General features: G+C 38.4%; 3 protein-coding genes across 3 annotated transcripts; all 3 read right to left on the bottom strand.

Annotated features, from left to right (window-relative positions):
• Positions 1-1,536: 1,536 nt before the first annotated feature.
• On the bottom strand, positions 1,537-17,021 carry LOC133635677 (zymogen granule membrane protein 16-like). The gene is made up of 5 exons (XM_062028915.1): positions 16,919-17,021; positions 16,743-16,784; positions 16,609-16,661; positions 2,415-2,541; positions 1,537-2,330 (listed from the first exon to the last, which is right to left on the bottom strand). Exons 3-5 carry the CDS (start codon positions 16,658-16,660, stop codon positions 2,036-2,038), a joined length of 474 nt encoding a protein of 157 aa, XP_061884899.1. The 5' UTR covers position 16,661; positions 16,743-16,784; positions 16,919-17,021; the 3' UTR covers positions 1,537-2,035.
• Positions 17,022-34,249: 17,228 nt separating this feature from the next.
• LOC133635676 (zymogen granule membrane protein 16-like) lies at positions 34,250-64,638 on the bottom strand. Its single transcript, XM_062028914.1, has 6 exons — positions 64,499-64,638; positions 42,200-42,315; positions 42,083-42,126; positions 40,476-40,528; positions 40,064-40,196; positions 34,250-34,657 (listed from the first exon to the last, which is right to left on the bottom strand). The coding sequence occupies exons 4-6, from the start codon at positions 40,525-40,527 to the stop codon at positions 34,330-34,332; spliced, it is 513 nt and encodes a 170-aa protein (XP_061884898.1). The 5' UTR covers position 40,528; positions 42,083-42,126; positions 42,200-42,315; positions 64,499-64,638; the 3' UTR covers positions 34,250-34,329.
• On the bottom strand, positions 57,967-60,501 carry abrab (actin binding Rho activating protein b). The gene is made up of 3 exons (XM_062028913.1): positions 60,205-60,501; positions 59,738-60,159; positions 57,967-58,450 (listed from the first exon to the last, which is right to left on the bottom strand). Exons 1-3 carry the CDS (start codon positions 60,499-60,501, stop codon positions 57,967-57,969), a joined length of 1,203 nt encoding a protein of 400 aa, XP_061884897.1.
• Positions 64,639-72,089: the final 7,451 nt, after the last annotated feature.

Raw genomic sequence — 72,089 nt, 5'->3', positions numbered from 1 at the left:
GTACCGGTACCGCCCCCCCCTCCACGTCACGTCGTGCCGTTGTTGGTTTTACGAGCATGTTCGGCAGCGCACAATCACGGAGTACTTACAAGCAGACACAGTGTGTAGACAGAAAAGAGAGAAGAGAGAATGGACGCATTTTGACTTAAAAACTAACGATAAAGGTGAACTTATAACACTGAAACGCCCTCAGGAAGAGGTGCTTTAAGACATGGCTAGCTAGCTAGCGGCTAAAGTTTAGCCGCAGTCAGCAGTGTTTTAGCTACTTTTAAATCACTTATCCTCACCTCCATGCCGACAAACAAAGTAAGTTTCTTACAAATATCATAGCTGAACATGTTTCACTCACCGCTAATGACGCCATTCCTGAATGTAAACAAACGCCTTTGGTGGATCTACACCTAACATCCACTGTACTGATACCAAGTACAGGAGCATAGCTAGTCGATACTACTATGATAACATCGATATTTTTTAGCATCACATAATCCTCATTAGTTTTTAAAAAATGTTTTATTATGTTTATAAACTCACCTGGACACATGAGGACTTTGAATATGACCAATGTATGATCCTGTAACTACTTGGTATCTGATTGATACCTAACTTTGTGGTATCATCCAAAACTAATGTAAAGCATCCAAACAACAGAAAAATAAGTGATTATTACATTTTAACAGAAATGTAGATAAAACATGTTAAAAGAGAACATAAGCAGATATTAACAGTAAATGAACAAGTAGATTGATACCGTATTTTTTGGAGTATAAGTCGCTCCGGAGTATAAGTCGCACAGGCCGAAAATGCATAATAAAGAAGGAAAAAAACCATATATAAGTCGCACTATAGTATAAGTCGCATTTTTTGGGGAAATTTATTTGATAAAACCCAACACCAAGAATAGACATTTGAAAGGCAATTTAAAATAAATAAAGAATAGTGAACAACAGGCTGAATAAGTGTACGTTATATCAGTGGTACCCAACCTTTTTGTAGCTTGAAAATTTGTCCCACGGACCGGGGGGGGGATGAAATAAAAAAAACATTTTTTTTTTTTCATAAAGAAATACAATCATGTGTGCTTAAGAACTGTATCCCTGCAGACTGTATTGATCTATATTAATAGATAATGTATATATTGTGTTTTTTATGTTTATTTAATTTTTAAAAAAAAAACTTTTTTTTTTTTTTTAAATTTCTTGTGCGGCCCGTTACCAATCGGTCTGCGGCCCGGTGGTTGGGGACCACTGCGTTATATGACGCATAAATAACCAACTGAGAAGGTGCCTGGTATGTTAACGTAACATACTATGGTAAGAGTCATTCAAATAACTATAACATGTAGAACATGCTATACGTTTACCAAACAATCTGTCACTCCTAATCGCTGAATCCCATGAAATCTTATACGTCTAGTCTCTTACGTGAATGAGCTACATATTATTATTTGATATTTTACGGTAATGTGTTAATAAATTCACACATAAGTCGCTCCTGGGTATAACTCGCACCCCCCGCCAAACTATGAAAAAAAATGCGACTTTAGTCCGAAAAATACGGTAATTCATTTTCTACCACTTGTCCTTAATAATGTTGACATAATAATAGAATGGAAAATGACACAATATGTTACTGCATACGTCAGCAGCTAAATCAGGAGCCTTTGTTTGCTTACTTACTACTAAAAGACACATTGTTTTGTATGTTCACTATTTTATTTAAGGACAAACTTGCAATAAGAAACATATGTTTAATGTGCCATTTTTTGTTAAAATAAAGCCAATAATGCCATTGTTTGTGGTCCCTTTTATTTAGAAAAGTATCGAAAAGTCCCGAAAAGTATTGAAATACATTAAATATTGGTATCGGGACAACATTACGTTTAACATAGTTTTGGATCAAGTTAAGTGAGCAATGTGGCAAAAATACATGGGCTGATCAGTGTCAGAATCATAAAATAGGACAAAGGAAGAAAAACAAAGCAAGGACTTCTCATAGTTTTCATACAATATCACAGCAACCGCAACAAAGCTCATCAAACAACACCCCAGTGCGCCCCAAAGGAAGTGAAACCATATCTGACTTGGCCGCTGATGAAGCGCAGCTCGGCCTCCTTGCTCGTGGGATACATGTTGAAGGAGTGCCCACGCGGCTGACCTGCTAGCAGTGACCGGCTGCGATTAGTGACAAACACCACCGACTGCAGAGAGGAGGTATACTTTCCAGAGATCTGTATGATGGCTTCACCGTCAAACAACTCCAAGTCCTTGCCAACGCCACTTTGACTACCGACCACAGGCGACCAGATGGGACCGTAGCGGATCTGCAAGCTGATGACATAAACAAAATGTATATAAAATAACCACATCTGTTTTCAAAATGTTCAAATCACTTTGTATCGGCTGGGTAGTCACCCCACGATGTAGTTGTTGTATCTCTCCCATACTCGGACAGCCGTGATACGACCTTCTCCTGTCAGACTGAAGGACTCACCTCCTCCAGAGCCCACCGGCAGGGATAAGGAGAACATCTGAGGATGGACTATGAAGAGAAAGGAGAAAACACAGAAATGTGGAAGAAAATAATACAATATAGGAACAGGCTTTTGGGGGGTAAGCAACGGACAATTAGAAACCTTGATAAGCACTCAATCACCACTGATAGTCACACACACTTGGTTGTGATGAAATTACTCTCTGTATTTGACCCATCCCATTGTTCCACCCCCTGGGAGGTGAGGGGATCAGTGAGCAGCAGCGGTGGCCGCGCTCCGGAATCATTTTGGTGATTTAAGCCCCAATTCCAACCCTTGATGCTGAGTGCCAAGCAGGGAGTTAATGCGTCCCATTTTTATAGTCTTTGGTATGACTCGGCCGGCGGACACTCTCACCACAAGGCCACTGAGCATGTCTTGATAATGCATTCGAAAAAGAAGGAGGTGCCACTCAACCCGCTTTGAGAGGATAAATACTCTGTGTCGTGCACCATCCCCTAGGACAGTGTTTTTCAACCTTTTTAGAGCCAAGGCACATTTTTTGCGTTGAAAAAACCCGGAGGCACACCATCAGCAGAAATCATTAAAAAAACGAAACTCAGTTGACAGTAAAAAGTCGTCGTCGCAATTGTTGGATATGACTTTAAACCATAACCAAGCATGCATCACTATAGCTCTTGTCTCAAAGTAGGTGTACTGTCACCACCTGTCACAGTTAGTAGTTCTGATATTGAGAAATTGTTGTTATCACTGCCATCTGATAAACCTGCTGGGACTGACATGTTAGATGGCAAATTGTTAAGAATTGCGGCATGCCATGTATCAACTCCAATTTGTCATATATTTAATAAATCATTAAGATATGGAGTCTGTCCTGGGGTTTGGAAGGAGGCCAAGGTCATCCCTCTACCCAAGGACAAAAATAAAGATTTTACTTGTAAAAACAGTAGACCAATAAGCATACTTCCTGTTCTTAGTAAATTGATGGAAAAAGTTGTTTTCAAACAAATTCAAGATTACTTTACCCACAACAAACTGATGTCGTGTTCCCAGCATGCTTATAGGCAAGGTCACTCAACATCTACTACTCTAGCTCAGCTGACTGATGACTGGCTGTCACAAATGGATGTCAAGAAGATGGTTGGTACTGTCCTGATTGACTTTAGTGCAGCATTCGATGTCATAGATCACAACATAATGATCTCCAAACTGAGAAAATATGGTTTTAATAGTATATCACTAGGGATGATGTTTGATAAGAAATGATCTAGTTCGAGCCTATTATCGAATCCTCTTATCGAACCGATTCCTTATCGATTCTCTTATCGAGTCCAGATAGGTTGTTGTATATGGAAAAAAACACAATATTTGGTTTAACAAAAGCTCACTTTTATTATATAAGAAAACAATTTAATCTAATAAATAAATAAATATTGACTGTTACCCCTCCCCCCCAAAAAAATTAAAAAAAATTAATAAATATTGACTGTTGTTACCCAAAGTATATTAAGTGGGATTTTTCAGAAAAACAAATATATACAGTAACACAAAAACAACCTGTCTCTGTGATCACTATAGGTGTATAAATAATAATATAGTGTTAAATAAAATCAGTCCCTTGAAAATAATACAGCTCTCCAAAAAGTGCACTTCTGCTGCTATTTGACATAACTGTTTGTTATGATGCTTTGACATTTTTGCACTTTATTTCTTTATTGAAAGAAAATTCTATGAAGAGAAAAGTTGTTTGCAAATGTGGTTACAATGCTAAAAAATGAAAAGTTAAAGCTAAAAAAAGAAATATACTTTATTAAGTTAACATTATTTCTTTATAGGGGGAAAGATGTTATGAGCTAGGGAATATAACAACTACACTACCCAGCATGCAACGGGAGTGACGAGCATGCGCGGTAGCCCCGAAAAGTGTTAAATATCGTCACCCGGCAGCTAAGAATGAGCACGCTGTGAAAGTAAACGTCAGGAACTCAGCCAACACGCTTCGTCTGCATTATTTATAATTAGACAGACAACACATATACAGTGTGATTTTGTTTTGTTTACAAGGAAAGAAAAACAAAAGTTAAAAAAAGGGAGATCATGTCATATATGTTGTATATAAATATGTATGTGCTGCGGTTGCTTTAAGAATGTTGCGACAGCTGCCGTAAAGGAGGTGCGTTGCTAGCCTGGTTGCTATGTTTCCGGTTGATCGTAAAAGTGTTCTTCATGTGTTTGCTCAAATCTCTCAGTAAAGTTATTCATTGGATTATACCTTTTGTTTTGAACTTTATTACACCTTGGAGCGCTTTTTCCCATCCATTTTTTTCCTGCTTTTGCTATCTGCGCCTAATGACTGAGCTACGTGACGTCATTTCTTGTGATTTCACACGGAGCATTTCTGGTCGGGACGGGATTCGTTCCGAGGGATTCGAATAAAGAACCAACTCTTTTTCTTTACTATAGTGGTCTCGATAACGGGTACCGGTTCTCAAAAAGGGATTCTAGTCCGAGGACTCGGTTCTTTTCTTATCGAACAACCGGAAAAACCGGTTTCGAGTATCATCCCTATATATCACTTTCTTGGATGTTGAGCTATCTATCAGGAAGATCACAGAGAGTGTGTTTTAATGGTAGCCTATCTGAACGCAAGTACAATTACTGCGGCGTGCCTCAAGGAAGCTGCTTAGGTCCTTTACTTTTTATTATTTTTACTAATGATCTTCCCTGTGTTACAACAAACACCAATATGGTTATGTATGCAGATGACACAACTCTATACAGTACTGCCTCTACCTTAAATGACCTACAAAATAACTTAAATCAGGACCTGGAGAGAGTGTCACTCTGGGTAAATGATAGTAAACTTGTTGTGAATATTGACAAAACAAAAAGCATTATTTTTGGATCCAGGCATATGCTTGTTGATGACCCACAGCTTCATATTTCAATGTCAGACATACCTATTGAGCAGGTCAAAAAAGCAAAACTGCTTGGTGTGCTATTAAACAGTCAACTGTCATGGTCCGATCATATTGATGGTATTTCAATGAAAATGGGAAGAGGTCTAGCCATGGTCAGGAAGTGCTCCACCTTCTTGACATCCTCAACAATGGCTCAAGTGATACAGTCCTTGGTTTTCTGTCATCTTCATTACTGTCCTATAATATGGTCCGCTACGACTAAGTCTGACCTGAACAAACTGCAACTTGTTCAGAACAGAGCGGCTAGACTGCTACTTAAATGTTCTTTGCGCACTAATATTTCATATATGTATTCACGCCTGTCCTGGTTGTCTGTTGAACAAAATATGCATTGTAGTCTCCTTATGTTCTTTAGAACTATCATTTTAGATCAATCACCAGATTACTTTTACAAACAGTTTTTAAAATCAACTAACACACATATTCATGGCACTAGGAATGCCAGCAATGGCTATTTGACACTTCCTGCTCCCAGGACCAATTTCCTCAAACATACAGTCATGTATAGATGTACATCATTCTGGAATGGGTTGCCATCTCACATTAATCTCTCACAAAGTAAATTGTCATTCAAGACAGCTTTGAAGATACACCTATTACAGCTGCCCACATGACGTGAATTTTTAATACTGGTTTTAACTAGCTTTTTATCTTATGTTGTATTTTTCCATTGTATAATGTCTGGTAATGCATGTATTCTTTGTATTTTAATTTTCTTTGCTCCTATATGGACCCCAGGAAGACTAGCAGTCGCCTTGGCGTCAGCTAATGGGGATCCATTCAATAAACAATAAACATCACGCCGTGACTTATTTGGATTGTTTTGCTGTTTTCCTGTTTGTAGTGTTTTACTTCTTGTCTTGCTCTCCTATTTTGGTGGCTTTTTCTCTTTTTTTGGTATTTTCCTGTAGCAGTTTCATGTCTTCCTTTGAGCGATATTTTCCGCATCTACTTTGTTTTAGCAATCAAGAATATTTCTGTTATTTTTATCCTTCTTTGTGGGGACATTGTTGATTGTCATGTCATGTTCGGATGTACTTTGTGGACGCCGTCTTTGCTCCACAGTAAGTCTTTGCTGTCGTCCAACATTCTGTTTTTGTTTACTTTGTAGCCAGTTCAGTTGTAGTTTCGTTCTTCATAGCCTTCCCTAAGCTTCAATGCCTTTTCTTAGGGGGCACTCACCTTTTGTTTATTTTTGGTTTAAGCATTAGACACCTTTTTACCTTCACACTGCCTCCCGCTCTTTCCGACATCTACAAAGCAATTACCTACCGGCTGCCACCTACTGATATGGAAGAGTATTACACGGTTACTCTGCCGAGCTCTAGACAGCACCTAAACTCAACAACAACACATCATTTCAAAGACATTTATATTTTTGTGGAAAAATGTGGAAAGAATATATAGAAATATATTCCCCCCAAAAATCTAATCAACCACAAATTTAATAAACCCCATGCAGTACCTCTGTGTCCAGTGGTGACGCGTCTTTACGCCACTGCATCAGACGCTTTGCATTGGATTTGGTGATGTATGGCTTAGTTGCAGCTGTTCGGCCATGGAAACCCATTCCATGAAGCTCTCTGCGTACTGTACGTGGGCTAATTGGAAGGTCACATGAAGTTTGGAGCTCTGTAGCAACTGACTGTGCAGAAAGTCTTTGCACTATGCCCTTCAGCATCCGCTGACCCCTCTCTGTCAGTTTATGTGGCCTACCACTTTGTGGCTGAGTTGCTGTTGTTCCCAAACTCTTCCATTTTCTTACAATAAAGCCGACAGTTGACTTTGGAATATTTAGGAGCGAGGAAATTTCACGACTGCGCGACACCATTGATAGTGTAGCACCGCTAAAGCTAAAAAGGGCCCCTAAAAGGCGTACCCCATGGTTTACAGAAGAAACTAAAGCCCATAAATTATCATGTAGAAAGCTGGAACGCAAATGGTGTGCGACTAAACTTGAGGTTTTCCATCAAGCTTGGAGTGATAGTTTAATAACTTATAAACGCATGCTTACCTCAGCTAAAGCTAAATATTACTCAAATCTCATCCACCGCAACAAAAATGATCCTAAATTTTTGTTTAGTACAGTAGCATCGCTAACCCAACAAGGGACTCCTCCCAGTAGCTCCACCCACTCAGCAGATGACTTTATGAATTTCTTTAATAAGAAAATTGAAGTCATTAGAAAAGAGATTAAAGACAACGCATCCCAGCCACAACTGGGTTCTATTAACACAAATACGACTGTATATACGACGGACACTGCCCTCCAAAATAATTTCTCTCTCTTTGATGAAATAACATTGGAGGAATTGTCAAAATGTGTAAATGGGACAAAACAAACAACATGTTTACTTGACCCAATTCCTGGGAAACTTATTAAGGAGCTTTTTGTATTATTAGGTCCATCAGTGTTAAATATTATAAACTTATCACTTTCCTCTGGCACTGTTCCCCTAGCATTCAAAAAAGCGGTTATTCATCCTCTACTCAAAAGACCTAACCTCGATCCTGATCTCTTGTTAAACTACCGGCCGGTGTTCCACCTTCCGTTTATCTCGAAAATCCTCGAAAAAATTGTTGCACAACAGCTAAATGAACACTTAGCGTCTAACAATCTCTGTGAACCTTTTCAATCCGGTTTCAGGGCAAATCACTCTACGGAGACAGCCCTCGCAAAAATGACTAATGATCTATTGCTAACGATGGATTCTGATGCGTCATCTATGTTGCTGCTTCTTGATCTTAGCGCTGCTTTCGATACTGTTGATCATAATATTTTATTAGAGCGTATCAAAACGCGTATTGGGATGTCAGACTTAGCCTTGTCTTGGTTTAACTCTTATCTTACTGACAGGATGCAGTGTGTCTCCCATAACAATGTGACCTCGGACTATGGTAAGGTAACGTGCGGAGTTCCCCAGGGTTCGGTTCTTGGCCCTGCACTCTTTAGTATTTACATGCTGCCGCTAGGTGACATCATACGCAAATACGGTGTTAGCTTTCACTGTTATGCGGATGACACCCAACTCTACATGCCCCTAAGGCTGACCAACACGCTGGATTGTAGTCAGCTGGAGGCGTGTCTGCTCCAATACTATGGAATGCCCTCCCGGTAAAAGTTAGAGATGCTACCTCAGTAGAAGCATTTAAGTCCCATCTTAAAACTCACTTGTATACTCTAGCCTTTAAATAGACTCCCTTTTTAGACCAGTTGATCTGCCGTTTCTTTTATTTTCTTTTTTCCTCTGCTTCCCTCTCCCTTATGGAGGGGGAGTTGCACAGGTCCGGTGGCCACGGATGAAGTGCTGGTTGTCCAGAGTCGGGACCCGGGGTGGACCGCTAGCCTGTGCATCGGTTGGGGACATCTCTACGCTGCTGACCCGTCTCCGCTCGGGATGGTTCCTGCTGGCCCCACTATGGACTGGACTTTCGCTGATGTGTTGGATCCACTGTGGACTGGACTTTCACAATATTATGTCAGACCCACTCGACATCCATTGCTTTCGGTCTCCCCTAGAGGGGGGGGTTTACCCACATATGCTGTCCTCTCCAAGGTTTCTCATAGTCATTCACATTGACGTCCCACTGGGGTGAGTTTTCCTTGCCCGTATGTGGGCTCTGTACCGAGGATGTCGTTGTGGCTTGTACAGCCCTTTGAGACACTTGTGATTTAGGGCTATATAAATAAACATTGATTGATTGATTGATTGACAACTGGATTTGTTGCACAGGTGGCATCCTATGACAGTTCCACGCTGGAAATCACTGAGCTCCTGAGAGCGGCCCATTCTTTCACAAATGTTTGAAGAAACAGTCTCCATACCTAAGTGCTTGATTTTATACACCTGTGGCCGGGCCAAGTGATTAGGACACCTGATTCTCATCATTTGGATGGGTGGCCAAATACATTTGGCTATATATATATATATACATACATACACATATATATATATATATATATATATACACATATATATACACACATATATATATACACATATATATATATATACATATATGCACACACACACACACACACACACACACACACACACACACACACACACACACACACACACACACACACACACACATATATATATATATATATGTGTATATATATACATATATATATATATACACACATACATACATACATACATACATACATACATACATACATACATACATACATACATACATACATACATACATACATACATGTACACATACATACATACTGTACATATATATATATATATATATACACGCATGCGGTTATCGAAAATAATTATCACATTAATCATAAATTAATTAAAATAAATTTGTTTTGACCGCACGTTCACCCAAAAGGCGGCGTGCATTGTTACACGGGCAATGATCAGGCCGCACGCAAGTGCAAAGATGAGTAAGGAGAGTCCCAGCGGTGTACTTGGCGGCCAATTTCGTTTTAAAACGCTCTCCGATGGAACTTTTGATACATTTAAGGTAGTTTGTACATATTGCAGTGAAGAACTTTCTTAACATTGTATAGACTGACCATACGTCTTCTTTTTCCCGGACATGTCCTCTTTTGCGGGGCTGTCCGGGCGGGGTTTCTTAAATGCCTCAAATGTCCGGCATTTTGAATTAGGGTTGCGTGTATTTTCAATGTACGTTCAGGGTTAAGAAGGGGTTAAAAACAAAACAAATTGTGAAGGTCTGCGCACGCAGCAGCGTTCGTGAGGGAGGGGAAGAGACAGAGAGAGCGAGGGAGTGGATTGATTGATTGATTGAAACTTTTATTAGTAGATTGCACAGTACAGTACATCCATCCATCCATTTTCTACCGCTTGTCCCTTTTGGGGTCGATGGTAACACCCGAATAAGTTTTTCAACTTGTTTAAGTCGGGGTCCACGTTAATCAATTCATGGTACAAATATATACATAAAAAAACAACATAAAAAAAACTAAAACAGGGATAGATCTGAAGTTGATGTAGACTCCAGAGATTTAAACGTTAAATATAAAATGTATGTGTGCCCGGCACACCATTATCATAATTTCATGACCCAAGCAAAACACTTTTTACACTTTTATACTGAAATAAATACACCTACAACTTATTAAATAAAAACATAGAAAAAACTACCAGCAGCAGTAAAGTTTAGATCCATGAAGGAAAGAAGAAAGTGAATGAATGTTTTTAACTGAATACATTTACATATGCATACAAATTTGTTTTCTTTTTTTAATTATTTTTTTTAATGAATTAAGTAACATTTATGACAACCTTTTTCCAAAACACAATATAGAATGTGAGATATAACAGGATAATGCATACATTTATCATTTGTTTTCAAAACGCTTGCAAAAAAGTGGGACCCCAAAAACTTACTGTGGGACCCCATTTTTATGACTTGATGGGGACCCCATTTTAAAAATTCCTAGCGCCAACATTGCTGGCAACAGAGGAGAAAAAATGCTTTTTTTAATTAAATAAATTATTTATAAAGCAAGTTCGAGTATCATTGGCAAATTTTTACCTAGTCCCGGCCTCGGCATGCTGCCCGCCTTGGCACGCATATATCTGTCCTCTTTTTGGGATTTCAGAATATGGTCAGCCTAGCATTGTAGCACTTCAAGTTTAAAATTCGTCAAAGCAAAACATTTACACGAGGATGCCGCTAACAAAAATGCTATCACAAACGCTCCAAACAAAGGACGGCAAACAACGCTGGCTGAGTTTTCCCCTCGTCAATTTTGTCAACAAGAGTACGTCAGGTAAGTTAAATACTGCCTTTGCAAAATGGATAGCCACGACATGTCGGCCACTTAACATCGTTGAAGACCAAGGACTGCAAGATGTCACGAATATCGCCACGGGTGACTCCTCGCACAAACTACCTTTGGCATTTTGCTGAAGAATGCACAAGTCAGTTCCTTCACGTTGCTAAGGACTGGAATGTTACAGAGAAGGTCAGTACATTAGGGACAGATAGTGCTCACAACATGGTTGCCTATGCTAGATAGATAGATAGATAAATAGTACTTTATTGATTCTTTCAGGAGAGTTCCCTCAGGAAAAAAACAATTCCAGCAGCAGTGTACAGAGTTGAGATCGCATTTCAAAAGTAAAAAGTAATTAATGGGGATAATGGAAACAAAATAGAAAAATATTACAATAAGAATAAAAATAAAAAGCAGCAATGAGAATAAAAATATAACAGTAAAATAAGAATATAACAAGAGAAACTAGACAGTAGTGACCATGTTATGAAAAAGTATTGCACTGTTATTGTTTTGCATCCCCTGTTATCCGAGTACCCCCCCCCCCCCCTCCCCCCAGAGAGGAGTTGTACAGTCTAATGGCGTGTGGGACAAAAGGAGTTTTTGAGTCTATCAGTCCTGCACTTGGGATGAAGCAGTCTAGCACTGAACAGGCTCATCTGGCTACTGATAACGGTATGCAGAGGGTGACTGGCATCATCCAGGATGCTCACTAGTTTTTCCACAGTCCTCTTCTCTGCCACCGTCACCAGTGAGTCCAGTTTTATTCCGATCGTAGAACCGGCCCGCCTGATCAGTTTCTCCAGTCTGGAGCTGTCCTTCTTAGACAGCTTCATTTTAAACACCATCAAAGCTGTTCCTTTATTCAGAGTTTACCTTACATTATTTTTAATGTGGTGATCCACTGCGATTTTCAGTCAATCAATCAATCAACCAATCAATCAATCAAAGTTTATTTATACAGCCCTTAATCTAATCATTTTACAAACACCAAAAACATCCCCTGATCTGAACCCACATCCGGGCAAGGAAAAACTCCAAAAGCCCAAGATGGGACAAAGAAGAAACCTTGGGAAGGGGACACATATGTGGGGTCCGGCTTCACTGGATGCCAAGTGGATACAGTAATTTAATTATTACATAACTTTTGTACTGCAAATATGTATTTCTTAGTTTGGGTGTTACCTGCTCACAATTTATATTGTCATGTCATGTATTGATTAAAATGTGTTTGGTTGACTTGTAAGTACAAACTCATCCACTAGATGGCAGCAGACCTCAATAGTTCGGGATGCCACGCCTCCATCTCCAAATCAAGCAATAGCCTCCAACTGGCTTAACACGTCTATACACATTGTTTTTATTCACTTTTTGTTAAGTAAACACTTTAAAACCAATCAAATGACTGCCAAAATATGTTAAACAGTTCAAAATATCTAAATCCAAAAAACGTTTTAGCTTTGCCCTTTCAGTACAGTTGTAGTTAGTAGTAGTAAGTATTTTTCTTGTGTTTATTTCCCTGTGTGGCCCTTTACCTCCTTTGTTATTGTTAAAATGTCCTGCACTACAATAGCTCTGAAATACATCACAATTTAGACACATTAATAAATGTATTTCTGCTTCTACCGTCACTTGCATGATTTGCTTGGCTTGGTTATTAAAGTCTGTTCAAATGTATTTCTAAAGTAACCCAATGCTTGTTTGCAGGTACACTGCAAAAAGTCAATGTTCAAAAACAAAGAAAAAAAAATACAAAAATTAGGGGAATTTTACTTGAACTAAGCAAAATTATCTGCCAATAGAACAAGAAAATTTGGCTTGTCAAGACTTTCCAAAACAAGTAAAATTAGCTAACCTCAATGAACCCCAAAATACCTTAAAATAAGTATATTCTCACTAATAACAAGTGCACTTTTCTTGATAGAAAAAAATAATATGAGACCTTTTTCTCAGTATGTTGAAAAATATTCTTAAATTAAGTAAATGCTAGTGACATTATCTTGACATAATGATATGCGCTCCGCATTACATTTCTTGAAACCAGCAAACTTATACTAAAAACGATTTTATTTTTCTCAATGGAAAGGCAACAAGGCAACCGCTTGTTACTCTCGGGGGCTATGAGCCGCTCAGGCAAATCATATTGTCTAAAAAGGCATTTTTCCATCGATAACATGACATGTTAATTTCTGTTTAGTACAGTAGCATTGCTAACCCAACAAATGACTCCTCCCAGTAGCTCCACCCACTCGGCAGATGATTTTATGAATTTCTTTAATAAGAAAATTGAACTCATTAGAAAGGAGATTAAAGACAACGCATCTCAGCTACAACTGGGTTCTATTAACACAAATACGACTGTATATACGACGGACACTGCCCTCCAAAATAGTCTCTCTATTTTTGATGAAATAACATTAGAGGAATTATTACAGCGTGTAAGTGGGATAAAACAAACAACATGTTTACTTGACCCACTTCCTGGGAAACTTATCAAGGAACTGTTTGTATTATTAGGTCCATCAGTGTTAAATATTATAAACTTATCACTTTCCTCCGGCACTGTTCCCCTAGCATTTAAAAAAGCGGTTATTCATCCTAACCTCGATCCTGACCTCATGGTAAACTACCAAACGGTCTCCCACCTTCCGTTTATTTCCAAAATTCTCGAAAAAATTGTTGCACAGCAGCTAAATGAACACTTGAAGTGAAGTGAAGTGAATTCTATTTATATAGCGCTTTTCTCTAGTGACTCAAAGCGCTTTACATAGTGAAACCCCAATATCTAAGTTACATTTAAACCAGTGTGGGTGGCACTGAGAGCAGGTGGGTAAAGTGTCTTGCCCAAGGACACAACGGCAGTGACTAGGATGGCGGAAGCGGGGATCGAACCTGCAACCCTCAGGTTGATGGCACGGCCACTCTACCAACCGAGCTATACCGCCCAAAAAAAATAAATAGAATTCACATCATCGCGCCAAGTGCATGCTCTTTCAGTCAATTATTTATATATATATATATATATATATATATATATATATATATATATATATATATATATATATATATATATATATATATATATATATATATATATATATATATATATATATATATATATATATATATTTACAGCCCGTCCCCTGGCCAATTTTTTTTTTATTGTAATTTTTTAAGAATTTATCTGAATGTGCATGAACTATTTCTGTTCAAAATTTCTTGAAATGTCAAATGTTTAAATATTAACTGTCCATTTACTGTACTGTGCCAACTGTACTACTATAAAAGAGTACATCTTTTCTATTGTTTCATTGAAAATAAAACAGCAAAGTCCATTTGGCTGTCAATTGTGTCAAAGTCATGATTTGTTTTTAATTTCATGCTTGAAATAAGAAATTAATACTTTAAAAAAGTAGTTTTATACTTGTGAGTGTTGATGACACAGCTTTGCAACAGTTGATATTCTAGTTTCAAGCATGTTTTACTCAATATAGGTCATAAAATCTCATCAAGAAGCTGTAATATCTTACTGAGATAATCTAGGAGCAAAACCCTTAAAACAAGTAAAACACTCTAATAAGGCTGAAACGACGCGTCGACATAGTCGACGTCATCGGTTACGTAAATACGTCGACGCCGTTTTTGTGCGTCGACGCGTCGCATATTTACGTCACACTACCGTCATGGCGAAGCGCAAAGCAGACGATCAAAGCAGACGATGCGAGCGTTGCGAGCGAGGGGGGAAAAGCATGCCAAAAGTGGTCAAAAGTGTGGGAGTATTTCAATAAACGGCCTAATAATGTTGTTGTATGCACACTGTGTCGAGCGGAAATGGCCTATCATAGCAGCACAACGGCTATGAACGAACATTTGAAAAGAAAACCATCAACTAGTCAATCGTCCGCGTGAGCATACGTTGTCATCTTTACACAAAAACATGAATGTGTCATTTGTATCTGCTAGGGGTGTAACGGTACGTGTTTTGTATTGAACCGTTTCGGTACGGGGCTTTCGGTTCGGTACGGGGGTGTACCGAACGAGTTTCTAAGCTAAAGCTAAAGTGTTAACAAGCTGCATTTGCTCCGTCTGCCTCTGCCTCAGCACGCAGCATTGTCCCACCCACACAACCATCTGATAGGTACACAGAAAGCATTATCAGCCAATCAGCAGTGCGTATTCAGAGCGCATGTAGTCAGCGCTTCAGCGTGGAGCAGATAGGTGTTTAGCAGGTGAGCATCAGCAGCGGACTCTCCCCAAATGATAATAAACACCTCCCAGTCAACTACTAGTAACATCACTATGAGCCCGTTGACCTTCTAGAAATATAAACTGCAGCTCAGCTCACTCGCAGTCCTGGCTTGCGGTGAAGGCTAATTACCTCTCAGTTCCAGCCACATCGACCCCTTTTGAGCGCCTATTTTCAGCTGCTGGGAATATTGTAAACAAGAAAAGAACCATGCGCAGAGCATGTACACATGCTAACCTTTCTTCATTACAACTGTTAGTCACTCACTGGAATGAGTAGAATTGGTTATTGTGTACTGTGTTGGACTGGATGTTTATTTTGCACATTTTAAAAGCAATACTTAATGTTTACAGTGCTCCAGAATCTTTAGATTGGCACTTTTTTGTATTGGATGTTTATCTTTATTTTTGCACATTTTAGCAAATAAGCAATACTTTCACTTTTGTTGAAATGTTTACACTGTTGTTACAGAATATTTCGTTTTGCACTTTTTTTGTATTGGATGTTTATCTTTATTTTTGCACATTTTAAAGCAAAATAAGCAATACTTTTACTTTTGAAATGCTTATACTATTGCAGAATATTAAGATTTGCACTGGATGTTGACTTTTATATTTGCACATTAAAAAGCAAATACGCTACTTTTAATTTTGTTAAATGTTAAAAGTTTTAAATGTTTACATTGTTACAGAATATTTAGTCATGTTGTTGTCAATGTTGACTGAGTGGCCATACTTCTTTTTTTTTTGTAAATAAAAGCCATGCCTTTTGAAAAAACGGGCCTACATTTATTTTTTCATCTTCATTTTGAATAAAAAAAAAATCGGTAAAAGGAAAAATAATCTATAGATTAATCGAAAAAAAAATCTATAGATTAACCGATTAATCGAAAAAAATAATCTGTAGATTAATCAATAGAAAAATAATCGTTAGCTGCAGCCTTACACTCTAACATTAAATCTGCTTAGTGAGAAGAATGATCTTATCAGACTGAAAATAAACAAATATCACCCTTATTTGAGATATTTCATCTTACTTAGATTTCAGTTTTTGCAGTGTACATAGGAAAAATGTCAGTCACTTGTGGAAATACCGAATACAATGTCTGACTTACCATCGGAAAAGGTGCAGAATATGAGCAGAGTGACAACCACAATCACATGCATTCTGTTAAAACAATAAAATGAAATCTAGTCAAAACTAGTTGTTTTATTTTTGGACTATGTAAATTGTGAGGTAAATTCTCACCTGTCTTTTTCATTGGATGACAACACCACTAAAAAAAAATACCTGGCAAAGAATCAGAACACAATTTTACTCAACATAATCATTTTAATTGTTAGATATGTTGCATTATTTTTTGACAGGCAAGCTACTTGAGTATACTAAGTAGAAAAAAAAAAGTAAACAAAGCTGATACTTACCAGTTTAACGTGTGCTTTGGTGCTGGGATCTAAAGATCAGTGAGCCTCCGTCTTTTATCCCTTGGTTGAGCAGGTTATGACGATCTGTCATGCATTCCTCAGTCTATTGTTTAGTAGCGATAAGGTCGCAGTCAAGGAAATATTTGGAGAAAAAAAACAACCTCAGATGGCTGCTGCTGTACAAAAAGTATTACAAAGTAATAACACCAATTATGATTATTGTGGATCACAACAAATTACATATTCCATTTTCAACCATCCTATATCTTATAGATTCATAACTTAGTGAGCAACTAAACTAAAAACACATCAACTCAAAAGAAGCATTTAGGAACAATAAATAAAATCAACTATCTTCCCAAGAAAGCTTGGTATTTATGAACTATAATGTTTTCTTGTTGACATTTGCAATACTCACTCTGTTATTATTACACTATCGTCACAGTAAACATACACCCAAAATATTATAGACTAAGACAATTATGCTATACTTTGATCGACAATGTCCTAATGCAGGGGTGTCCAAAGTGTGGCCCGGGGGCCATTTGCGGCCCGCAGCTAATTGTTTACCGGCCCGCCACACATTCTGGAAATGCTATTGCAAAAATCAAAAAGAACATTTAAAAAAGTGGAATGAGGTGAAATCTAACTAGAAAAAGTTGCAATGTTGACACAAAGCTACCATGCAGGCTTTTTTTTTCTTCTTTTGTCTATCTTTCTTTTTTCTTTTTTTGCCATTGCTCCAAAAAAATCAAAAAAATCATTGTTATAATGAATTATTGACCTATTCAAGGCTCCAATTATTTCAAGTATTTCACTTTAAAATGTTTTATGTGGGAAATATTGCATATATTGTGTGGTTGCCATACAAAAACATCAACATTTTATTTGACAAAAGAGCATAAAACAAACAAAATAATAGTTCCAACGTAAAATCGACAGATATATCTGAAGTTGAGCTCGTAACTTAAGTGTTGAAATTTAAAAAAACAAACTAATAAAAATGTATCACTTTCTGAGTGGGGCACCTTTTGGATCCCAAATATATTTAATGGGATTTTATTTATCTTTTCACTGTGATTACTCAAAAATAATAATGAATTAAAATCAATGGTGTCCTGCATTATTGATGTTTTTAAGGCTCTAATTACTTCACATAAAACTTTGCTTTCTGAATGTTTTGGGCAGTGGGGGAAATACTGCATATTTCAGTTTTATTATAAAAAACTAAAGTTGTCTTTGACAGAAAAGGCATAAAACCTTTTTGTTTTTTTAAACTTTGTATCAACCTGAAGTTGATATACTGTACAGATTTACTGTAAGCGTTATTACCGGGCGCGGCGCCGCTGCTGCCCACTGCTCCCCAAGGGGATGGGACAAATGCAGAGGACACATTTCACCACATCTAGTGTGTGTGTGACAATCATTGGTACTTTAATCTTTAATATAAATAAAAAAATTATAATTTGACATGTTTTTAACATTTTAATGACTTAGACCCTTTATGGTCCCCGGGAGCCCTATAGGTAAAAAACAAACAAAATCAATATATTTTGTTATGGTTTGAAAATTTAAAATATCAAAATGGCCCCCGCATGCTTTGATTTCTCCATGTGCGGCCCTCAGTGGAAAAAGTTTGGACACCCCTGTCCTAATGGTAAAAAACACTCCCTGGGTGATCTATCCTGAACTAGTTTATGACGAACGTGAAACCACAAGATATATAATTTCTGATTTTGTTGTTTAGCTAGTTAGTATGGGGTGCCAAATGTAAAAATACATGTGAAATATAAATATTATAAAAAATATTTAAGTGCTCCATTTAAATATTGAATCTACATTTTAAATCTACTGTAAATATAAATGTTGAATCTAAGTATTTAGAAAAGAGTTATAATTATTTAGATATATATCAAACATATAATTTTTAAGTATATTTTCTAAATATATACATGTGACAATCTGTCACTTCATTTCTGTTTGTTTCCTTGTTTGATGTTTATTTCCTGTCAGCGTTCTTATTTTTGTTACATTTCCTGCATGTCTCCCAGAGCGCTAGTTTCCCTCACCTGTCCCTGATTGGCAGCCCGGCACACTTGGTTGCAGCCTTTTAAACTTTAGTAGTATCCATTATTGCAACAAATATTACAGTATATTATCATACTTTCCAAACATTTTTGGTCTAAATAAAAAATAAACACTTAAATATCTGCTTGACTTAGGATGTTACAGCAAATTACCCATCAAATTAACACAAATGACAATAAATGTACCAGTGTTCTTTACAGCATATTACTGTAAATTGAAAAAAACTAAAATATTTGGCGTAAAAATTCTAGCGCATGGTCAGGATTGTACCACTTCTCCCTCAATAATATACATATACACATACATACATGTGAGTTTTATGTTCAAAGTATATAAGCTGGAAAAGGGCAATTTAGTTTTTATATTTGGCACCCCAAAAGTAAGTAGTTTTTGTTAGAATAATTATGTATATATTATCACACAACTCTTATGCTTATGGGCCGTTGCTATAGTTATTATCAATTGTGCTGAAATTGTATTTTTCCGCACGATTTGATTAACAAATGACTTTCGATTCATATTCTTTACTTTTTTGATAACATTGGGTGCCAGTTCTATGATTAGCTGCATTCTTCGATAAAATAAACAAACAGCTTTGATACAATTCTATATTACTTAAAAGAAAACTGGTTTTGCTTCGTAAAATTACGCCCAAAAATGTAATAAAGTAAAATACAAATAAGGCAACAAGGTAAGTATCCAACACTTCTCTTTTCTAAAGTAAATATTTACAGCAGATATATGCATCTAGGACGGCGTGGTGGGGTTGGGAGAGTGGCTGTGCCAGCAACTTGAGGGTTCCTGGTTCGATCCCCACCTTCTACCAACCTCGCCACGTCCGTCGTGTCCTTGAGCAAGACACGTCACCCTTGCTCCTGATGGGGTCGTGGTTAGGGCCTTGCATGGCATCTCCTGCCATCAGTGTGTGAATGTGTGTGTGAATGGGTGAATGTGGAAATAGTGTCAAAGCGCTTTGAGTACCTTGAAGGTAGAAAAGCGCTATACGATTATAACCCATTTACCATTTATCTACATCAACAACATTATTTGCCTGAGTGGCTGGAAAGGACAGATAAAAAAAACAAAAACTATATATATATATATAATTTTTTTTTTTTTCCGATTTAAAATAAGTACACATTTTTGACACCCCTAATATATAATGTGTTATTTTCTACATACAGGGTTTGATAGTTAAGTTGGTTTTGTTTTTAGGCATGGACAGTTACAGTCACCCTTCGTTAGAATGGTTAGTGCAATGCACCCTATTAGTAGCACCTGGTGCCTTCATATAACAGTTGTGTGGTTTTCCTACAAAAAATGGTTTGGGTTTGAACTCACTCACTCATAAAGCTTTGTTTATGATTGCTGCCTTTAGTAAAAGCTTAACTTGCGTTTTGTTCATATTTGCCTTGTTTTATTTGGACTCGCCGAGTTGCAAAGAAGCGTTTTAAGAACTCTGACACCAGATAAATACAAATAATACCAAGCTAATACTTAAATGATAAAGACTTGACACTAAAAGTATATCAAACAAACCTTTAACAACGTGATCTCTGCAAACTTGTGCGGTTTTCGACTCGATCTGCTCCCTTGGTCTGGCGTGTGTGCTACTTTTGTCATTGTCTTTCGTAAAATCTCACACTCTTTTGCCCTTCTTGATCACCTCTCGAGGAACTCTGAAGAAACTTTAAAGGCCTACTGAAACCCACTACTACCGACCACGCAGTCTGATAGTTTATATATTAATGATGAAATCTTAACATTGCAACACATGCCAATACGGCCGGGTTAACTTATAAAGTGCAATTTTAAACTTCCCAGGAAACTTCCGCTTGAAAACGTCGCGGTATGATGACGTATGCGCGTGACGTCACGAGGTCAAGGGAAGTGTTTGGACCCAATTCAAATACCTCTGTTTTCTTCGACAAAATTCCACAGTATTCTGGACATCTGTGTTGGTGAATCTTTTTGCAATTTGTTTAATGGACAATGGAGACTGCAAACAAGAAAGTTGTAGGTGCGATCGGTGGAGCGGCGGACTACAGCAACACCAACACCAGGAGGTTGTGTTGTGTTTTGAGCAGGATAGCAGACGCACTACGGTGAGTACAGCTTTGGCTTCCAAACATTTGATCGCTTGCCCGTACGTGCGTGTCGATATGTGCATGTCACGTACGTAACTTTGGGGAAATATATGTTTCTTGCAGACTCTGATGGCGGCCGGAGTGTCGTCAAAAGCGTACAACGCCCACCGCCGCATCTAAGTTAGCTTCTATTTTTTTAGCTTCGCCAAGCTGAAAAATATTAACCGTGTATTTACATGTTCATGGTTTAATAGTATTGTTGATCTTCTGTCTATCCTTCCAGTCAGGTTTTTTTTTAATTTAGTTTCTATCTGCATTTGAGACTGATGCTATCACGTTGGCTACGTAGCTAGGTTAGCTTCTATTTTTTTTTTAGCTTCGCCAAGCTGAAAAATATTAACCATGTATTTACATGTTCATGGTTTAATAGTATTGTTGATCTTCTGTCTATCCTTCCAGTCAGGGTTTTTTTTAATTTAGTTTCTATCTGCATTTGAGACTGATGCTATCACGTTGGCTACGTAGCTAGGATAGCTTCTATTTTTTTAGCTTCGCAAAGCTGAAAATTATTAATCGTGTATTTACATGTTCATGGTTTAATAGTATTGTTGATCTTCTGTCTATCCTTCCAGTCAGGGTTTTTTTTAAATTGTGTTTCTATCTGCATTTGAGCCTGCTATCACATTAGCTCTGTAGCTAACTTAGCTTCTATTTTTTTAGCTTCGCAAAGCTGAAAATTATTAATCGTGTATTTACATGTTCAGTCACTGTGAATGTCCATTTCGCGTGCTCGACTCTCATTTTCAAGAGGATATAGTATCTGAGGTGGTTTAAAATACAAATCCGTGATCCACAATAGAAAAAGGAGAAAGTGTGGAATCCAATGAGCCAGCTTGTACCTAAGTTACGGTCAGAGCGAAAAAAGATACGTCCATCACTGCCTCTCAAGTCCTTCACTGTAACGTTCCTCATCTATGAATCTTTCATCCTCGCTCAAATTAATGGGGTAATCGTCACTTTCTCGGTCCGAATCTCTCTCGCTCCATTGTAAACAAAGGAAAATTGTGAGGAATACTACCTCCTCTGACGTCACGCTACTTCCGGTACAGGCAAGGCTTTTTTTATCAGCGAGCAAAAGTTGCGAACTTTATCGTCGATTTTCTCTACTAAATCCTTTCAGCAAAAATATGGCAATATCGCGAAATGATCAAGTATGACACATAGAATGGATCTGCTATTCCCGTTTGAATAAAAAAAAATCATTTCAGTAGGCCTTTAATCCTTTTTGAATTTTGATCGGTTCCAACAGCCTAATTCAACGCAGGCATAGGGCATTTTTTTTCGAGAAAGTCTAAATGCCGCCCAGAACGCTTTGACAACAGACGCTCGCTGGCCCACCACTTTGAGTCTCGCATATTTAAATGAGCCGGACGTGACGTCAGGTGAATACAACCTATTTAAGGTATTTACAATCTCACCAAACACAAGTCAGTATGAGGCGCTTCTTTCTCGTTTTTCGAGTGAACATCGGAGCAATTGTCGGCCTGATATTGCCGTAAATCCGAGAACTGAACACAGGCCTAAAGTGAATAATGTAAACTCACTACACCGGTATGTTTTAGCGCTTTCATGGCAGATATAAGTAAGAACTTTCCACTACTTTATATTAGAAATGGCAACAGTGGAGGATAATTGTCCCATAACAAGAAGATAGAGAAAAAGAAGAAGCTTATAGCGCACAATTTTTCAGGACTTATGCAGATCCCAAATACAGATCAGCAGGTACCAGAAGGTAAGAAAAGTTGCTTTTGCATAATATTGCAAAACAAAACGCCAGATAATGTCTTACCTTATACACACACCATAATAATACTCGTATGTTGAAGCACAGTACAATCCATCAAGCGGTGCGGCTTCATAGCTTTCCAAAGTCGTACTAAAACATTTTGATAGATTTTTGAGCGCCGTGTGTAATGTTCTATATTTTCAATGGAACATATAAAATGTTGGTGTCGTTTACTTGAGTCATATTGCAGTCTACATGTATCTCTTATGTGTGACTGCCAGCTACTGGTCACACTTATCATTACACCATGTACCAAATAAAATAGCTCAGAGGTCGGTAAGCAAAACCATAATCATTCCTTACATTAGGCGCACCCGGTTATAAGGCGCACTGTTGAGTTTTGAGAAATAAAAAGGATTTTAAGTACGCCTTATAGTCTGGAAACTACGGTACATTGTTGCCGAGCCCAAAAGTTGGGGGGTGGGGCTGTGTCTCTAACACACAGTCTGAGGAATAAAAGTTGGCACTTTTTTATGCGAACTGTTACCCAGCATCACGTCTGTGTGTCGCTAAAGTATCCACGTGTGCGTACGGCAGCTACAAAGTTGCCGTGAGGCAGCGCACACTTCCACGTAAACGTCAGTTTTGATACATCCCAACTTTGTGGTGAAAAAAGGCGTACGGCAGGTTGTTGTGAGCACGCTAGCTTGTTACATGAGGCCACTGGCCTCTGAATTCAGTCCTAATAGTCCAGTCCTGGCTTGGTCTCCTAATATGCACGGGGTTGTTTGCGTGTTGATCTTGGAATGGTTGGGCGGGACGCTGGAAATACTTTGACGTAGATAATAAGCCAAAAGAGACGAGGAAGAATGTAGAGTCCGGTGGAAAAAGGCATAGATACATGGTGTGTGTGTGTGTGCAAGTCACACAAACAAGGGGAGTGACAAATATTTACAAGACTGCCACACCTTCATCTTCATATTTTTTCAATGTCAGGTTGTTTAATTACAAAAAATATACCCTGCAAATTGTTTGTCACTTGCCAAGATTTTAAATGTTAATTGTCAAAATGTACCTTGTTTTAAGAGCTATTCACTTATTTTTAGTCATAGACTTTACATCATAATCCTGAATCTCGCAGGATTAATTATATTTAATTTATTCTAGTTTAAAAATTAAAAAATTGAGAAAATAACAATTACAATAATATATAGTTTTTTACCCCCCCCCCCCCTCACATAGAACATCTTGTTTAAAGATGATGTAACATTTCATTTAAGACCTATGTGTCAAAGTAAAGGCCCGCGAGCCAAATCCGGCCCGCGAATGCATTATCTATGGCCCCCGGGATGATATTTGATTAGTATTAGAACAGGCCAGTTTTGCATCAAGTCATAAAACTGGGGTCCCACAGTAAATATTCGGGGTCCCACTTTTTTGTAACTGTTTTGAAAACAAATGATAAATGTATGCATTATCCTGTTATATCTCACATTCTATATTGTGTTTTGGAAAAAAGTTGTCATAAACGTTACTTAAGTCATTAAAAAACATAATACAAAAGAAACAATTTTTTTATGCATATGTATTCAGTTATAAACATTCATTCACTTTCTTCTTTCCTTCATGGATCTAAACTTTACCGCTGCCGGTATTCTTTTCTATATTTTTATTGTAATATTTTCAGAATGTGTTTGTTCTATTTTTGGCCAAAGTAAGACAAAGAAAACAATCTGAAGTTGTCTTTATTTTTTACTTTTAATGCCATGATTTTAATAGTCCGGCCCGCGTGTGCACAGATTTTCCTCCATGCGGTGTCACATTTGGGTCGCATCTTTATGCGGGGTCGTTCTCCCAGGAATGCAGACGGACCACATGGCGTGCAGGTAAAAACATGATTTAATTCTCAAAATACCAAAGTAGTACAAACAAAACGGAACACAAGGCGAAGGCACAACATGTTGATCGCACTTGGAGCTAATGCTACTTCTTAGCATGGACTAGGGACAAGCAATACTCAGTAGTGATGGGTCCGGCAACACCGATGCATCGGCGCATGTGTCGAGCTCGTAGAGCAAAACCCTGTGTCGGTGCGCGTACCGCTTTTAGAAAGTCACGTGACCGATCCTAAGCTGTCTCGGTCACGTGACCGATACGCGAACTGTGTTGCACTGATGCCTCCTCTGTGCCCTGTGAGCGGGTCTTTTCTACAACCGGAGAAATAATAACTAAGAAGAGAAATCGTCTAAAATTTAATACGTCGGAAAAACTGGGTTTTTTTAAATAAAAATGTGTAATAAAAATAAAAATTCCCAGTCCACAAGCATCCTCATTCACAACACGTTCTCTTAGATGTCCATGTTATGATAAATGTTCACATTATTTATTGACTGTATCTAAAAAAGATAAAAATATATTTTTATTTAAATGAAGATATGGAATAAGCGGTAGAAAATGGATGGATGGATGGATGAAATAATCCTAAATGAAATACAATGACTTGGTTTATATTATTGTATGTACTAGGTCATGAAATCAGTGTCAGTTGACTCGGTCCATAGGTTGTCTGTAGGGATTTTTAATGTCCAGCAGATGTCAGTATTTAGTGACATACAGTTTTGCAATGTGTCGAAACGCTTCATGACGCCTCATCAACCCATCACTAATACTCAGGTAACCGTGGCATGAAACAAACAAGACTTACGTAGCATGGCATGAAGCAAACACTTAGCATAAACTAGAGACAAGGCAAAACTCACATAGACAGGTTGCATGAAGCAAACAATGACGCCAGGCCGACTGACTGGCAAAGGCAAGCTTCAAGGCCTACTGAAATGAGATTTTCTTATTTAAACGGGGATAGCAGGTCCATTCTATGTGTCATACTTGATCATTTCGCAATATTGCCATATTTTTGCTGAAAGGATTTAGTAGAGAACATCGACGATAAAGTTCGCAACTTTTGGGCGGCGCGGTGGGCCGGGCTCTGGGGTTCCTGTCACTGTCCGCCTTGGCTGCGTGGGGGCGGTGGTCCCTGGTTCCCTGGGCACCACACCTACTGTTTGTGGGTTGGGCTCTCGGGGAGGCTGGGGCCGTACTCTGGCTCCCACACACACTGGGAGTCAAATGTATTGTACACACAAATTCACATATACTCACATACATACATACATAGGTACCTACTGGGGTGTGGGAAAAATTGATTCGAATTCGAATCGCGATTCTCACGTTGTGCGATTCAGAATCGATTCTCATTTTTAAAAAATCTAATTTTGTTTTTAAATTAAAATTTTTTTTTTTTAATTTTTTTTTAATGAATCAATCCAACTAAACAATACACAGCAATACCATAACAATGCAATCCAATTCCAAAACCATACCCGACCCAGCAACACTCAGAACTGCAATAAACAGAGCAATTGAGAGGAGACACAAACACGACACAGAACAAACCAAAAGTAGTGAAACAAAAATGAATATTATCAACAACAGTATCAATATTAGTTACAATTTCAACATAGCAGTGATTAAAAATCCCTCATTGACATTATCATTAGACATTTATAAAAATGTTTTTAAAAAGAACAATAGTGTCACAGTGGCTTACACTTGCATCGCATCTCATAAGCTTGACAACACACTGTGTCCAATATTTTCACAAAGATAAAATAAGTCCTATTTTTGGTTCATTTAATAGTTAAAACAAATTTACATTATTGCAATCAGTTGATAAAACATTGTCCTTTACAATTATAAAAGCTTTTTACAAAAATCTACTACTATGCTTGCATGTCAGCAGACTGGGGTAGATCCTGCTGAAATCCTATGTATTGAATGAATAGAGAATCCTTTTGAATCTTGGCAAAAATCTTAGTCACACGATTATCAAAAGTAATAGGAAAATGAATTCATACTGACCAAACTGGCTTCATGGAAGGTCGACAATCTTCAGACGATACAAGGAAATTGTTTAATGTTATTTACCATTGGCGTTGTTAGGCCTATTTTAGGGGGGCTCAAGCCCCCCTAAAATGTTCTTAAGCCCCCCTAAATAATTTGGTGTTAAAAAAAAAACAAAAAAAAACTTTTTTTTTTTTTTTTTTTACAAATACATGCCGACATATTCATTATAAAGTGGCCCGAATATGAGTTTAAATAAATAATCATATAACCTGTCATTATTCACTCAGTTTCCCCTCACTTCATAGCGTAAGGTAGAGAGTCTCTTTAGTGCGTCGGTATCCAATCCATTCCACTTGTTCATATAGAAAAATGCCCACATCACTCAAAATCCAGTCCGCATTTTTTCTGCGACCTTGCTTGCGGTCCTTGGACTTGTTCATATAGAAAATGCTCACATCACTCAAAATCCAGTCCGCATTTTCTCTGCGACCTTGCTTGCGGTCCTGCAGGTGTACGAAGCACATTAGCACACAGCACTGCAGAACAAGAACCTTGTGTCTGCAATTGTAAATAATTTAGTTTTTAAGTTTTTTGTTTCTTGTAGAATCTATATAAAGTAATATACATTAGCCTATTGTTAAAATAATGAAAAAAACATCATTAAATATATTTGTTTTATTGTATTGTTACATTAATAGCTGTTGTATTATTATAGGATGGCTTGTTAAACATTTCATAGGATTTTCAGAGGGTGGAAAAACCAAGACATTTAATATAAAATGTAAAATGAATAAATACATAAAAAGAAAAAGAAAACAAATGGTTAAAAGACATCGTCCCGGGGAGCATTTAATATCGTCCCGTGCATTTTTTTTTACCATCCCCAGGACGACGGGACTGCGTTAATCTCAAGCCCTGGAAGTTACATTTTATTGTTTGCATTATTTGTTTCAGCATTGCACTTTGAAGATGGTCCCTCAGCTCTTTGACAGCTTTGGCTCTTTTTCAGATCAGCAAACTAAGTCTTTCTTATTTACAGTATATATAAACGTTTCTCATTTCTATTCAGACTTCCATATATATTTAATTTCCTTAACGGCTTGCCATAATATATATATATAAATATATTATATACAAGCCAAATTATCCCGATCCAGATATTACTTTAATTCAAGTAATTAAGTAATATTTCCAGGGCTTGAATTTATAACCATTTTAGTCACATATGTGCCCAAAATGTAATCTGTGCAACTTCAAAATATTTGGGAACAAACAATTATTGTATTGTGAGCAAAAGTGGTGGCATTAGCCTCTATGTTGTGAATGAATAACATAGAGGCAGGCTAATGCCATGACTTTCATTGTGTTTCAGTGTATCTTGAAGGATCATGCAAGTAATTGTTTCTTGTTGATGCTGTAAACAAAATGTCACTGTGCAAACCCATGTTTGTTGTTGTACTGAACACAGATTGAAAACAACCAGACTGAAATAATAATAACAATGAATCATTTCTAAGTGTTTGTTAGCCGTTTTGAAGTTTTGTGCTTGTGCGCTACGTTCGCTCGCATCCTGTGCATCTCCTGGGGGCTAAGCCCCCCCTGTCCTTAAAAGCTAGTGACGCCCCTGTTATTTACTTCGCTAGAAGTCTCCCTTATCCCACAGCAGTATGTACTGTTGATGCGGAGAAGGCATTCGACCGCATAAACTGGTCATTTATGTTTTGCACATTACGTAAATTTGGATTTGGAGATAATTTTATACAATGGATTAAGATGCTTTATACAAGGCCCATGGCATCAGTCAAAACCAATAATCATATTTCAGAACCTTTTTCGTTAAAAAGAGGAGTAAAACAGGGATGTCCTGCATCTGGATTATTATTTAATTTGGTTATTGAACCCTTAGCTGCAAAAATAAGAAGTGAAAATAATAATCATGGCATAAAACTTGTCTCTCAGTATAATAAGCTATCGATGTATTGTGACGACATAATTCTCTATCTGTCACATGTTAACTCCTCTCTACACTATTTAAATAATATCATCACTGAATATGGCTGTATATCAGGGTATAAAATGTGAAATATTACCACTTAACAATGCAAGAAATCACAAGTTCAGAACTTGTATATGTAAAAAAAGGTAAAAAAAAAAAAAAAAAATCGTTTTTGAATCAAGAATCGTGTTGAATTGAAAAAATAAATCGATTTTGAATCGAATCGTGACCCCAAGAATCGATTCTGAATCGAATCGTGGGACACCCAAAGATTCCCAGCACTAGTACCTACGCTCCTACATACATATACAAATACAGTACATATTTACACACTCAAAGTTCGTACATCCACACGCGCATTCATTATACAAACATACTGTATACACATACTGTACATATACATTCACTGTAAAAACATTTATATATACGTACTGGACATATACACTCACTGTACAAACACATACTGTATACACATACTGTACATATACATTCACTGTACAAACACAGATATACACATCCTGTACATACACATTCACTGTACAAACACACATATACACATACTTTACATATACAAGTACATATGCACACATACATTCATGCACATAATCACGTTTCATTAAAACATATATTAATGTTGTTGCCCTAGGGCAGGGGTGGGCAATTAATTTTTACCGGGGGCCGCATGAGCAACCCGAGCACTGCTGGAGGGCCACACTGACAATATTTCAATTAAATTTTGCTCAAATTATTTTTGATATACCGTAAGATAGATAATAATAATAATAATATTTTCATTTAACCTAACTTATCTTTATACAAAAGCAGATGGCTTTTGATGGTTTTATTTTTAACACTTTCTTACACAACACTTCCTGATGTATATTACAATACAAAAATGTCAATTTCTGTCACTTTATCCTGCATCCTCTTTGTTGTAGAACCTTTACTTAACCAGATAAGAAAACGTTGTGAACGTAGCACGCCTGTAAGGTGATTGGCGAAGAAGGAGTAAGCGTTGCTGTTGCGGAAATGAGGAGTGAGGATTGGTTTTCCTTTTGGAAAGAACGAGATAAGTTGAGCTGTGTTAGTATAGCATGCTCAATAAAAGTTTAAAAAGTGCATCAGACTTGGTGTGCACTTCTTCTGGACGCTACAATTGATGTCAGAAGTGGGATGAAATGCCTCCCAGTTCGCCTTGCCATCAAACCTGGGAGTCTTCATTGAGGGCGGAATTCCCCCCGTGGTAAGCAGCGTGGCTGCACCTATAAACACTCTCTCTCTCTCTCTTTGCGGCGAGCTCCTCACGTGGCACGTACCTCCCGATGACGTAGCACACAAGCAGTGCAGTATGCGCAAAGTTTTACTTCTGCCACCAATTGTAGCGTCCAGAAGAAGTGCACAGCAAGTCTGACGCTCTTTTTAAACTTTTATTGAGCAAGCTATACTAACACAGCTCAACATATCTCGTTCCTTCCACACGCACGTCTCCTCACTCCTCATTTACGCAACTCAAGAAGACAACATCTACTTCAGCAGGTCGTTACACTATATTCTTTAAACACAGCAACGTGTGTACCACAAATAAGCACACAGCTTTACCTTTACTTGGCAGTCCATGTCTTGTTGAAAACACGCCATTCGTCATCAACTTTTCTCTTTTTAGCGTCTCGGGGATAACCGGGCATCACTTGTCGCTGTGCGCCTTACCTCACAGGACATACGCACATATAACACTTTTCAAAATAAAAGCAGCACAGTTGTATTGCACGCACGACAAAGATGTTTTTTTAAATTTATTTTGTAATTTGAGATTGCCGCTGCGCGCACGAGCATACGTCCACACGGAAGTAATACAAATAACGCTTTTCAAAACAAAAGCAGCACCGTTGTATTGCACACTCGAAATAGATGCTTTTTAAAATGTATTTTGTAATTTATAATTGGCCTCATGCGGGCCGGACAGGGACGTACAAAGGGCCGGATGCGGCCCGCGGGCCGCACAATGCCCAGGTCTGCCCTAGGGTAAACTGGGTATAACACATGGCACTCTGACAAAGCTTAACCTATTGTTACTATAACAATCTACAAGGTTAATGTAGGTTTCTTCTCTTTCTTCGCCCCAATTTTTCTGCATTCTTTCGTATCTCAAGTTATCATTACGTATATGTATTGTTGCATTTGAACAACTGTATTGTTGATAATAAAGGTAAAGTATTGGTATTGTTCATTATCAATAGCACTATTTCTATTGGTATTTGTATTGCTCCATTTTTAGTGTAATAATGCTCATTGTCATTTCTGTATTATTTTTTATTTTCGCTAACTGCTTATTTGCTATTACTTTTACCATCATATTTGTACATGTCATATTTGCTGATGTTGCTCTATTGTTGTTGTTGTTGTTGTGTTTGCTGTTGTTGTTTTTGTCTGTCTGTCTAATCCCCCTCTTGTCCCCACAATTCCCCCCTCTGTCTTCCTTTTTTTCTCTTTCTATCCCCTCCTGCTCCGGCCCGGCTGCACCAAATGATAATATAAATACATTTAATAAAGTCAAATACAAATAAGGCAACAAGAGAAGTATCCTACACTTCTCTTTTGTAAAGTAAATCTGAACAGCCGATATGGGCATCTACATCTGCTATATGATTTGCCTGAGAAGCTGGACAGGACATAAAAAAAAAAAAAGTTTGCAACTTTGATAAAAAAGCCTTGCCTGAAGTAGCGTGACGTCACAGGTTGTGGAGAGCCTCACATCTGCACATTGTTTACAATCATGGCCACCAGCAGCGAGAGCGATTCGGACCGAGAAAGCGACAATTTCCCCATTAATTTGAGCGAGGATGAAAGATTCGTGGATGAGGAAAGTGAGAGTGAAGGATTAGAGGGCAGTGGAAGCGATTCAGATAGGGAAGATGCTGTGAGAGGTGGGTGGGACCTGATATTCAGCTGGGAATGACTAAAACAGTAAATAAACACAAGACATATCCCTCCATCCATCCATTTTCTACCGCTTATTCCCTTCGGGGTCGCGGGGGGCGCTGGAGCCTATCTCAGCTACAATCGGGAGGAAGGCGGACACAAGACATATATATATATATACTCTATTAGCCACAACACAACCAGGCTTATATTTAATATGCCACAAATGAATCCGCATAACAAACACCTGCCCCCTCCCGTCCATATAACCCACCAATACAACTCAAACACCCGCACAACACACTCAATCCCACAGCCCAAAGTACCGTTCACCTCCACAAAGTTCATACAGCACATATATTTCCCCAAAGTTACATACGTGACATGCACATAGCGGCACGCACGTACGGGCAAGCGATCAAATGTTTGGAAGCCAAAGCTGTGTACTTACGGTAGCGCGTCTGCTATCCAACTCAAAGTCCTCCTGGTAAGAGTCCAGCCGGCCGCTAATACACGAATCCCACCTACAGCTTTCTTCTTTGCTGTCTTCATTGTTCATTAAACAGATTGCAAAAGATTCACCAACACAGATGTCCAGAATACTGTGGAATTTTGCGATGAAAACAGACGACTTAATAGCTGGCCACAATGGTGTCCCAATATGTCCGCACAATCCGTGACGTCACGCGCAAACGTCATCATACCGAGACGTTTTCAGCAGAACATTTCGCGGAAAATTTAAAATTGCACTTTACTAATCTAATTGGCATGTGTTACAACGTTAAGATTTCATCATTGATATATAAACTATCAGACTGCGTGGTCGGAAGTAGCGGGTTTCAGTAGGCCTTTAAATAATGCCTCTGATTAGTGCTTGAGAAGCAGGTGAGCGGGCGAGCACTAATCAGAGACAGGTGAACACAATGAGTAGCCATGGCAACCAAAACAAACTCAGAGGTGCACAAACAGTCCAAAACTAACAGAAAATCGATCATGACGGATCATGACATGCGGCCCCTGAGCTAAAATGAGTTTGACACCCCTGAGTTAGGAACAAGGTTTGTGTTCAGAACAAAATACTGTTTTCTATCTTAGAGGTCCCGTTAGTTTTTAGATAGAAAATCTTAATTTAAAATGTCTTATCAATTTAAGTCCAATTAACGAGCTGAGTGGACAGATAATTTCACTAGTTAAAAAAAAATAAATCTAAAATCTAGTCTTTTTATCTTATATTTTCTCAGCTCTTTTTTTGCAGTGTTTGTTTTCAGTCTCATATTACTTGCAATTTACTAACGTAATATTGCCAAAGTTTGGCATTATATGCAAACAACCATCATTTATTATTCCCAAAAATGACAATTGAGGCCAGGAGAATCAACGTTAACAAGGTTTGTAGGCGATCATTGTGTACAAGTTTTTATTCATATTTACAGGAGACTAGTTTTGTCCCGATACCAATATTTTGATACCGGTACCAAAATGTACCTATATAAAGAGGAACACAAAAATGGCATTAAAGGCTTTATTTCAACACACAATCTTAGGGTACATTAAACATATGTTTCTTATTGCAATTTTGTTTTTAAATAAAATAGTGAACATACCAGACAACTTTTCTTTTATTTGTAAGTAAACAAACAAAGGCTCCTAATTTAGTCTGCTGACATATGCAGTAACATATTGTGTCATTTTCCATTCTATTATTTTGTCAAAATTATCAAGGACAAGCTGTAAAAATTAATTATTAATCTACTTGTTCATTTACTGTTAATATCTGCTTACTTTGTCTTTTAACATGTTCTATCTACACTTCTGTTAAAATGTAATAATCACTTATTCTTCTGTTATCTGATACTTTACATTAGTTTTGGATGATACCACACATTTGGGTATCGATCCGATACCAAGTAGTTACATGATCATACATTGGTCATAATTTAAGTCCTCATGTGTCCAGAGACGTAATTCCAGAGTTTATAAACATAATATGAATTTTTTAAAAAGGAAAAAAGATTTTGTGATGCTAAACGGCGTGGCACGGTTGGGAGAGTGTGAGTTCCTGGTTCGATCCCCAGCTTCTACCAACCTAGTGTGAATGTGTGTGTGAATGGGTTAATGTGGAAATAGTGTCAACGTGCTTTGAGTACCTTGAAGGTAGAAAAACACTATACAAGTATAACTCATTTACCATTTACCAAAAAATATCGATGTAATCTTAGTAGTATCGACTAGATACACCCCTGTACTTGTTATCATATACTTGGATGTCAGGTGTAGATCCACCCATGGCGTTTGTTTACATTGTGACTGATACTTTTTAGAGGCGGTATAGTACCGAATATGATTCATGAGTATCGCAGTGCTATACTAGTACCGGTATACCGTACAACCCTACAAGAGACCGATTTAACTGAGGTGCAAAACTGTTCAAGATTCAGTTACAATGTTTTTAAGACAGTAGTTCTCAAACATTTTTTCACCAAGTAAAAACTTCAGAAAAAAACTTGACTTTCCAAGTCCCACCATAATGACCAACATTAAAATACAGTAGCGTAGTAGACCCAAGTCATTTTATTTTGAACAGCAACACTGTCTTTGAATAAAAGTATGAGCTGCTGTGAGGGTGAGAGGATTACAGCTGCTCGGTAGTTCCATTCAAAGGTTCAACAACAACAGCCCAGTGGGCCCCAATGGCGGTGATGGCCCCGTGGAGCCTTCCACTGATGAAGCGCAGCTCAGCATTCTTGTTGGTGGGGAACATGTTGAAGGAATGACCCACAGGCTGGCCCGCATACAAGGAGCGACCCAAGCTGGTGGTGAACACCACCGACTGCACGTAATGCGCATACTTCCCAGAGATCTGCACGATAGCCTCGCCTTGAAACAGCTCCATCTCTTGTGGCGTGCCGTAGTGGTACCCCGAAACTTCGGTCCAGATGGAGTCGTAACGAAATTGGAAGCTGGTGGGGAAAAAAAAGGATTGACAATGTAATTTAATATGCTCATATTTGACGCAAGAATAGTTTTCTTTTTTAAGCAAGTGAGGAGAAAGAATAGAAGGAATGGTTTCCATTGGAGTTCGGCAGTCTACAAAACCCACAACCAGTGAAGTTGGCACATTGTGTAATTTGTAAATAAAAACAAAACACAATGATTTGCAAATAGTTTTCAACTTATATTCAATTGAATTCACTGCAAAGACAAGATATTTAATGTTCAAACTGAGAAACTCATTGTTTTTTTTGCAAATAATCATTACCTTAGAATTTAATGGCAGCAACACATTGGCACCGGGGCATTTTTACCACTGTGTTACATGGCCTTTCCTTTTAACAACACTCAGTAAACGTTTGGGAACTGAGGAGACCAATTTTTGAAGCTTTTCAGGTGGAATTATTTCCCATTCTTGCTTGATGTACAGCTTCAACAGTCAGGGTTCTCCATTGTGGTATTTTAGGCTTCACATTGTGCCACACATTTTCAATGGGAGACAGGTCTGGACTACAGGCAGGCCAGTCTAGTACCCGCACTCTTTTACTATGAAGCCACGCTGTTGTAACACGTGGCTTGGAATTGTCTTGCTGAAATAAGCAGGGGCGGCCATGATAACATTGCTTGGATGGCAACATATGTTGCTCCAGAACCTGTATGTACCTTTCAGCATTAATGGTGCCTTCAAAGATGTGTAAGTTACCCATGCCTTGGGCACTAATACACCCCCATACCATCACAGATGCTGGCTTTTCAACTTTGCGCCTTTAACAATCCGGATGGTTCTTTTCCTCTTTGGTCCGGAGGACACGACGTCCACAGTTTCCAAAAACAATTTGAAATGTGGACTCGTCAGACCACAGAACACTTTTCCACTTTGTATCAGTCCATCTTAGATTGGCTCAGGCCCAGCGAAGCCGACGGCGTTTCTGGGTGTTGTTGATAAACGGTTTTCGCCTTGCATAGGAGAGTTTTAACTTGCACTTACAGATGTAGCGACCAACTGTAGTTACTGACAGTGGGTTTCTGAAGTGTTTCTGAGCCCATGTGGTGATATCCTTTACACACAGATGTCGCTTGTTGATGCAGTACAGCCTGAGGGATCGAAGGTCACAGGCTTAGCTGCTTACGTGCAGTGATTTCTCCAGATTCTCTGAACCCTTTGATGATATTACGGACCGTAGATGGTGAAATCCCTAAATTCCTTGCAATAGCTGGTTGAGAAAGGTTTTTCTTAAACTGTTCAACAATTTGCTCACGCATTTGTTGACAAAGTGGTGACCCTCGCCCCATCCTTGTTCGTGAATGACTGAGCATTTCATGGAATCTACTTTTATACCCAATCATGGCACCCACCTGTTCCCAATTTGCCTGTTCACCTGTGGGATGTTCCAAATAAGTGTTTGATGAGCATTCCTCAACTTTATCAGTATTTATTGCCACCTTTCCCAACTTCTTTGTCACGTGTTGCTTGCATCAAATTCTAAAGTTAATGATTATTTGCAAAAAAAAAAGTTTATCAGTTTGAACATCAAATATGTTGTCTTTATAGCATATTCAACTGAATATGGGTTGAAAATGATTTGCAAATCATTGTTTTCCGTTTATATTTACATCTAACACAATTTCCCAACTCATATGGAAACGGGGTTTGTACATAAATCTGTTCCATTTTCAATGTCGACAGTTATATCGGATCCAAACGGCAGGTATGTCGTTGTCACGGGAAGCATTGGTGGCAACAATTTGACTCTAGCTAATATTAATAGTCCTAACTGGGATAACGAATAATTTTTCAAAAAGTGTTTTTTCTGTCTGAACTTAAATTCTACCTATCTTGTCCTTAGAGGTGATTTTAATTGCTGCCTCGTCCCGTCCCTAGACCGCTCTTCTAATATAAATCCCCACCCTTCAAAATCAGTCTGAGTCATTCAGACCTTTATGGAGCAGTATAGCATTTCTCTCGAATAGACTTATTTCTCATTGACAATAGACTAATACCTTCTGTCTGCTCTTGTTCTTATGGCCCAATAGTTATTTCTGACCACGCAACGGTTGTTGTCGACATCTCCCTTCCAGGCAGGCCAATGTCACGCTTTCCCTGGCGCTTCAGTCCCCTTTTTGCTCTGTGAGTCAGATTTTATTACGTCTAATAATAACAGTATCGACTTGTTCACCTCAACCAACGGGAGTGAAGAGGTGTCCGCATCAACAATTTGGGAGGCATGCAAGGCTTATCTTTGTGGGCAGGTAATTTCTTATTCTGCCTACAAAAGAAAGATTGCTTATGAAAAGAGAGGGCAATCATTCTGGTCAAGCATTATTATTAAGAAAACGCTCAAATTTCTACGAATCAGGTGATAAACCCAGCAAATTGCTTTCACACCAAACTCGGCAACTTTCTTCGTCCACGCATATCTCATAGATAGACACTGGTACTATGATATCTGTTGATCCAGTAACCATAAATAATCAATTTAAGACGTATTACAAAGCCCTATACTCCTCTACCAAATCTTATTTGAGTCGCAAGAGATCCTGACTCTTGACCATAGAATGTCTGCAGGGCTGGACGAACCCTTGACCCCCGAAGAACTAAAGTCTGCTCTGAGGTCAATGCAGAGTGGAAAATGTCCAGGCTCTGACAGATATATCTTCTCCCTGTATACAAACTGCTGCACCTCCAGTCACCAATCCGTAAAACTGCTCAAGTTTGCGGATGACACCACCCTCATCGGGCTCATCTCGAATGGCGATGAGTCCGCCTACAGGAGAGAGGTGGACCAGCTGACGTCCTGGTGCAGCCTCAACAACCTGGAGCTGAACGCCCAGAAAACAGTGGAGATGATCATGGACTTCAGGAAAGTCACAGCCCCACCATCCCCCCTCACCCTGATTGACTCTTCCACCCCCGTCCCCATTGTGGACTCCTTCCGTTTCTTGGGCACCACCATCACCCAAGACCTCAAGTGGGAGCCGACCATCAGCTCCCTCATCAAGAAGGCGCAGCAGAGGATGTACTTCCTGCGGCAGCTGAGGAAACTTAAGGTGCCGACCGAGATGCTGGTGCAGTTTTACTCAGCCATCATAGAGTCCATCCTGACCTCCTCCATCACAGTGTGGTTCCCCGGCGCCACAGTCCAGGATAAGCATAAACTGCAGCGCATCGTACGTGCTGCTGAGAAGGTGATTGGCTGCAAGCTCCCATCCCTCCAGGACTTGTTCTCCTCCAGGACCAGGAGGCGTGTGGGTCGGATCACAGCTGACTCTTCTCACCCTGGACACAAACTATTCTCCCCTCTCCCCTCAGGCAGGAGACTACGCTCCATCCAGACCCACACCTCCCGCCACCTGAACAGTTTTTTCCCCTCTGCCATCATGCAAATGAACAATAACTCCTAACAGCAGCTCCTTGAATTCCTTGAATTCCTTCTAAGTCTATCTGATAGCTCAGTTACAGCTCTTTTTTATTACCAAATATGTGTTTTATGTGTTTTATGTTGCACGATTGCACCAAGAAAAATTCCTAGTTTGTGAACCCGTTCTCAAACAATGGCAATACAACTATTCTGATTCTGATTCTGATTCTGATATCCTGTTTTTTATAAGACCTTTGTTGACAAACTGTCCCCACTTTCCCTCCAAACAGGTATCCTTCCTCCATATCACTTTTACTAAAAAAGGATAAAGATCCTCTGCTATGCTGTAATTATCTTCCTATCTTGCTACTTTGTGCCGATGTAAAACTCTTATCTAAGATTCTTGCAGTTCGCCTGGAAACCGTTGTGTCCTTTATTATTTCTACAGACCAAACTGGGTTTATCAGGGAAAGACAGTCCTTTCACAATGTCAGGCGGCTTCTAAATATTTTATATTCCACTTTGACGTCCTGCATCCCTGAAGTTATCATCTCAATGGATGCCGAGAAGGCGTTCGATCGAGTGGAATGGAATTACCTATTTTTTACATGAGAAAAAATTGGCTTTGGTTGTAAATTCATATCATGGGTCAAGCTTCTGTATACATCCCCTCTTGCTAGAGTCCGAACAAACAATGACTGTTCAGAATATTTCTCTCTCTCTCGTGGAACTCGCCAGGGTTGCCCACTGTCTCCCCTATTATTCGCAATGGCCATTGAACCATTGGCAGTGGCCATTAAGTCCAGCCAAATGCCTGGTATTTTGAGGGGAGTACAGGTGCATAAGCTGTCTGACCCTGGTAGATCCAGTCCTCCACTGATTACATTACTGGACAAGTTCAGGAAGTTATCAGGTTATAAACTAAATATCCAAAAAAAGTGAAGTTATGCCTGTCAATTCTGCAGCTACAACATATGCCCTTTCAGACCCTCCCTTCAAAGTCTCTATGGATAAGTTTGCATACTTAGGCATCTGCATTACTAGAAAGTGTTCAGATTTATTAGGCCACGACTTTTTACCACTTTTAAGCAGGATGAATGAGGATTTTTTGCTTAGGTCTTTTCTTCACTTGTCTCTCAATGGAAGAATTAATTGATTCAAAATGAATCTTCTCCCTAAATTTTTGGACATCTTTCAATGCTTACCTACACTACCGTTCAAAAGTTTGGGGTCACATTGAAATGTCCTTATTTTTTAAGGAAAAGCACTGTACTTTTCAATGAAGATAACTTTAAACTAGTCTTAACTTTAAAGAAATACACTCTATACATTGCTAATGTGGTAAATGACTATTCTAGCTGCAAATGTCTGGTTTTTGGTGCAATATCTACATAGGTGTATAGAGGCCCATTTCCAGCAACTATCACTCCAGTGTTCTAATGGTACAATGTGTTTGCTCATTGGCTCAGAAGGCTAATTAATGATTAGAAAACCCTTGTGCAATCATGTTCACACATCTGAAAACAGTTTAGCTCGTTACAGAAGCTACAAAACTGACCTTCCTTTGAGCAGATTGAGTTTCTGGAGCATCCCATTTGTGGGGTCAATTAAACGCTCAAAATGGCCAGAAAAAGAGAACTTTCATCTGAAACTCGACAGTCTATTCTTGTTCTTAGAAATTAAGGCTATTCCACAAAATTGTTTGGGTGACCCCAAACCTTTGAACGGTAGTATATATATATATATATATATATATATATATATATATATATATATATATATATATATATATATATATATATATATATATATATATATATATATATATATATATATATAACAACAAGCCAGAACGATGCCCTTTGTGGAGCCATGAATCCCATCTCAAATAAAAAATGGTTTCACATTCGGAGGAAAATAAAGACAGGGGTATATTCTGCAGAAACTAATTAAATTAACTTTGCAGATATATAGTTTTCACTGGACTGTGCTGCAGTATTTATGTGAGCTGTTTACCCGTAGATGTAGTTGTTGTAGGCTTCCCACACTCGCACGGCAGTAATCCTCCCCTTGCCCATGATGGCGTAGGAGCGACCACTCCCTGAACCCACTTGAGGAGAGAACGAGTAGTTCTCGGCCTCGGGTTGGTCTGCAAAATACATAAACACATTATTCTTAAGCATTTGGTACACATAAAACACAAGAATGAATATGTCAAAAACTGTTTAAAATATGAAAAATCTCTCAGTATGGTGCAGTGTGTACTACCACTGTGTAGTTTCCATACCGCTTTGAAAGTGTTGAGTAAAATATCAACTCTGTCCTGGTAAATGCTGGCACTTATTGTTGATTTTTTTAAAAAATTTTTTATAAAGTCACTGTGCAGTTGTAAATATTGATGAATCCAGTAAAAATTGTGCAAACTTACAGTCAGCCAACGCCGCTACTGAGAGAAAAGCGAGGCCAGCAAAAAACAGCATTCTGCGAAATGAAAAATGACTTTAAAATGAATCATATTAAGTGGAACAGAAGTCTACGGAGGGTCAAATGGGACAAAAAAAAAAAGAATAAAACAGATACATCTTAAAATAATTACTTGAATGCATTAATTATAATTGGAATTAGATACTAGTGTTGTCCCAAAATGTATTTTGATACTTTTGAGTACTTTTCTAAATAAAGGGGACCACAAAAAATGGCATTATTGGCTTTATATTAACAAAAAATCTTGCGGTACATTAAACATATGTTTCTTATTGCAAGTTTGTCCTTAAATAAAATAGTGAACATACTAGACAAATTGTCTTTTAGTAGTAAGTAAGCAAACAAAGGCTCCTAATTTAGTCTGCTGATATATACAGTAACATATTGTGTCATTTTCCATTCTATTATTTTGTCAAAATTATGAGGTACAAGCTGTAAAAATGAATTATTAATCCATTTGTTCATTTACTGTTAATATCTGCTTACTTTCTCTTTTAACGTGTTCTATCTACACTTCTGTTAAAATGTAATAATCACTTATTCTTCAGTTGTTTGATACTTTACATTAGTTTTGGATGATAACACAAATGTAGGTATCGATCCGATACCAAGTAGTTACAGGTCATATTCAAAGTCCTCATCATCGGTACTTTTCAGAGGTATAGTACCGAATATGATTCATTAGTATCGCGGTACTATACTAATACCGGTGTACCGTACAACCCTATTAGATACATAAATGTGGTATTAAATGTGTCATTAGTTATTGAATCCATCCATCCATTTACTACCGCTTGTCCCTTTTGGGGTCGCGGGGGGTGCTGGAGCGTATCTCAGCTGCATTCGGGCGGAAGGCGGGTTACTCCCTGGACAAGTCGCCACCTCATCACAGGGCTAGTTATTTAATGTAAAAGTACATTTAATTATCAGATTTCATTTATTATTTCAAAATTAAATAATTTCATCATTTTAATGACTTACCTCCTTTTTTTCATGAGCCTGTGTGTCAGCTGTCTTTGATGGGTGAACAAATCCATTGATGATAATAATGATAATCATAATTACACTAACATTAATATTATGAATAATATAAAACATATAACTTTGAGTAAGCTGGTATGTTACGAAGTAGAAATATGAACAGCGAATGTTGTATTTGGGTGAAAAGGGGTCAGATATTATAAGTTCATACTTATTTTTTTCTCATGGTTTATATTAATGTTGCATCTATTATTTTTATTTGATATCCGGTGAATGAAAAAAAAAAAAAAAGTGAAAAAATAATGATTAAATAATTTAATGATGAAATCATAATATATTGGGAAATAATTAAATCAATATTTAAATAATTAATTATTTAAACATCTTATTGATTAAATTTACGTTTATAGCCCATTTACGTATTTAACTCCAGTTATATTGAATAAATGACACATTTAATAGCCCATTTATGTATTTAACTTCAATTATAATGAATAAATAACACATCTTAGAAATTATCTAAGGATTTACTTATCTATTTATTTAATTGTGTCCTATTTAATAACTTACCTGGTGCCTGTTTTGGGGGTGTCTCTGATCAGGTAGCAAAGGAGCTGAATAATAATCAGGACATTTTAATTCACTGTTGCATAGTAAAAAAAAAAAATGCAATACCATAATACTTACTGATCAAGTGTATATTCCAGTTTAAAGCTTTGACATTAGTCTGCTCAACTCCCACTGCTCATGCGATACTGCTCTTTATCCTAATGTTTGATAGAACACTTTTGCACTGGTATTTCCTGTAAGTAAAAGGTGTGTCAAGCATACATAACTCTTTATCACAGGATCTACTTCATAATCCTAGTGCATCTTTTTCATTCCAACTTAAAAGCACTTTCTATTCTTAGAACTTCCTGAGAACCAGCGTCCTTTGCAGTGGACGTTCCTATTTTGGGAAATGCACAAACATATCGCAGCTCGTCAAAGTCAAAAATCAAAGTTATTTTATATGGCCCTGGGACACAAGTGTCTCAAAGGGCTGCACAAACCACAAACGACATCCTCGGGCTATTCAACGACATAATGAAGAGGGTCGCAGTTTCAAGAGTCCAAGGTCTCAGGGGGCCGGTCGTCAACATGTGGATGTTTCTTTAGAAAGTGCCTCCGCAGGTTATATTCCTATGAGACTGTGTTACTTATTTGCAAAGTAAACACATCAGCTTACACACTATTCTGCCCTCGCTACTCGTTTCCAGCATGAAGGAACAGAAGCTCCAGTAGTTTTGTTGATGATTGATGTTCTTTCTTTTGAAAATTTTTTTTTAAAGGGGAACTGCACTTTAAAAAAAAAAAGTGCCTATCATTCACAACCATTATGAGAGACAAGAAGACAAAACTTTTGTGTTTTTTCTCGTTCTTGGTGGTTAGCAACGTTCCCTCTAAAGTGCGCGCCTGCGCAATTGCGCACTCCTCAAGCGTCCTCTGCGCACAGCAAATATATGCCGCGCACCAAATCAAACCCATCTGAATTCTAAACAAAATAAACACCTTTATTCTGTGTAATTTTGCAATGCAACTCTGAGTGACAGTGACAACAAGCGGCCCTAACGGTGTTCGTCAACACCGTTCAATTGAACACCGTTCAATTATTGTAACGTCTATCGAGATGCTTCGAGGACAGGAAATATATATATATATGTAACTTTATTAAGCAAAACTGTTTATATTCGGCCATAACCACACCAAAAACATGAGTAAAAAACTTCTATCTCGAAAAACTAGTCATTTTCTGCCGTACAAACCAGGCCAAAACCAACTTGTCATCTGTCACCAACACGCATACCACTAAGCCACTGGTGCGTTTACGGCCACACAAAAAGTCGGACAACTCAAACACCACACAGTTACACTATGACTCCTCAGTCATACGTGTGCTTATTCTACTGTCATTTATTATTAATGTTAATTTATTGATATTAATCATGGAATGCTGTTACTAGAGAAAGTTACAGGAATGCACCCTTCATCCTATGCTTACATTTCATTGTGCAACATGAGGATGTTTAAGGGAAACTAAATGTACAAATGATTTCCAAAGCAGGACCCCCACCCAGACATATTGTACAATACTAATCCATAGCTTATGAAAAACAAGATTTCTTTTATTTTCATTACAAGTGGGCCAAATCACTAATATTACAAAATAATCTCATGAAAATGACTCCTCTCATTTGAGTGTTATTATAAAAGATTGGTTTAAGACGGGTGTGCTGCTGGTATTGCCACGTGTGATGTTGCTCACATGTGCTCCACTGAATGCTCAGGGAGTTTTTGTGTTTGCTCAGACACATGAACAATTAGAGGGAATATTGCTGGTTAGCAATGCAGCTAACACTAAATCCCTTTAAAATGCATTCAAAAACCGTCACCAATACTTCATTTACATTCCGTAACCTGTATAATAACCAAGCTGTAGCAACTTTGTTATTGTAAGAGCAAACTCTGAGGAACTCTCTTCCACACATCGGCGTGCTACGGTATTAGCCGTAGAAGCTAACTACGGCAAGAGATAAGCTCGCTTTTACGTCAACATGAACCACGTTTGAGTTTGTAATACACAACACAATGTGATAAGACACCAAACTGTACTGACTGAAAAACATGAACAATTATATTACAGTATCTGTAAAGTATTAGCCCACATTTCATATTTTGTTTGTACACAGCTAGCCAGAAAGCGTGTGTATTGTAGTTGTGATAACACTCATGACAAGCTGCGTGTATCATGATCCATATAAAATGTGACTCACTCGGAGAGTTGTCTGTTTGGTCTCGCTGGCCGGGGACATTTTTTCCGGTAAATTATGGGTAAGCACTCCATTTATGTCAAAACAGCTTGGCTTCAAGTTCCACATTTTGCAGCTTTGAGTCACTTTCCACCTCACTCTCTCGGCTTCCGTCTGCTCCAACGTCTCACTCTTCCTTTCTACTGGCTTCTAGAAGCAGTAATTCATCCTCCGTAAATTCACATTTAAAAACATAAGGTTGTGAATCCTCATTTGTCCAAAAATAGTCATCTTTGTTGTTTGTAACCGAATCTGCCATGATTAGAAAACACCCGTTAGATTCTGGGAGTAGAAACATATTTGCAGAGGTGGGTAGTAACGTGCTACATTTACTCCGTTACATCTACTTGAGTAACTTTTGGGATAAATTGCACATCTAAGGGTAGTTTTAATGCAACATTCTTTTACTTTTACTTGAGTATATTTATAGAGAAGGAACGCTACTTTTACTCCGCTCCATTTATCTACATTCAGCTCGCTACTCGCTACTGATTTTTATCGATCTGTTAATGCACGCTTTGTTTGTTTTGGTTTGTCAGACAGACCTTCAATGTAGGATCTATCGCATGCCTGCGTTTCACCAATCAGATGCAGTCACTGGTGGCGTTGGACCAATCAAACAGAGCCACGCGGTCATATGACTGTCACACGTGGACCCCGACTTAAACAAGTTGAAAAACTTATTCGGGTGCTGCCATTTAGTGGTCAATTGTACGGAATATGTACTGTACTGTGCAATCTTCTAATAAAAGTTTCAATCAATCAATCAAAAGTGTGAAGGAAAAAAGACACTTTTTTATTTCAACCGTACCTCCCGTCAAAAGCCTAAAGACTGACCGCACAGTTCCTGTCTTCACAATAAAAGTGCCGCAAACAAAATAAGAGTCTCCGAAAGCCAGCGCAAACAAGCCAGCAAGCTACGGAGTTTGCCACCAATGTATTTCTTGTAAAGTGTATAAAAACGAATATGGAAGCTGGACAAATAAGATGCCAAAAACCAACCACTTTCATGTGGTATTAGACAGAAAGGAGGACTTTTTTTCTCCTCCATTTGAAAACGTGGACGTTATCATCACTACTGTCTGATTCCAATCAATGTAAGTCATCAGAATCTATATGTTAAACATGCATGTATATTCATTAAAACACCTTTTACATGTGAACAAAAACGGCAAAATAAATAAATATAAATTATATACTGTATATATCAATGTATGTATGTATATATATATATATATATATATATATATATATATATATATATATATATATATATACATATATATATATATATATATATATATATATATATATATATATATATATATATATGATATGTGTGTGTATGTATATATGAGGTAGATCACCTCAACTTGGTCATTTAAAAAGTAGCTTGCCTGCTGAAAAAGTGTGGGCACCCCTGGCTTACATGAACTCAACGTCAAATTTGAGGAAGCACATCGCTGTAAGTAACGTTAGTAGATATTTTGGCTGTCACCGTAGGCTGATGTTAGCTTCCCTGCTATGAATCACTGTACATCGTGTGGGGACATTTTTTAACGCACTGCACACACACACACACACACACACACACACACACACACACACACACACACACACACACACACACACACACACACACACACACACACACACACACACACACACACACACACACACACACACACACACACACACACACACACACACACACACACACACACATGCATAGAAACACCAGTCAGAAGTGCACAGTGTGTTTACCATGAATTGATTAACGTTGAAAAACTAATTGGGGTATATATGTATACATGAGGTAGATCACCTCGACTTGGTCATTTATTAAGTAATTCATAAATTGATAAACGTTGAAAAACTTATTGGGGTGTTACCATTTAGTGGTCAATTGTACGGAATATGTACTGTACTGTGCAATCTACTAATACAAGTTTCAATCAATCAATTAATGAATGCCTACTGAGCCTATGGTGCTGTTAAGTTATTGTGGCTCAATTTGCCTTAATTTTTTTTAATTTTAATGTATTATTATTTAATATATATTATTGTTTTAGTTGCTTAAGAAATATTCCTGGCTCTGAATTTGCTCATTGCTTTTTTTATGTTTTTGTGCATTATTTGTTGCCGTCATCATTAAACGAACAGGTTACTCATCAGTTACTCAGTACTTGAGTAGTTTTTCCACAACATATTTTTTACTTTTACTCAAGTAAATATTTGGGTGACTACTCCTTACTTTTACTTGAGTAATAAATCTCTAAAGTAACAGTACTCTTACTTGAATACAATTTCTGGCTACTCTACCCAACTGTGCATATTTGTTGCAGGAAGTCGGAAGTGTGCTGCCATGGAAATGGAAATACATGCACCAAAATACGGCATATATTGTACATATTACATATTGTTATGAAGGTGTCTGTTACTACATTAAATATATACTTGCAGTGTGTATACTAAACGTTGATGGGGGGTTTTGAAGTTGTTTTAGAGGCTTTGAAGGCTACGGCGACTCCCATTAGCCGCATCTTCCAAGTGTTTTTTTTATCATTTTTAATGCCCCTACCCCCTAAAAAACACACGTGTGTTCTATTCTGTCATAATGATCGTAAATAAAAACAGAATACAATGATTTGCAAATCTTTTCAACTTATATTCAATTGAATAGACTGCCAAGACAAGATACTTAAAGTTTGAACTTGAAAATGTTATTTTTTGCAAATGTTAGCTCATTTGGAATTTGATGCCCGCAACATGTTTTAAAAAAGCTTGCACGAGTGGCAAACAAGACTGAGAAAGTTGAGGAATGCTCATCAAACACTTATTTGGAACATCCCACAGGTGAACAGGCTCATTGGGAACAGGTGGGTGCCATGATTGCGTATAAAAGCAGCTTCCATGAAATGCTCAGTCATTCACAAACGAGGATGGGGCGAGGGTCACCACTTTGTCAAAAAATGCGTGAGCAAATTGTCCAACAGATTAAGAACAACATTTCTCAACGAGCTACTGCAAGGAATTTAGGGAATTCATCATCCAAGCAACGTTATCATGGACGCCCCTGTTTATTTCAGCAAGACAATGCCAAGCCACGTGTTACTACAGCGTGGCTTCATAGTAAAAGAGTGCGGGTACTAGACTGGCCTGCCTGTAGTGCAGGTGATGTAACACAGTGGTAAAAATGCCCCTGTGTCCAACCTTTTTGCAATGTGTTGCTGCCATTAAATTCTAAGTTAATGAATATTTGCAAATATTTGTTTATTGAGTATGTCATAGTCAGCTCCACATCATACATGTAGTACAACACATACATACATATCTCCATTGAACAGTCTTGTGCTCAATGGCAATATTATTATTTCACAAAAAAAGGAAAGAAAATTGAATTAACCCTTAGATGCATAATTGGGTCAAAAATGACCCGGTGAGGTTGTTTTCTTGAAATATCTTTGTAATGAAAATTTTTTAACATTTCATATTCCAGGTATTCCTCAAAAAACATGTTTTTGACATAATTCCATTTACATTTCTAACTTACCCTTTAAAAATTTTAAGAAATTGTAGTTTTTGTACTACTACCCCAAGCTTCCATAAGTGGGTCACAAATGACCCGCATGCATTTTCTTTGGAATCCAATGAGAACCTTCAATTCTTATCAGCTGTGGCTGTCTGGAATAAATTAACTGTGGACCACACGGACTATATCAGAAGTTTGACCCTTCAGGAAGACTATTTTACACAGGACCAGAGCCTTCCGACTGGAAACAGACCATATGGCAGCCTTCCGCTATGTATGGGACCTGTTCCTGGTCAACTGCAGACAGCGATTCATCCCCAGTGATTGTGTCACTGTGGACGAACAGCATGTGCCATTCAGGGGTAGGTGCAAGTTCTTACAGTACATGGCAAGCAAGCCCGCCAAGTACGGCCTAAAGATCTTCTGGGTTTGTGATGCACGCATCCCCTATGCAATAGATGGTATAGTTTACACAGGGAGACAACCAGGTGAAGAAGTTCAGAAGAATCTGGGGTAAAACATTGTCAAGCAGTTGTGAAGTGAAGTGAAGTGAATTACATTTATATAGCGCTTTTTCTCAAGTGACTCAAAGCGCTTTACATTGTGAAACCCAATATCTAAGTTACATTTAAACCAGTGTGGGTGGCACTGGGAGCAGGTGGGTAAAGTGTCTTGCCCAAGGACACAACGGCAGTGACTAGGATGGCGGAAGCGGGGATCGAACCTGCAACCCTCAAGTTGCTGGCACGGCCGCTCTACCAACCGAGCTATACCGTCCACCGAGTTGTGTGGTAGATTTAGAAACACAGGTCGCAACATCACAATGGATAACTTTTTCACCAGTGTGCCTCTTGCACAGCATCTTCTAGAGAAGGATCTCACTATTGTGGGGACTCTACATCTGAACAAGCCAGACATCCCTCCTCTGATGAAGCCTTCCAAGTCCAGGGAGGTTCACAGCACAGAGTTTGGATTCAACAACAGCCTTACCATGGTCAGCTATGTCAGAAAGAAAGCAAAAGCTGTTGTGTTCCTGAGCACGATGCACCACGACAAAGTAGTGGATGAAAATAGCAGAAAGAAAAAACCAGAAGTGATCACATTTTACAACAAGACGAAAGGAGGTGTAGACACCACTGACCAGATGGTTGGAACCTACACCTGCAAGCGCCAAACACAGAGGTGACCCATGGTGCTGTGGTACAACATAATTGACATCGCCACCCTGAATTCCTACACCTTTTTCACGGCTCAGCACCCAGATTTCAAGAGCGGCATCATCAATGCACGACGGATCTTCCTCAAAGAGCTGTCAAAGGAGCTTGTCACCCCACACATGAGTCGACTGGAAGGCTGCCCCCAACTGCAAACTCCGATTATTGAAGCAATGGAAAGGTGTGGGGTGACAAAAGCCAAAATCCAGCCACAGGAGAGAAGCAGACAGGCCAACCAAAGAGAAAGAGGTGTCAGATCTGCCCAAGTAACAAAGATCGCAAAGTTAACAACAGGTGTGGGAAATGCAATGTACCTGTGTGCAATGATCACAGCCAGAAACAGGTAGTTTGTCTGAACTGCATACAATGATGAGACAAGGCAAAACAGGGAAAAGAAAGAGGAACTGCCAATGACTGGACATACATACACACACGCACACACAATGGATGTTCAAATTTTTTCTATTGCTGTTCTGGGTAATATTTTTTTAAATTGTGAAGAAGAAAAGTGAAAAATAATCATATTTCAAACATGAAATCGTTCTTGTGTGGTCCTAAATATATTACAAAATATTATACAAGTGATTATTCTTCACCAAAATGACAACAAATCAATCAATCAATCAATCAATGTTTATTTATATAGCCCTAAATCACAAGTGTCTCAAAGGGCTGTACAAGCCACAACGACATCCTCGGTACAGAGCCCACATACGGGCAAGGAAACAAATGGCATGAAAACACGTTGATTCTAACATGGGTCATTTTTGACCCACTTGTGGAAGAGTGTAGGGTCCAGTCACTCGTGCATCTAAGGGTTAAGAAAATAAAATACAATTAAATCAAACATATCTCAAAAGGGTAATGTGAAGAAGTATAAACTTTTTGAATCTCCCCCTGTTTTACACTAATATCCAGTTTCCTCTGAACCACATTTTATCAAATTCATCCGGATACACATAACTCAATTTGCCCAGAACTATGTGCTTACAATTCTCAATATATATAAGTTAGAGTGTCCGCCCTGAGATCGGTAGGTCGTGAGTTCAAACCCCGGCCGAGTCATACCAAAGACTATACAAATGGGACCCATTACCTCCCTGCTTGAAACTCATCATCAAGGGTTGGAATTGGGGGTTAAATCACCAAAATGATTCCCGGGCGTGGCCGCAACTGCTGCTCACTGCTCCCCTCACCTCCCAGGGGGTGATCAAGGGTGATTGGTCAAATGCAGAGAATCATTTCGCCACACCTAGTGTGTGTGTGTGACTATCATGGGTACTTTAACTTAATATAAGTCATTCATACTCATATTCAAAATAAGCCTAGTTCGAACATTAAATATCTTGTCTTTGTAGTCTATTCAATTGAATATAAGTTGAAAAGGATTTGCAAATCATTGTATTCTGTTTTTATGTACGATTTACACAACGTGCCAACTCCACTGGTTTTGGGTTTTGTAGTTGAAGTTGACGTTGTTCATAGTTACACTACGTCCAATTTTAATCGTTTAATTTGGTAACATTTACACACATTTTCTACAACTTTAATGCATACCATTCATTTTTCCTCACAGTCTTAACAGCGAGTTAAGGGTGTGAGGATGCAAGAACAGGAGTTTGGGTTTATTTGAAATTGCGTACAAGGATATTTCCCATGCCTTTACTGTGTATATAATTGAACAGTATTTATGTTATGTACAATGTGTATTTATAATATATTGTGAAAAGGAAATTTCATAATTTTTTTAAGCTCATCTTGTATTTGACTTTGTGGATTTGGGTTAGGTACAATAAGTGTTCAACTTCAGCCTAAACCCTTTCGGTCTGTAACATTTTTAATTTATGAATGTACAACTGTTTGTTTATGTAAAACTGTTTGTTTATTTTGTTGACCATTGACCAAAGAAATAATAAACTAATCTAAACTAAATTAGACTGTCATTTGCATAATTACACCTGTTTCCAATAAAAGTCTAAATTTAATGTATTCATATAATTAGCTTTTTTTTGCAAAGTATAACATAACAAATTGCAATGATCTACAACAATAAGTGCTTCTCCGTTGGCAGCAGTCATATTATTACACTGCTTTTGTTTATGACAGGTGTGATGTGGTGCAGATTATTTCCACAGCTTCTTATCAATGCAAGCATCAGTTAACTGGTCCAACCTGAAGCTCCATCTTTTTTGCTCCTTTCTTACGGGTGACGCAGCTCTGACATCACAAGTAACATTTGATAAACCTCTTGGCTTGCCCGCATAGTGCGATAATTGTGATGATACATTCATGAACCACAAGCAAGATGAGTTCATTGTAAAATAAGTAATTATTCACATGTGGAATAAAGATCCTTTGTTCAATGTTTTCTGCTAAACATGCCAGATTACAACGTTTTAGTTTTTTTTAACCACAAAACAGTCCTATACCCGCCCCATATATACTGTGTTTCCTTTGCACAGTACGAGCTTGGTTCAGCGCTACTCTTTTCACTAAACTGGTAAATACACGCTACATTGAAGGCATCAATTGGAGTAAGACAATTGAATAGACGGCAAAGACAAGATATTTAATGTTCGAACTGAGAGACTTTATTTTTTATTGCAAATAATCAATAACTTAGAATTTAATGGCAGCAACACATTGCAAAAAAGTTGGCACAGGGGCATTTTTACCACTGTGTTACATGGCCTTTCCTTTTAACAACACTCAGTAAACGTTTGGGAACTGAGGAGACCAATTTTTGAAACTTTTCAGGTGGAATTATTTCCCATTCTTGCTTGATGTACAGCTTAAGTTGTTCACCCGTCCGGGGTCTCCGTTTTCGTAATTTATGCTTCGTAATGTGCCACACATTTTCAACGAGAGACAGGTCTGGACTACAGGCAGGCCAGTCTAGTACCCGCACTCTTTTACTACGAAGCCTCGCTGTTGTAACACATACAGAATGTGGCTTGGCATTGTCTTGCTGAAATAAGCAGGGGCGTCCATGAAAAACAAGTTGCTTGAATGGCAATATATGTTGCTCCAAAACCTGTATGTACCTTTCAGCATTAATGGTGCCTTCACAGATGTGTAAGTTACCCATGCCTTGGGCACTAATACACCACCATACTATCACAGATGCTGGCTTTTGAACTTTGCGCCTATAACAATCCGGATGGTTCTTTTCCTCTTTGGTCCGGAGGACACGACGTCCACAGTTTCCAAAAACAATTTGAAATGTGGACTCGTCAGACCACAGAACACTTTTACACTTTGCATCAGTGAAACTTAGATGACCTCGCGCCCAGCGAAACGGCGGCGTTTCTGGGTGTTGTTGATAAATGGCTTTGCATAGTAGAGTTTTAACTTGCACTTACAGATGCAGCGACGAACTGTAGTTACTGACAGTGGTTTTCTGAAGTGTTCCTGAGCCCATGTGGTAATATCCTTTACACACTGATGTCGCTTTTTGATGCAGTGCTGCCTGAGGGATCGAAAGTCAATGTTGGTTTTCAGCCTACGTGCAGTGATTTCTTCAGATTCTCTTAATCTTTTGATGATATTATGGACCGTAGATGGTGAAATCCCTAAATTCCTCGCAAAAGATCGTTGAGAAATGTTGTTCTTAAAATGTTCGACAATTTGCTCACACATTTGTTGACAAAGTGGTGACCCTCGCCCTATCCTTGTTTGTGAATGACTGAGCATTTCATGGAAGCTGCTTTTATACCCAATCATGGCACCCACCTGTTCCCAAATAGCTTGTTCACCTGTGGGATGTTCCAAATAAGTGTTTGATGAGCATTCCTCAACCTTCTCAGTCTTTCTTGCCACTTGTGCCAGCTTTTTTGAAACATGTTGCAGGCATCACATTCCAAATGAGCTAATATTTGTCACAGCTTGGACTCGGGCGTGATTTGTTCTCCCGTGGTGTAAATGATTTGGACCATACGTGGCGTGAAGGTGGGTAAATGATTTAATAATGACTACAAAAAAGAATAAACAAAAAGCGCGCGCAAGGCGGAAGTACAAAACGTGGTTATGAAAATAAAAGACTTGCACAAAAGCAAAAAACTATGAACAAGAAACAAAAACTTACTTGGCGTGGAACTGTGAACATGGCATGAAGAAGAGTGATCATAAAGTGTGATGTCGCCAGGCAGACTAACAGAAAACAATGGACTTAAATAATACAGACATGATTGACAACAGGTGTGTGAGTCCGTGCGTGACATGACAGGTGAAAACTAATGGGTTGCTATGGTGACAAAACAAACAAAAGTGCACAAAGAGTCCAAAAACGAAACAGCACATGGCCAAACAAAAACATGATCAACACAGACGTGACAATATTTAAAAATAAGTTTTCCAGGTCGAACGTTAAATATCTTGTCTTTGCAGTCTATTCAATTGAATATAAGTTGAAAAGGATTTGCAAATCATTGTATTCTGTTTTTATTTACCATTTACACAACGTGCCAACATCATTGGTTTTGGGTTTTGTGCAACAACAACAACAAGGGGAGAGAGTGCATATGTTTGCTACTAGACCAAAGAAAGTAGTAGAGATGGGCGATGCCACACATTTTGGTAAGTAAACACAATAAATGCAGGGCCAGTGTTGCTGATATCAATGGATTAAAAGTATTAGGAGACATTCTCAATTCAATTCGAAATTTGGCACGAGTTTAGTAGAAACAGATCGCAGCAAATTATCACAAATAACAATGTTACATTTTACATTTTAATTTTACATTTTTAATTTACATTTTACATTAATTTAATGTTAATGTTAATAAAGTTAAAGTTAATTTAAAGTGCCACTGACAGTCACACACACACTAGGTGTGGTGAAATTACCCTCTGCATTTGACCCATCCCCATGTTACACCCCCTGGGAGGTGAGGGGAGCGGTGAGCAGCAGCGGTGACCGCGCTCGGGAATCATATTTACGGACATATTTACAGATGTAACGACTACTTATTTAAATAAACCCTGGAAAAATTCACGGTTACTATTATTTGATAACATTCTAATCATTATGAAACCGTGATTGAATACCACAATTTTACTTATTCTTGTAGAAACACATTGCTGTCTGAGCAGCTTCCTGAGACAGCACGACATCACATAAACTGGAGGTCAAACCGCAACCCCCATTTTACGAAGAAAAACTAAAGCCTTTATAATTTTAAACTGCAGACGATACACATGTTCTATTCAGTCAGATAATAGGGCTCTTAAGAAAATGGAACAATATCCAATATTTCTTCTGCCAAGGAACGTAAATTGTGTGTGTGTTTAGGTGTTATTAAAACAAATAAAAACTTGGTTAAAAGATGTTAGTGTGTTTAAGTACCTTTTGAGCAAATTTAACAATACCGTGATATAATAACCGTAATAATTTTGGACACGATAAAAGTGATATGAAATGTATCGTTAAATAACTAAAACATTGCATTCAAAAGTCATTTAAATCTTTTATCAGCAGAAATATGGATACAATTTCTTGATGATCTCGCATTAAAATGCATGTTGTATTTTTTAACAATCTTTTACCATATTTTTGCTGTAAAATCAGTCCCTCCAGGATTTCGCTGGCTTTTGTGATTTGTAAATGCCTGACCATTTCTGCAGCCTTTCCGGAACCTTGCGGCAAAAGTTGCAATGTTTTTAGGCTTATTTTACTTTCAATAATATTGAATCAACTTGGGATCTTAAAGGCCTACTGAAACCCACTACTACCGACCACGCAGTCTGATAGTTTGTATATCAATGATGAAATCTTAACATTGCAACACATGCCAATACGGTTAGATTAGTAAAGTGTAATTTTACATTTCCCGCGAAATATCCTGCTGAAAACGTCTCGGTATGATGACGTTTGCGCGTGACGTCACGGATTGTAGCGGACATTTTGGGACACCATTGTGGCCAGCTATTAAGTCGTCTGTTTTCATCGCAAAATTCCACAGTATTCTGGACATCTGTGTTGGTGAATCTTTTGCAATTTGTTTAATGAACAACGGTGACAGCAAAGAAGAAAGCTGTAGGTGGGAAGCGGTGTATTAGCTGCCGGCTGCAGCAACACAAACACGTAGCCGGTGATTCATTGTTTACATTCCCGAACGATGACAGTCAAGCTTTACCATTGGCCTGTGGGGAACTGGGACAACAGAGACTCTTACCAGGAGGACTTTTACGTGCGTGCTGCTATGCGCATGTCACGTACGTAACTTTGGGGAAATATATGTGCTGTATGAACTTTGCGGAGGTGAACGGTACTTTGGGCTGTGGGATTGAGTGTGTTGTGCGGGTGTTTGATTTGTACTGGTGGCTTATATGGACGGGAGGGGGGAGGTGTTTGTTATGCGGGATTAATTTGTGGCATATTAAATATAAGCCTGGTTGTGTTGTGGCTAATAGAGTATATATATGTCTTGTGTTTATTTACTGGTTTAGTCATTCCTAGCTGAATATCAGGTCCCACCCGCCTCTCACAGCATCTTCCCTATCTGAATCGCTTCCACTGCCCTCTAATCCTTCACTCTCACTTTCCTCATCCACAGATCTTTCATCCTCGCTCAAATTAATGGGGAAATCATCGCTTTCTCGGTCCGAATCTCTCTCGCTGCTGGTGGCCATGATTGTAAACAATGTGCAGATGTGAGGAGCTCCACAACCTGTGACGTCACGCTACTTCCGGTACAGGCAAGGCTTTTTTATCAGCGACCAAAAGTTGCGAACTTTATCGTCGATGTTCTCTACTAAATCCTTTCAGCAAAAATATGGCAATATCGCGAAATTATCAAGTATGACACATAGAAAGGACCTGCTATCCCCGTTTAAATAAGAAAGTCTCATTTCAGTAGGCCTTTAAGAATTCGGTGTCAATGTTTTAAAATTGTTTTAAAACAAAGACTGTATTGATGTTTCACTCGTTTTATATCACGTCGACTATTAGTAGACACTAGATGGCATACTGAGAGTTCATTGCCAATTTACTGTAGTGTTTTGAATATGTTTTATATATTATTACTAATATTAGTAATAATCAATTATTTAATTGTGTGACTGCTTCACATCATTCATACAATTATAGTTATGGAAAGAAAGACCACCACAAGGCTTCCTTATTGTCTGCTTTCTGCTCCGTCATCCACAAGTTGCAGACATTCTCCATGTTTGTTTTACGCTCGAAGAGTTTTTGTCCATCTTAAACATTCATTTATGTTCCAACCCATTTATCCTCACATGCTTTGAGCTTCTAAGACAAACTGAACAGGCCAGTTGCGATCGATTGAATGCCCGGAGAATATCATTACATATCAACATTTCTTTCATGTAAATGATGCCTCTTTGCTAGGTTGGCATTGCAAAAGAGAACGTGTTCTTAAATGTCTTACTTTGCATAAATAAAGGTGTGATAAATATACAAATACAGTACATGAACTAGAAAAGTACCATATTTTCCAGACCATAGGGTACACCGGATTATAAGGCGCACTGCCGATGAATGGTCTATTTTTGATCTTTTTTTCATATATAAGGCGCACCGGATTATAAGATTTATTAAATGAAAACACTTCCTTGTGGTCTACATAACATGTGATGGTGGTTCTTTGGTCAAAATGTTGCAGAGATTATGTTTTACAGATCATCTTCAAGTCGCTTTCTGACAGTCGCTACAGAATGCGCCGTTTTGTGGGCGGTCTTATTTACGTGGCTCACCTTCGGCAGCGTCTTCTCCCCGTCATCTTTGTTGTAGCGGTGTAGCGTGCAAGGATGGGAGTGGAAGAAGTGTCAAAAGATGGAGCTAACTGTTTTAATGACATTCAGACTTTACTTCAATCAATAACGGAGCAGCATCTCCTCATCCGCCAGAAAAGTGTCCCGTGAAAACCGTCCGACCGGAACTCTCTAATAACTAAAGTTCCTTGGGTGACTAATGTAACTCACTACACCGGTATGTTTTAGCGCTTTCATGGCAGATATAAGTAAGAACTTTACACTACTTTATATTAGAAATGGCAACAGCTGAGGATGAATGTCCCATAACAAGAAGATAGAGAAAAAGAAGAAGCTTATTGACTACGGTGTCGGCACGGACTACAAAGGCGGAAACGCGCAATTTTTCAGGATTTATGCAGATCCCAAATACAGATCAGCAGGTACCAGAAGGTAAGAAAAGTTGCTTTTGCATAACGTTGCGGTAAAAAACCGCCAGATAATGTGTCTTTCCCTATACACACACCATAATAATACTCGTATTTTGAAGCACAGTACAATCCATCAAGCGGTGCGGCTTCATAGCTTACCAAAGTCGTACTAAAACATTTTGATAGATTTTTGAGAGCCGTGTGTAATGTTCTATATTTTCAATGGAACATATAACATGTTGGTGTTGTTTACTGGAGTCATAATGCAGTTGACACATATATCTTATCTTTGACTGCCATCTACTGGTCACACTTATCATTTGACCATGTACCAAATAAAGTAGCTTCGAGGTCGTTAAGCAAAACCAAAATTATTCTGTACATTAGGTGCACCGGTTTATAAGGCGCACTGTCGAGTTTTAAGGAAAAAAAAAGGATTTTAAGTGCGCTTTATAGTCCGGAAAATACGGTAAATGTTCATATACTTAATTACCCAAAAAGCCTAGAGCCGTAGACCGGAACCGTAAGTAGGTCTAAGGTACACAGGGTTTGAGCGCTTCTCAGAATCAAATTTGATTGCCGAAAATGACACTGATCGGCCAAAATGTGTGGGAAAGTTGAGGGCTTTGGACAAATTTACGAGGCTTTTTATAATTGTGTGAATTGGCGCGATCGTGACATCGTGACATTCTTGAGGGACTGTCAAATGTGAATATTATACTAGCAGAGTAATGATCACTCCATCATCCTGTCCTTGCCACAGCATTTCCCCTTCAAAGTGGACTTTCCCATGTTTCCGGGCTCTCATTAGAATCCCCACCACCTTATCAGAGATCCGGACATATCTTTCAAACAGTTCTCCAAATGTAATCCTGGTCTTCCCATCTGGGTCAGGGTCAGCCATAATCCTGATTATGTAACACATATCGTCAATCTCCCGATGGATGTGTTGCTCAGCACGTTTAGCTCGCTCTGCAGTTTTTGTCCCCTCCTTGGGACGTCCGTATCCATCCAGGCCTTTTTGGAGGCGGAGGGACATGGAGTAGTCATAGTCAAAGTTTTCACTGAAGGGGTTTATTTTTTGGGTATCCGTGTGTTCCGAGGCCCAGTTCTGCCAGCGGCTCTTGAGATTCCCAACAGGGCTGAATTTCTTTGAGCGAGCGCAGATTTTATTGGCGTCAACAGCTTCCTTTCCGGACCTGAAAAGTATTTAAAATTGCAAGATAAACAAATACAATTTTATGTGATACCCCAGAATGTTCTAAACAAGGTTTTTCTCATTTGTACTTAATGCTAAATGTTAAAGCGGAAACTCAGAGCTTTCAATTCCTTGCAACTGGACTGTGGACTGTTTAGTTTACAACTGGAATGATCAGTTTGTTTTAGAAGACGTTTCGCTTCCAACCAGACTATGAAACGTGAAAACGTCCTCAAAGACAAACTAAACAGTTTTGTTGTGATTGATTACATTTTAGTTTTACTTTTGGCTAGTCGTACAAGATCTGGTCTGACTGGGTCTAAATCTCACTAAGTCTACGAGCAGGAACTGATTAAGCCTGCTCTGATGAGAATCAAAACGTCTTCAGAGAAAAAACTGAACAGTCCAGTTGCGATTGAGTACATGTTCTGCGAATACAATGACCCGGATAAATGGGAACATTGATTAAACCAGATCCGAAAAAGGCCGGATTGCCAGTCAAGGAACAAAACAGAGAGTTTGGGTCTCCCTTAGAGTATAAAATCCATTTATCCATCTTCTATTGCTTATTCCTGCATTTGGGCGGAAGACAGTGTACACCCTGGAGAAGTCGCCACCTCATCGCTTGGGCCAAAACAGACAGACAGACAAGCATTCTCACTCATATTCACACATGGGGCCAATTTAGTGTTGCCAACCAGCCTATCCTCTGGTGCATGTCTTTAGAGGTGGGAGGAAACCAGAGTACTCGGAGAGAACCCAGATTATACAAAGTCCACACAGAAGGACCCCAAACCAGGGACTCAAACACAGGACCTCCTTGCTGTGAGGCACAAGCGCTACCCACCGTGCTGCAGAGTATCCGATCAAAGCAGATATTTGTATTACCATAATTACTTTGAATTTGGCCTCAATGTCTTGTAAAGGGTCACTATCTTGACGTCTAGATCTTAGTTGGCAAAGAGCTGGATTATTTGGTGGACGTCTAGACGTATGCATTTCTACTCATGTTGTCAGCGCTTTATTATCTTTTACTGTACAAAGACAAAAACTATTATGAGTAGAAATATTACAACTTGATTTCTAGTGCCAATACCAATCATAAATCCTGCAGTCATACAGGGAGAGAATATAATTGGGCAGGGTAGTGGTGAGGATGCAGGCCAACAACCACTACTAGATTGCTTTTTTTGATCCACATCTTTTCACAAACCAATGACCCTGATTCCCCAAGTTACTGTTACTCCACCTTTTCCACACAGACACAAGGCAAGGATCGGTTACTCACATGAAAACTTGCGGCCTTTTGATTCTAACTGGAGACTCTGCATCAAAGGTTTTCTTTGAGTCTGTCAGCGATGTTCCAGAATCGTCCTTAATGTTTACCGCCTGTCTTTCAAATCTAGCATCCTTTGCATCGGCATCGCCAACAAGCTGTTCGTCTTCTTGAGCACCTTCATTTTGAAGCTTCTGTTCGTTCTCCATCTCCCTCCAGCTTTGGGTTAGCGATGAGACCATGTTAGTACACTTTCTGCGGCGCGTTGGAGAGAGTCTTGTCTTTAGCAACCTGTCTATGTCCTCGTTCGATGGTTGAGGCTCTTTCTCAATCCTGTTAGTCAGGAACTTAATTCCAGCACTTCTTTCTTGCAGGTGGCTGGTCACAGTCTTCACCACCAACTTTGTCTTGATAGAGGATGAAATCAGCGGTACCTCTGATTTGTTGTCATTTTCAGCCTTGGTTTGATCTTGCATCACTCTTTCAGTTTCAGGTGCACCTTTAGAAGCAACTGCTTGATTCTGAGCATCTTTAGTTTTCTGTCTTGCAATGGACTTCTTCGGGATCCAAGTCTTTTTGGGTACCTCTGTTGGTTCTCCCATCCATGATGGACACCATCCACTAGGCTCTGCAGCCTGCTTCGCCTCATTCTCAGAAACCCACTGCTGCCAACTGTTCGCCAGGCCACACACCGTGTTTAGGTTGCGACGCTTCTTGATATTCTTGTTGGCGGACGCTTTCCTTTGAGATGTTTGGCAAGTTTGTTGGTCAGACATTGTCGAAAGAACAAATTCCAATCGCTTTTGAGTTTTAATAATTGTCCTTTTCTCGTAACCTCTTTGCTGCCTCTCTCTTTGTTGCAGCTCTCAAAGTACTCAAGGGTTCCGTTCTGCTCACCTTTCACTGACACTGCTCACCCCTAAGGAGTCATGTTTCATCACAACTAGGGGTAACCAGGGGTAAACATAGACATGGCTGAGAGGGTGCAGAGGGTTATGAAACATACTGTACATGGTCAGGGAAAGTCTTGATACATTGGAATGTTGTTGTTTTGCCTTGTTGTCATGTTAGGCAAGAGGATATTGTTGATATGTTTGTTTGTCCACGACATTTGAAAAGAGGTATGCAAACAAATCCAAAGAATCACAGGAAAGAGGGAAAAGGAAGATAACCTTTCAAGAACCAGGGTTCTTTGCAGTGGACATTAATGTTTTGCTTAACTGGGCTGTTTTTTCTCGAAATGTGTGACAACTCCAAAGGTCCACTGTGGAGGACGCTAATAGGTTCTTGAGAGGATATCATAGCAGCGACCCTTATCGACAAAAAGAAAGTGATACTGTATGTGTGAGAGTTAGGTTGCATCTTGCAATCCAAGAGAGATCATCTGATGCACAAGTAACATTTCTAAAGACGGCATGCTTTGCTAAACTTTGTGTAAATTTCATTTCTTTTTTTTAATGTAACTTTACTTTGTTGATTCCTGCTCTATGTCTGTGCGGAAGCTTATAAATAGAATTTGGCGCAGGCGAATGACACAGTTGCAGCTGTTGTCAGTCCGTCAAGGAGGATGCTAGGCACTCATCTGGCGCCAAAACAACACACAATGTCGTGTCAACTGTGTCTGCGCGTATCGCCATTCCACACAGCAAGGATGTAGGGATTCAACAGCCACAAATTACCGTACTTTCTCTTTTGCACTACCCTTTTTTTCCCCTAAGTGTTAGTTAAAACATGCGTGTTAGTACTAATGGTTCAAATTTCAGGTAGCTTATCCAAAATATACATGCAAACATGGGATTAGAAAGAAAAAAATCCCTGTCACTCTGCAACTTCCTTATTGTTATAAGTCACAATAGAAACTGTCAATCACACAGCTTTAGACACTTGAAAGCGCACGCAAAGCTGATCTACTAAGCTGATCTACTAAGCTTGTGCGCAGAGGATTGTGTTTCTCAAATGAGTAAACTAGGGAGCGTAATCAATTTAGCGTGTCTGTCTTCATGTATAAATGACAAATATGTGCAAAAAATGTATATAAATACGATCATTTATAGGCACCATCTTCAGTGTCTGCCTTCTATTGGTATTTTCTCAAGTTTTATTTGACATAGTTCAGTTTATTTTGAACATGCATGCAATACAATGTAATGCATCACATATTTCCAGTTGTTTCATTACAGCACGCCCGAAAAGGAGTAGGAAGAAGCTGATCGTATTTAATCCTACCCCTTTTCATACCATAGCAAGTTTATCCCGTTTCCTTGTTCTCTGTAACATAACAGTGAACAAATAAATAATGAATAAATAATATAAAATTGTAAGTAAACAAATATTAAATACATAAATAATCTTTGTCTCAATAAAAAAAAACATTTTTTATTGAATTTTTTTTTTAAATCTGTCCTGTCCAGCCTCTCAGGAAAATCATATTGTTGATGTAGATCAGGGGTCCCCAAACTTTTTGACTCCGGGGCCGCATTGGGGTGAAACAATTTGGCTGGGGGCCGCGCTCTATACAGTATATATATATATATATATATATATATATATATATATATATATATATATATATATATATATATATATATATATATATATATATATATATATATATATATATATATTATATGTAAATGTGTGTGTATATGTGTCTATAAGTGTGTGTGTATATATATATATATATATATATATATATATATATATATATATATATATATATATGTGTCTATATATGTGTGTGTATATATATATATATATATATATATATATATATATATATATATATATATATATATATATATATATATATATATATATATGTGTCTATATATATATATATATATATATATATATATGTGTCTATATATATATATATATATATATATATATATATATATATATATATATATATATATATATATATATATATATATATATATATATATATATATATATATATATGTATGTATTCATACATATATATTCCTCGCGCACTAATTGACTTAAAGAGCGCACTTGCTGCATGTCACGTTATCGATGGTAAAATGCATTTTTAGACAATATGATTTGCCCGAGTGGCTAGGAGACGGTAGAAAATGGACTCGTAAGGACAAATTAAAAAAATAATAATAATACAAAAACTTTTTTTTTTTTTTTTTTACTTGGGACTTCCCGCGGGCCGGATTTTGGACGCTGGGGGGCCGTATCTGGCCCGCGGGCCATAGTTTGGGGATCTACATTGTAGATGCTCATATCTGCTGCACAGAGTTACTTTAGTAAAGACAAGTGTTGAATACTTCTTGTTGCCTTATTTTTATTTGATTTTATTACATTTTTGGGAAGCATTTTATTGAATAAAACCAGTTTTCTTTCAAGTATTATACACATTGATCAAAACTGTTTATCCGTTTAATGAAGGAATGTAGTTAGTCGTAGAACTGGTACCCAATGTTATTAAAACAAAGTCCAGAGTTTGAATCAATAATTGTTTTGAATCGAGAATCGATTTTGAATAAAATTGTTTCCGCCAATCGTGTGGTGCCCAAAGATTTAGAGCCCTCTTATTTATGTTTTTTTCAGCATTTTCTCAAGCACAATTCAACTCAACTCCAGCACAGATACAATTATACCAATAAAACCTCAGTAGTTTTCAATAGTTTTGAATGTAAGAAAAATTTATTTGTGTGATCCCTATATCTTGCCTTATAAATGACCCTTATTGCTTTCTTCTGCAGGTTTATGAGTAGATATTGTGTGCTTATGGAATTATTGCCTCACACTTCTGCATTCTGCACAGTAGTGGTATCCTTTAAGTGGTGGCGATATCTTTCTTTTTGTAAAACAATCTTTTTTTATCTACTCTTTGGTACTTCCTCCTATAAATGGTTGCGATTTTCCGTCACACCATGAATCACACCAAACACAAAATACAACGGATAACTTCAAATCTATCACCAAACAAATATGTTTTCTGTACACACAGCCAAGATGAACCCTGCCTCTCTATCTTTATTTATCAAACAAAGTCATCACTATTGTTTTTTTTAACATCAGATTGTATGTGAATCCATGTCCTATTCAACTAAATAGATAGATAATACAAATCCAGCTCTTAGTAAGTATGCCATGAAGTGTAATTGGTGAGAATGACCAGGAGAGGTCCCTGTTATGTCATGGGAGCAGTAGCCTGGTAAGCACCTCCAGAAATATAAAATACTTGTATAAAATTTGAATAGTTCCAATGCAGTTAATGCCATTTATGTAGTTATGATATTTAATCAGAATACAATTTTGAATTTAAATATTTTAATATCCAAACTTTTTGATGTATAAGGGCCGCCATTGGAGCTCCTGCAGTAAATTCTGAGTGATTTAGGTCAAATGGACTTGGTGGTTAAAGCCCGCTGACAGCTGAGGAGGATCATCACATCTGGACACAGTACACCTGTTGTCCTTGGTGCATCATCAAACATCTGCACCGTCGCTGCAGCTTTGTTTAGATTTCACTGCTTGTTTCAACACTGTTTTGTTTGGCCAGCTGCATTGTTGTGCTATTAATTGTCCTGGAATGTGTCTGTGAAGATCCCTGAGATGTTCATCATGGTTACATTTCTTCTGCTGTACAGTACGTGACGGAACGAGTATGTGAAAAATTCAGGGTTTTCCATGGCAAAAAAGAGAGGCAAGTCAAACTTGGAGTCAGTTACTATGGTAACCTATACTGGGAATCTAACTTGGTTGCTGGTCGGGCCATCCATCCATTCATTTACTTACTTTGGGGTCTTTCTGTGTGGAGTTTGCATGTTCTCCCCGTGACTGCGTGGGTTCCCTCCGGGTACTCCGGCTTCCTCCCACCTCCGAAGACATGCACCTGGGGAGAGGCAACACTAAATTGGCCCTGGTGTGTGAATGTAATTGTGAATGTTGTCTCTATATCTGTGTTGGCCCATTTTTCACCATTTCACCTGTGGGCTGAGCGCTGACCCCTTCACCTGACTCTGATTGGGAATCACCACACACCTGTCCTTGGCTGCCAATCAGGAAGCTTCTTAAACCAGCCTCATCAGGACGGGGCTGGAACCTGGTTTTGCCGTGCCATTAACTGTATTGTCATGGACATGGCCACTGTTGTTAGTAACTGTACTGTTCAAAGTTGGAATAGGACCACATTGGACCACATGTAAACAGTATTCAAGCTCTCTGCTGCCATCTGAAGGCTAAAGTTGGTATTGCACACCCCTCAACTGTTCACTAATCATGCTTCTTGCTTGCACAGTGTTTAATTAATCTTGCAGACAGAACAGGCACGTGCGTTATTTAAACAAATTTGTTTGATGATGTTATACTCTACCTACATTATTTTGTTGAACAGTCAAAGGCCATGTCTTCTGGAAGATTTCACAAGCATTTATTTAAAACTGGTCAAAGGTAAATGGTACAGCGTTGGTCTCACTCCCGCAAAAGCATTGTTGATTATGTACGTTAAAGGCCTACTGAAACACACTACTTCCGACCACGCAGTCTGATAGTTTATATATCAATGATGAAATCTTAACAATGCAACACATGCCAATACGGCCGGGTTAACTTATAAAGTGCAATTTTAAATTTCCCGGGGAACTTCCGGTTGAAAACGTCTAGATATGATGACGTTTGCGCGTGACGTCAATCGTTGAAACGGGAAGTATGCAGACACATTGAATCCTATACAAAAAACTCTGTTTTCATCTCAAAATTCCACAGTATTCTGGACATCTGTGTTGGTGAATCTTTTGCAATTTGTTTAATGAACAATGGAGACTGCAAAGAAGAAAGTTGTAGGTGGGATCGGTGTATTAGCGGCGGACTACAGCAACACAACCAGGAAGACAGAGATGGATAGCAGACGCGCTAGCCGCCGAACTCACCTTAACTTCCTCCGTCTCGCCGACCGCATCTGTGATCGGGTGAAGTCCTTCGTCGCTCCGTCGATCGCTGGAACGCAGGTGAGCACGGGTGTTGATGAGCAGATGAGGGCTGGCTGGCGTAGGTGGATAGCTAATGTTTTTAGCATAGCTCTGTGAGGTCCGGTTGCTAAGTTAGCTTCAATGGCGTTGTTAGCAACAGCATTGTTAACCTTCGCCAGGCTGGAAAGCATTAACCGTGTAGTTACATGTCCATGATTTAATAGTATTGTTGATCTTCTGTCTATCCTTCCAGTCAGGGACTTATTTCTTTTGTTTCTATCTGCATTTGAACCCAATGCTAATACGCTAGCTCAGTAGCTAAAGAGCTTCGCCGATGTATTGTTGTGGAGATAAAAGTCACTGTGAATGTCCATTTCGCATTCTCGACTCTCATTTTCAAGAGGATATAGTATCCGAGGTGGTTTAAAATACAAATCCGTGATCCACAATAGAAAAAGGAGAGAGTGTGGAATCAAATGAGCCAGCTTGTACCTAAGTTACGGTCAGAGCGAAAAAAGATATGTCTTGCACTGCATTCTAGTCCTTCACTCTAATGTTCCTCATCCACAAATCTTTCATCCTCGCTCAAATTAATGGGGTAATTGTCGCTTTCTCGGTCCGAATCGCTCTTGCTGCATTGAAAACAATAGGAAAATGTGAGGAGCCTTTCAACTGTTGACGTCACGCTACTTCCGGTACAGGCAAGGCTTTTTTATAAGCGACCAAAAGTAGCGAACTTTATCGTCGATGTTCTCTACTAAATCCTTTCAGCAAAAATATGGCAATATCGCGAAATGATCAAGTATGACACATAGAATGGATCTTCTATCCCCGTTTAAATAAACAAATTTCATTTCAGTAGGCCTTTAATGCCACAAAAGTGATCCCCGATGAAGAATTCACCAGCAGATAAGTCTAATGAGTCAACAAGTCCATGTCATGAAGATAGAGGCCAGTCCAAGGAAAAACCATGGGATCAAGAGGAAGAAATTTGAGTCGTTCCATACATCGATGAGGGGAATTTTGTCAAAGGGATGTGTCCCCTATTGAAATTATTGTTAGGAATTAAAAATACAAACTCTGACCAAACATTATAGAATCACTAGATTTGGAGGATGTTCATTCAGTTGATTCATTGACAAAACAAAACTATAGTCCTTTCGAATGGCAACTTTCTGGCCTTAAGAAACACTAAAATAAATCAAAAAATGTAATTGCGGTAGTCAGTATTAGTAAAATTTTTAGATCAAGTAGTGTTAAAAAATTATGGAATCTCTCAATTCTTAGAAAATATTTCGGAATCTCCCTGTAAATCGGATTAAATCTGTTCATTAGTCTGCAGTTAAATTTCTGGCTTTAAGAAACACTAAAATTAATTTAAAAAATGAATTGCGCTAGTCAGTAATAGTTTACATGTTTAGATCAAGTCGTGTTAAAAAAATATGGAATTTCTCAATTCTTAGGAAGAAAATTATAGAATCTCCCCGCAATCGGATTAACTTTGTTCATTAGTCTGCAGTTAAAAATGAGTGTGCACACCTGTTGCACCGGGTGGATTGGCATGAATCATGGCTCCAACATGAGAATTGTCTATTGAAACAAAGTAGAGGATTATCAAACTTCCTCAAGAAGGTAAATAATCACGCAATGTGGCAAAATATGTTGACTGTTCAGTCAGCTGTGTCTAAAATCTGGACCCAGTACAAACAACATGGGAAAGTTGTAAAAGGCAAGCATACTGGGAGACCGAGTAAAACATCAAAGTGTTAAGACAGAAAACATAAAGCAATATGTCTTGAAGACAGAAAATACACAGCGAAATAAATTATGTACAAATGGGCGGAAACTGTGACCGATCTATTAAAAAGCAACTAAAGGGAATGGAATTTAAATACAGAAAAGCTGACAGTCGTTAACACCGAAACATACAAAAAATAGGGTTACAATGAGCTAAGGAATAGCAATGGTGGACTATGGATGACTGGATGGAAGTCATATTCAGTGATGAATCGTGAATCTGCATTGTGCAAGATGATGATGCCAGGACTTTTGTTTGTTGCCAATGAGATTTATGAAGACGACTGCCTGAAGAAAACATGCACATTTCCACAGTCAATCAATGATGATATGGGGCTGCATGTCAGGTAATGGCACTGGGAAGATGGCCGTCATTACATCTTGTAAATGCACAACACACATTGACATTTTGGACACTTTTCTTATTCATCAATTGAAAAGATATTGGGGATGATGACATCATTTTCCATTGAGCAAAAACCGTAAAAAGACACATACGGGCAATGTCATAGCATGAACATAGTCCCGATCTCAATACAATGGAAACTGTGTGGTGGAAATTGAAGAAAATGTTCCGTCCGATTGTAGCTGAGATAGGCTCCAGCACACCCCGCGACCCCGAAAGGGATAAGCGGTTGAAAATTGGATGGCTGGATGGATGGGTCCATGACAAGACTCCAACTTGCAAAGCTAATCTGACAACAGCAATCAGTGAAAGTTGGAGCAATTGATGAAGAGTTCTGTTTGTTACTCGTTAAGTCCATGCCTCATAAAAGCCTCGTAAAAGCCAGATGTTGTGCAACAAAGTACTGGTGGTGTGTTGTAGTGTTTTTTGTTTGTTTGTTTTTCATGATTCTGACTTTGGACTTTAATTTTACAGTATTTTTCAAACAGTTAATAATTTTTTCCTCAGAATTGAGTGATTCCATCAATTTTGTTTCCACTCTGATTGGTCTAAAGATGAAACTATTATTGACTACCACAATTTATTTTCTTAATTTCTTTTAGTGTTTTGTTAAAGCCAGAAAGTTGCCATTTAAAATGACTATAGTTTTGTGTCATGTCTGTAAACTGATTTTTTTTCTAGGAAATTAAACAACTGAATGAACATCCTCCAAGACTGCTGATTTCATCATTTTTTCCATATTTGAGGCTCATCACTTTGTTTTAAGATTGTTTATTTTGTATCATTCTTTAGCTTTTGAAGACAGCTTAAATTTGATATTACACTTTTGGAGGCATCCATTCTTCTTTCAGCCTTGATAAGAAATACCAAAACATGAAGCTGTATATGTGAGTGTGCTTAATCAATTTCAAGTTTAAGAAAACATTTGTGAATTTAAATGCATATTTGACTTGCTATAATATTCTAACAATGATAATGTTTTGCATGTAATTTTACTGAACTTGCTTATATTTTGTGCTAAATAAAAGTTGTTTTTCATATGTAGTACTGGGACTAATTTGTAACCGTGTAATATTCTACCATATCGGTAGGTGGCAGCCGGCAGCTAATTGCTTTGCAGCTGTCGGAAACAGCGGGAGGCTGGGTGCAGGTAAAAAAGTGTCTAATGCTTAAACCAAAAATAAACAAAAGGTAAGAAAAGGCATTAAAGCGTAGGGAAGGCTATGCAAAATGAAACTAAAACTGAACTGGCTACAAGGTAAACAAAAACAGAATGCTGGACGACAGCAAAGACTTACTGTGGAGCAAAGACGGCGTCCACAAAGTACATCCCAACATTCAACAATTGCCTCATAAAGAAGGATAAACACACAAGAAATAGTCTTGATTGCTAAAACAAAGTAGATGCGGGAAATATCGCTCAAAGGAAGACATGAAACTGCTATAGGAAAATACCAAAAAAAGAGAAAAAGCCACCAAAATAGGAGCGCAAGACAAGAACTAAAACACTACACACGGGAAAACAGCAAAAAAAACAAAATAAGTCACGGCGTGATGTGACAGGTCGTGACAGTACACCTACTTTGAGACAAGAGCTATAGTGCTGCATGCTTGGTTATGCTTTAAAGTCATATCCAACAATTGCGACAACGACTTTTTACTGTAAACTGAGTTTGGTTTTTTAATGATTTCTGCTGGTGGTGTGCCTCTGGATTTTTTCAACACAAAAAAATGTGCTTTGGCTCAAAGAAGGTTGAAAAACACTATTTTTTAGCCTCTAATATTGTTCAAATGAAGACACTTATCACACATCAGAAGCTTTTTAACCACCTAAAAATATTGCCAAAATCAAAGGAATAGCGTTCAAAGCAGGCTTAGAAAGACTAATCCGTGCCTTTGTCTCCACTACGGTAACGGCTTACTCACTGGGCTCTCTAAACGAGCTGTAAAGAAGCTGCGGTACATCCAGAATGCTGCTGCTCGAGTCCTGACGAGAACCTGGAAATATGACTGCATTAGTCCAGTGCTTAGGTCACTGCACTGGCTTCCTGGTGCTCAAATAATAGACTTTAAAAACAGCTCTGCTTGTGTACAAGTCTTTTCATGGTCTTGTGCCAAAGTACATCTCTGACATGTTGGAGCCATATGAGCCATCTCGGCCTCTGAGAACCTAAGAGAGTGGTCTCCTACTGGTGCCCAGAGTCAAGACCAAACATAGCGGGACTGCGTTTCAGTTTTATGCTCCTAAAATCTGGAATAGTGTTCCTGAAGATTTGAGACAAGCCTCAACGTTGGCAGTGCTCAAATCCAGCCTGAAAACACTTTTATTTAATTGTGCATGTGGCAACTGAAAGTTGTTTTTCTACATTCTTTGATTTAAAATTTATAATATGATGGTTTTATTACGTGTTAGGAAATTTAATTTGAATTATGATAATTGTAGATTATTTCATTTCTATTTTTGCCTCCTTGTACATCACTTTGAATTGCTTTGTGCTCTACAAATAAACTTGCCTTGCTTTATTACTTATATTGAGCTTGTGTGCTATTGTGTGCTTAGCTGTTGTGTAGCTGCTAGAAGCCTATTGCCTACCATGTTGTATATGCCTTCACTAAAATATAAGAAAATACAAATCTTGTGTGCTTATTGGAGGACATTTTGTCACGGCCAGGGCTCATTCCCATGCGGGCGTGCCTCCTCGCGCTTGCAGACAATCTGCAATCTGCGCACCTGCCCGTGATGAGCAAGCTGCCTTCATAAGCCGGCACAACCTGCCATGCCGTGCCGGAATATAACCTTCTGTTTGCGTACAGTAAGCCACGTCCTGCTTGATGCAATCCAGCTCTCTCTGTGTTTGCCCCTCCGTGATTTCAGTGTGTGTTTTCTTGTGTCCTCCGTCGCCTTGAAAGTGAGCTGTGCGTCTCACTTTTCCCTGGATCTCCCTCTGGACTCTGACTGCCTCCCTGTAGACTTCTCTCTCCCCTGGACTTCCTTGTCTCTCGTTCAACATTTTCGGTAACACTCACCAGCTAATCTACACACATAGTCTTACACCATACACACTCTTGGGTTTTGTCACACTCCATTTCCTTAGTTAGTATATTTAGTATTGTTTGATTATTATATATATATTATAATATATATAATAAAATACTTAGAGCTATACCATCCCCTGGTGTCTGTTGCCGTCATCTCCCCTTAGTCAACCATAACACATTTAGATATTAACTGACTGTCCAGCTTTAGACAGGTAAAGACCCTGTAGGACTAGTTGTATCAGAGATTTTAGCTGCAAGTCCGATACTTGTTTTTATGCTAATATCGGAACGATATCAATATCTGATGATCACACTTTTCAACGATTCTAATTACTGCAGAAGATTTCACCCCATGTGTTCTGCCTACCAACAAGAAACAATAATTAATCTGTTGTTACATCAGATTATAAATTCTTAGTTTTGTCCTAAAATGTTATTATTTGTCGTGAGTTCAAACCCCTGGCCGAGTCATACCAAAGACTATAAAAATGGGACCTATTACCTCCCTGCTTGGCACTCAGCATCAAGGGTTGGAATTGGGGGTTAAATCACCAAAATGATTCCCGAGCACGGGCACCGCTGCTGCTCACTGCTCGCCTCGCCTCCCAGGGGGTGGGACAAGGGGATGGGTCAAATGCAGAGGTAAATTTCACCACACCTAGTGTGTGTGTGACAATCATTGGTACTTTAACTTTAAATTCAAAAGAGTGAACTATGAAGAAGCTATGGAGATATCAGTAGAAAAAACTGCATTTAGTTGAGATAATAATGAGGAATTGGAATATGGGGTCCATTATTATTATTATTATTATACATTTTTTTTTAACTATTAAATGAACTTAAAATATTTTATTTTTGTGGAAAATATTGCACACAATGTGTTGTCAAGCTTATGAGATGTGATGCAAGTGTAAGCCACTGTGACACTATTGTTCATTTTTTAAATGTTTTTAATACATTTTTTTATAAATGGCGGTGATGATAATGTCAATGAGGGATTTCTAAACACTGCTATGTTGGAATTATTATTAATATTGATACTGTCGTTGATATTTTCAATTTTTGTTTGACTACTTGATTATTTTGTGTCATGTTTGTGTGTCCTCTCAATTGCTCTGTTGATTGCTATTCTGAATGTTGCTGGGCCTGCTTCGGTTTTGGAATTGGAATTGTATTA

This window comes from Entelurus aequoreus, linkage group LG20 (assembly GCF_033978785.1).
Source record: "Entelurus aequoreus isolate RoL-2023_Sb linkage group LG20, RoL_Eaeq_v1.1, whole genome shotgun sequence".
Classification (NCBI taxonomy): Eukaryota; Metazoa; Chordata; class Actinopteri; order Syngnathiformes; family Syngnathidae; genus Entelurus; species Entelurus aequoreus.
The sequence above is the reverse complement of the archived record's forward strand: the minus strand, read 5'-3'. Positions and strand labels throughout refer to the sequence as shown.

Bases quoted from the DNA above. Each gene is read 5' to 3' on its own strand.
- LOC133635677 (XM_062028915.1), bottom strand. From the start codon at position 16,660: ATGCATGTGATTGTGGTTGTCACTCTGCTCATATTCTGCACCTTTTCC. The intron at 2,542-16,608 runs GTAAGTCAGACA...TTCTCTTCATAG, and splicing joins ATTCTGCACCTTTTCCGATG to TCCATCCTCAGATGTTCTCC. The intron at 2,331-2,414 runs GTGACTACCCAG...TTATGTCATCAG, and splicing joins TACAACAACTACATCGTGGG to CTTGCAGATCCGCTACGGTC.
- LOC133635676 (XM_062028914.1), bottom strand. From the start codon at position 40,527: ATGCTGTTTTTTGCTGGCCTCGCTTTTCTCTCAGTAGCGGCGTTGGCT. The intron at 40,197-40,475 runs GTAAGTTTGCAC...TGTATTTTGCAG, and splicing joins AGTAGCGGCGTTGGCTGACT to ACCAACCCGAGGCCGAGAAC. The intron at 34,658-40,063 runs GTAAACAGCTCA...TTTCCCCACCAG, and splicing joins TACAACAACTACATCTACGG to CTTCCAATTTCGTTACGACT.
- abrab (XM_062028913.1), bottom strand. From the start codon at position 60,501: ATGTCTGACCAACAAACTTGCCAAACATCTCAAAGGAAAGCGTCCGCC. The intron at 60,160-60,204 runs GTGATGCAAGAT...AACAAATCAGAG, and splicing joins GTGCACCTGAAACTGAAAGA to GTACCGCTGATTTCATCCTC. The intron at 58,451-59,737 runs GTGAGTAACCGA...AATACTTTTCAG, and splicing joins AAAAGGCCGCAAGTTTTCAT to GTCCGGAAAGGAAGCTGTTG.